Source organism: Coregonus clupeaformis, chromosome 16, assembly GCF_020615455.1.
Source record: "Coregonus clupeaformis isolate EN_2021a chromosome 16, ASM2061545v1, whole genome shotgun sequence".
Taxonomy (NCBI): domain Eukaryota; kingdom Metazoa; phylum Chordata; class Actinopteri; order Salmoniformes; family Salmonidae; genus Coregonus; species Coregonus clupeaformis.
The window spans coordinates 58,278,457-58,350,545 of record NC_059207.1 but is presented as its reverse complement, the minus strand read 5'-3'; the positions used below and the strand labels follow the sequence as shown (position 1 = coordinate 58,350,545).

Below are 72,089 nucleotides of genomic sequence, written 5' to 3'. Positions count from 1 at the left end.
AAAAACAAGGATATTTCTAAGTGACCCCAAACTTTTGAACGGTAGTGTATACATGACAATGTTTTCTAAAGTTATTGTTGTCACACACTGATCTGTTTCACCTGTCTTGTGCTTGTCTCCACCCCCCACCCGGTGTCTCCCATTTGTCCCCATTATCTCCTGTGTATTTATACCTGCGTTTTCTGTATGTCTGTGCCAGTTCGTCTTGTCTTGTCAGGTCATTCCAGCATGTTTCCCGTTTTTCCTGTTTCTCTAGTTTTGTTTTCTAGTCTTCCCAGTTCTGACCATTATGCCTGCCCTGAGCCTGCCTGCCGTTCTGTCTCTGATTGACTCTGCCATTGATTACTGACCTCTGCCTGTCCTTGACCTGCCGTTTGCCTGCACCCTGTTTTATAATAAATATCTGAGATTCGAACTGTCCACCTCCTGTGTCTGCATCTGGGTCTTATCCTGAGTCATGTTAGTACGAACTGGTCCTGACTGACCCAGCAGACTCGGACCAGCTCCGTAACGCTGTCTACTTCCAAGGAGCCACCATTGGAAGACACAAGGAGTTCCTTCAAAGCCTTATGGAAAGACTCCAGACCTTGGCGGAACACCATGACCATGCTTTCAATCCATTACTGAAACTATTCCACGGATTATCTACCAGGCAGCAAGCCACTGCGGTAACCTCCCAGACTCTCAGTAACCCCGCTACCAGCTACGTTTCTCCCCAGCCTACCCCGGCTTCCCGTGAACCCCGCTTACCTCCTCCGGAGAGCTGTGATGGAGATCCAGGAACCTGCCGGGTGTTTCTCTCCCAGTGCTCCCTCATCTTCGAGCTGCAGCCTTCTTCATTTCCCTCAGATCGCTCGAAGATAGCGTACCTGATAACGCTCTTGTCCGGGAGAGAACTCGCCTGGGCTACGGTGCTGTGGTAGCAACAATCCACCGTTTGCCTCAGTCTGGAGGAGATTATGGTGGAGGTAAGAAAGGTGTTTGATTCTCCGTTGTCCGGTAGAGAGGCTGCTCGGAACCTACTTTAACTGCGTCAAGACTCCCATAGTGTGGCAGACTTCGCAGTGGATTTTCGCACTTTTGCCGCCGAGAGTGCCTGGAACCCAGAATCCCTGTTCGACATGTTCCTTCATTGATTATCGGAGGTGGTTAAAGACGAGCTCACAGCCCGGGAGCTGCCCATGGACCTCGACTCTCTCATAGCCTTGACCATACAAATCGATGGGCAGCTACGGGAACGTAGGAGGGTGAGGAGGTCTGTTCCCGGTCACACTCGTTCATCCACGATTACCACCTCTTCTCCGAGGAATCCCGGAAGTTCCCGTAGTCTACATTGCCGGGAGAATCCGATGTCACCCGAGTTCCCTCGGGAATCACCAACGGCAGTCGACACATTGTTTCCTGTTGAACGCTTGTGCAGACTGAGCACCAAGAGCTGTCTGTATTGTGGTACTACATGACATTACATATCTATCTGTCCATTAAAAGACCAGGCTCATCAGTAGATACGAGTATGCTGGTGAGCCGTACGGGGAGTTTCCAATCTTCCTTTACTCGCACCCCTCTTCATGCCATCCTGCTGTGGGGTGACGGTGCTCATTGACTCTGGGGCCGACAAGAGTTTTATGGACACTACCCTGGTGTCGGAGCTGGGAATCACCACACAACCCCTCTCCATTCCCATGGACGTCACTGCGCTGGATGGGCGTTCTATTGGCAGAGTTAAACACAATACTGTTCCTATCAACCTGCGAGTGTCAGGTAATCACAGTGAGTCTATGCAGTTCCTGCTCATCGAAAAACCTTATGTACCCATGGTTTTGGGGTTTTCATGGCGCCAGAGGCACAATCCCCTGATCAACTGGGCTACTGGATCTATCATGGTGTTGGAGCCCGTTCTGCCATGCGCACTGTCTGGAGTCAGCGCAGCCTGCCCCGGAATGTCTGTCTGCGGGCTTGGGAAAAGCCTCGGATCTCTCTGCCGTTCCCGCGGAGTACCAGGACCTCCAGGAAGTTTTCACACACCTACTCATTCAAGATTTTTCTTAGTTTTTTGCAGTTTTTTACATTGTATGATATTAGTGAATACAGCAAAACTATGAAATAACACATATGGAATCACGTAGTAACCAAAAAAGTATTAAACAAATCAAAATATATTTTATATTTGAGATTCTTCAAATAGCCACCCTTTGCCTCGATGAAGGCTTTGTACACTCTTGGCATTCTCTCAACCAGCTTCACCTGAAATGCTTTTCCAACAGTCTTGAAGGACTTCCCACATATGCTGAGCACTTGTTGGCTAATTTTCCTTCACTCTGCCATCTGACTTATCCCAAACCATCTCAATTGGGTTGAGGTCGGGGGATTGTGGAGGCCAGGTCATCTGATGCAGCACTCCATCACTCTCCTTCTTGGTAAAATAGCCCTTACACAGCCTGGAGGTGTGTTGGGTCATTGTCCTGTCGAAAAACAAATGACAGTCCCACTAAGCCCAAACCAGATGGGATGGCATATCGCTGCAGAATACTGTGGTAGCCACACTGGTTAACTGTGCCTTGAATTCTAAATAAATCACAGACAGTATCACCAGCAAAGCACCCCCACACCATAACACCTCCTCCTCTATGCTTTACGGTGGGAACCACACATGCGGAGATCATCTGTTCATCCACACCGCGTCTCACAAAGACACGGCGGTTGGAACCAAAAATCTCCAATTTGGACTCCAGACCAAAGGACAAATTTCCACCGGTCTAATGTCCATTGATCATGTTTCTTGGCCCAAGCAAGTCTCTTCTTCTTATTGCTGTCCTTTAGTAGTGGTTTCTTTGCAGCAAATCGACCATGAAGGCCTGATTCACACAGTCTCCTCTGAACAGTTGGTGTTGAGATGTGTCTGTTACTTGAACTCTGTGAAACATTTATTTGGGCTGCAATTTCTGAGGCTGGTAACGCTAATGAACTTATCCTCTGCAGCAGAGGTAACTCTGGGTCTTCCATTCCTGTGGCGGTCCTCATGAGAGCCAGTTTCATCATAGCGCTTGATGGTTTTTGCGACTGCACTTGAAGAAACTTTCAGTTCTTGAAATGTTCCGTATTGACTGACCTTCATGTCTTAAAGTAATGATGGACTGTTGTTTCTCTTTGCTTATTTGATCTGTTCTTGCCATAATATGGACTTGGTCTTTTACCAAATAGGGCTATCTTCTGTATATCCCCCCTACCTTGTCACAATACAACTGATTGGCTCAAACGCATTAAGAAGGAAAGAAATTCCACAAATTAACTTTTAAGAAGGCACACCTGTTAATTGAAATGCATTCCAGGTGACTACCTCATGAAGCTGGTTGAGAGAATGCCAAGAGTGTGCAAAGCTGTCATCAAGGCAAAGGGTGGCTATTTGAAGAATCTCAAATCTCAAATATATTTTTATTTGTTGAACACTTTTGTGGTTACTACATGATTCCATATGTGTTATTTCATAGTTTTGATGTCTTCACTATTATTCTGCAATGTAGAAAATAATAAAAATAAAGAAAAAACCCTTGAATGAGTAGGTGTTCTAAGACATTTGACCGGTAGTGTACATCCACCTATTTTTTTGTTAAAAAGCCGGCTGTTCCGACCAAGATCAAACTCTGTTGAGGGTGTAGGATGGCCTGACTGGATTCGGAGTGTTTCCAGATCTACATCTCTTAGTTGAATGGCATGCTCATGTTCCTGTTCTTGTCTTTCCTTGTGCTTTAACTCTAATTTCTGTTGCTTCAATCTCTCCTCACTTTCTCTTTCCTTTTCCTCAAATTTCTGTTGTTCCCATTTTGCCTTTAGTTCTAACTCTTGCAGTTGTATGTCTACAGGACTCACCCTACTACCCGTAGCAACCTCCCTCTCCGGAAGGATTTCCTCTTCTACCAAAGCAGTACCGATCAACTCTTTGACTACTGCTTTTGGATCGCCTGATGCCACCTTGATGTCATAATGCTTTGCATTGACGATCAGATTCACCTTCGTACATTTATCTAGCCTCTCCCATGTGGGGTTTTCCACAAATGCTTCCAACTTAAAGTTAATGTTTAAAATTGAATAAGCCTGTGTGTTTATGTAACTTCTAAAATGATCTTACATCAGTGACAGAAACTACCACAAAAGTGTCTTCTGAACACTCAAGGATCAGCGTAGGTGATTAGAGCGACTACCATACTCATGGGAAACAAAATCCCGGACGAGCCCCGATTTTGTTACATTCCCCTGCAAGAAAACCAAATACTGTCGCTCAAACAGAAGGGGGAACTAACACTGAGTCACTGACAACAACCAAAACGAAACAAGTGGGGTTTTAGGAGGGGTTCTGAAAGACACTCATGGGGGTGTCCACTCAAAGTTGACTAGCAACAACTGGAACCTAAGACACCCACCATGAGCGGCCACTAAATTTGCTTAAGAAGAGGCAAACAAAAGAAAAACCCACACCGAACTTAAAGACAGAAAGCAAACCAAAAAGATGGAGCAAAACAAAATCAGGGAAATGTTTTTCTAGAACTCAAAGTAGGGCGAAGCAACTAACGGTGTTAACTGTCCACATCCATCAAAAGCATTGGGCCAGCCACTGTTAAATAGCCCCTGGGCCAGCACAGGTGAAACACCTTCCCATTAACGAGATGGCAACCAGCACAGGAATAACACAAACTGACAAACGAGGTGACACCAATCAGCGTGCCCTACGTGATAACGAGCTATACGCGCTTAAGTCCAACCTCCAAACATAAATGGAACAACCAAAACCTGTAACGTGGGACCTAATCATAGAATTACATAGAATCCCTATTAATTGAATAGTATCTCTCTGGGCCTAGTTGTAAAGATTTTTCATTTAACTTTTAAAATGTGTTAACTTTATTGTGGCATAAACACAACTAGTCATGATGTTTTCATCTGATTGTCAAACAGTCACTTCAAAGGGCTTCTTTACTAGGCTACCCGCGCATGTTCATCCACTCGCAACATACAGTGTCTTCAGAAAGTAAAAATAAATAAATAAGAAGTATTCAGAACACTTAACTTTTTCCAAATTTTGTTATGTTACACCCTTATTCTAAAATTGATTTTTTAAAAATAATCCTCAGCAATCTACACACAATACCCCATAATGATAAAGTGAAAAGAGGTTTCTAGAAATCTTTGCAAATGTATTAAAAATAAAAAACAGATACCTTATTTACATAAGTATTCAGACCTCTCGCTATGAGACTCGAAATTGAGCTCAGGTGCATCCTGTTTCCATTGATCATCCTTGAGACGTTTCTACACCTTGATTGGAGTCCACCTGTGGTAAATTCAATTGATTGGACATGATTTGGAAAGGCACACACCTGTCTATATAAGGTCCCACAGTTGTCAGAGCAAAAACCAAGCCATGAGGTCGAAGGAATTATCCGCAGAGATCTGAGAAAGGATTGTGTCAAGGCACAGATCTGGGGAAGGGTACCAAAACATTTCTGCAGCATTGAAGGTCCCCAAGAACACAATGGCCTCCATCATTCATAAATGGAAGAAGTTTGGAACCACCAAGACTCTTCCTAGAGCTGGCCTCCTGGCCAAACTGAGTAATCGGGGGAGGAGGGCCTTGGTCAGGGAGGTGACCAAGAACCCGATGGTCACTCTGACAGAGCCCCAGATTTCCTCTGTGGAGATGGTTGTCCTTCTGGAAGGTTCTCCCATCTCTGCAGCACTCCACCAATCAGGCCTTTATGGTAGTGGCCAGACGGAAGCCACTCCTCAGTGAAAGGCACATGACCGCCTGCTTGGAGTTTGCCAAAAGGCACCTAAAGACTCTCAGACCATGATAAACAATATTCTCTGGTCTGATGAAATTAAGATTAAACTCTTTTGCCTGAATGCCAAATGCCATGTCTGGAAGAAACCTGGTACCATCCCTACGGTGAAGCGTGGTGGCAGCATCATGCTGTGGGGATTTTCTTTCAGCGGCAGGGAGTGGGAGACTAGTCAGGATCGTGGCAAAGTACAGAGAGATCCTTGATGAAAACCTGCCCCAGAGCGCTCGAGACCTCCGACTTGGGCGATGGTTCACCTTCCAACAGGACAACGACCCTAAGCACACAGCCAATACAACGCAGCAGTGGCTTCAGGATAAGTCTCTGAATGTCCTTGAGTGGCCCGGACTTGAACCCGATCGAACATCTCTGGAGAGACCTGAAAATAGCTGTGCAGCAACGCTCCCCATCCAACCTGACAGAGCTTGAGAGGATCTGCAGAGAAGAATGGAAGAAACTCCCCAAATACAGGTGTGCCAAGCTTGTAGTGTCATACCCAAGAGAATTCAAGGCTGTAATCGCTGCCAAACGTGCTTCAACAAAGTACTGAGTAAAGGGTCTGAATACTTATTTCTAAACTAGTTTTTGCTTTTTCATTATGGGGTATTGTGTGTAGATTGGGGGGGGGGACAATTTAATCAATTTTAGAGTAAGGCTGTAATATAACAAAATGCGGAAAAAGTGAAGTGGTCTGAATACTTTCCGAATGCACTGTATTTCCAGCCTCCAAACAGTGGTGAATGCAAAGGGACATCTGTTACTCAACACCCAAAAGTGTAATGACATTTGGCAATTGTCATTAGGCCAGAATCTATGCGTTTCGGTGTCGGCCACTCATCTCTGCCTTGGCAAAATGTATGTGTTTTCGTCTAAACACATCGCATTTTGGAGCGTAGCTACCACCCGTTTTTTTGTTAGTCATTTAGCAGACTCTCTTATAATGTTTAATGTCTCTGACGTGGTAATGATAAAAAGTGGTGTAATAGCCTACAGTTTTCATGACATTTTGTTTTAATTATTGTGATAGGCTCATGTTTTACTGGTAAGGCGTACACCCACTATTTATTTTGCCGGGACGCCGTACTGGACTATATCGCCTTACTTTGACCCCTGCTTATGGTATAGCTGACCCTGCTCAATGCTGATTTAAATGAGGATTTTAGACAAATCTGACAGATGACCAAATATCAGGACACATCTTTTAGAAATCACAGTTGAGAAATTATATTTATAGTCACAGAGGGCAATTGCAAGAAACTTCATAAGATCATTTGTCAGTTAATATCCATTATTGCATTATTTTTTAACACTTTTTTTTTGGAGAGTTTGAAATTGGGATCCTTTGCTCTGGACAAGGGAAATTAATAATATTGATAGTATTTGGAAAATTCACAAATTCTCCAATATGAAATTACCCTAAATGTGGGGCAAAGCTGCGGGGGTGTGCTATGCCAGTGGTTAATGTATTTAATCCTTCTTTAAACGTTTTTTGTGCAAGTAAGCCTCCACCAACTACACTCTTAGAAAAAAGGGTTCCAAAAGGGTTCTTCAGCTGTCCTCATAGGAGAACCATTTTTGCTTTCACGTAGAACCCTCTGTGGAAAGGGTCCTACATGGATCCCAAAAGGGTTTTACCTGGAACCAAAAGGGTTCTTCAAAGGGTTCTCCTATGGGGTTTATGTTCTAGATAGCACCTTTTTTCTAAGAGTGCAGGCTACTCAGGAACCATGCGCAGGTCTTGTACCATTTGCATATGCTGACTCCCTTCTCGCTTTAGGTCTTCACAGTAACATTGAAGTGCTTTGACCCGTTTCTTTGGCAACACATTTTTTTTTTTAGATTTGGTGCAAATCCATTTGGCATGTGATAAATTAGGGCAGTGGTTGCTTTTTAAGATAATTTTGAGTTGAGTAGAGAATTTTGAATTTAGTTTATTTTGAGTTGAGAATAAAAATATTTTTGAATTTGAATAAGAGGGTCAGCTATATTCAAGGGACAGTTTTATACAATCATGCTGCTGGTGACCCACAAACAGACCTTTTTCAACTAATTAAAGTAGATGTAGCTCTTGATTAGTTTAGCGTTTTACAAGGCTACAGGGTCGGAACAAAAGCATATCCATGGACCGTGCTCAAGACCAGGAATGAGGAACAATTCAGATAAGCACATGTGGATGCTCCTTTTGTTGCATTCACGAATAGGCTATCTGGTAATACAAACATCAGTGAACATTTACCCAAAATCTATTTTCCCAATCTAACCGTGAGGTTGTTTCTGCTCTGTGCAACTCTGCAGATCTCATAGGAAAGGCCTGGGTTTGTGTAGGTTGGAGATGACTGAGGCAGAGACTTACTATAAAGCTCCTGCTGATTCATGGCTGAAGCGCCGGCTGTGGGCCTACAGACACCCTCAAATTCCATGGGATCACTGTCAGCAGAGGGGGCCTTCCGCTCCTTGTAGACAGCGCCTCCTGGTGGGAGACTTTGTGATTCTCGCCCTGACAGCCATGATACTGCTTCTCCTTCGGAATTACCGCGGCATTGTCATCAAACGCATCTGCCAAGACCAGGATGAGAGCTCTGCATAAGCTATGTGGAGGGACCAGATGATCGAGGACTGAAAGGCACTACCATAAAAATATAATTAGTAGAAAGGGCAAAGCCCATCAGACCAAAGCAATTTGACTGCACCCTCATGGGTAAACTCAGTATGGCTGACATTGCATTGCAATTCTATTTCTATGGGGACTACAACTGTTTCTGCTCTCTTGCCACCTCCTTTTGACAGACTGGCACCCAGGCTAGGTCTATTCCATATCATGATGATAACCTACAGCAAAATTGACAATACATGCATTTTAAAAATGTCCTCCATTTGAAAAAAGAGCAAGTCTGTAGGGATTTTCTGTCGGATTGAATTACTTTTACGCAATTAACATTCATTTAATGCCTTACTGTGATTAAGATTTGCATAATTCACATTCCCATTTATTCTGCACTGTAAAGCCTAAAATAGACCAAGTGCTGAAAGTGGCACAAGTATAATTACAATGTAGTAGGCTAATTAAGGACAATGGATGCTGTGTGTGTGTGTGTGTCACATATAGGCTACAAAATAAGTTTCCTTTCCACACATCAGTGCCTACTCAAAGTCATGACATTATGCACTAGGCCTACATTGGCTTGTGGAGAAAGGTAGTAATTGCCTTACAATTTAAAAATAGATATAGCATGTTTAAAATCATGTTAATTACATGTTGTAATATATGAAATATTGGAATGATTAGCTTACTTTATAGGCTATTGTATGAATGTGTAATAAAACTGACCTGTTCACAACTTGATGAACCTCAAAACGGAGGTAGCCTAGCCTACAATCAATAGGCCCTAATAACGCTATATAGTAAGATGGATAGCCCATTAATTAATACGGTCATTGGGGTAGTAGTCTACTAGTTCATTTACTTGAGCTCAAAGCCCCTCTCCCTCATCAGCGGCAGTGCTGCCACCTTGTGTCAGTTGGTCCTGAACACAATGTGGAATGCATCTCATATTTCTATCAAAACTTTGAGAGATCCTACGTAGAATGTCTTTAACACATCGATACCCTATTTTTATTTGTAATATATCCTGCCTTCAAGTTGGCCTGTATGGAAGAAATTGAAATATACTGAACAAAAACATAAACGCAACATGCAACAGTTTCAAAGCTTTTACTGAGTTACAGTTCATATGAGGAAATCAGTCAATTGAAATAAATAAATTAGGCCCTAATCTATGAATCACATGACTGGGAATACAGATATGCATCTGTTGGTCACAGATACCTTAAAAAGAAACGGGCCTCACAATGGGCATCAGGATCTCGTAATGCTATTTCTGTGCATTCAAATTGCTATCGATAAAATGTAATTGTGTTTGTTGTCCGTAGCTTATGGCTGCCCATACCATAACCCCACCGCCACCATGGCGCACTCTGTTCACAACGTTGACATCAGCAAACCGCTCGCCCACATGATGACATACATGTGGATGCCATACATGTGGTCTGCAGTTGTGAGGCTGGTTGGCCAAATTCTCTAAAACGACGTTGGAGGCGGCTTATGGTATAGAAATTAACATTCAATTGTCTGGCAACATCTCTGTTGGACATTCCTGCAGTCAGCATGCCAATTGCATGCGCCCTCAAAACTTGAGATCTGTGGCATTGTGTTGTGTGATAAAACGACACATATTAGAGTGGCCTTTTATTGTCCCCAGTACAAGGTGCACCTGTGTAATAATCATGCTGTTTAACAAGCTTCTTGATATGCCACACCTATCAGGTGGATGGATTATCTTGGCAAAGGAGAAATGCTCACTAGCAGGTGTGTGCACAAAATGTGTGCACAACATTTTAGAGAAATACGCTTTTTGTGCATATTAACATTTTCTGTGATCTTTTATTTCAGCTCATGAAACATGGGACCAACACTTTACATGTTGCGTTAATTTTTTTGTTCAGTGTTGATGGATGTGGTGCGTAAGTGTGGTTAAAGGAGAGAGAGCATTTAGCACAATGTGTTGCTCGCCAACTAGGCAATGCATTTGAAGGCTGTTCTCAGTCAACCCATCTACACCTTCTGTCCAGACTAGTAGTGCAGTGCGGGTGATGGGGTGCTGCAACTAAGTCACAGAGCATTTGATATTTTATGTATTCAAGCTAGGTGGCAAGGTGGCTAACATTAGCTAGCTGGCTGACATTAAGTTGGCTAGGGGTTAGGGTTAAGGTTAGGCTTAAGTTTAGGAGTTAGGGTTGAGGTTAGGGTTATCTAAAAGGGTAAGGTTAGGGTTAGGGGAAGGGTTAGCTAACATGCTAAGTAGTTGAAAAGTAGCTCAAAAGTAGTATGTAGTTGAAAAGTTGTTAATTAGCAAAAATTATTCTTTAATTTTTGTCTTAAGTAACCATCTGTCTTATGTAACCATACCAAACTTAACATATCATACTAGTTTAATATTGGATATTCAGCTGATATATATTCTCTCTTCAATAGCTATCGAACAAAGTATGCCATGACTATGAAAATAGTATATTCTGAATCAGGGGTAGATGGAGAACAATCCACACAAACAGTACCAGTCAAAAGTTTGGACACACCTACTCATTCAAGGGTTTTTCTTTATTTTTACTATTTTCTACATTGTAGAATAATAGTGAAGACATCAAAACTATTAAATAACACATATGGAATCATGTAGTAACCCAAAAAGTGTTAAACAAATCAAAATATATTTTATAATTGAGATTCTTCAAATACCTATTCCTGTGGCGTCCTCATGAGAGCCAGTTTCGTCATAGTGCTTGATGGTTTTTGCGACTGCACTTGAAGAAACTTTCAAAGTTCTTGAAATGTTCCGTATTGACTGACCTTCATGTCTTAAAGTAATGATGGACTGTCATTTCTCTTTGCTTATTTGAGCTGTTCTTGCCATAATATGGACTTGGTTTTATATTTTATATTTGAGATTCTTCAAATACCCACCCTTTTCCTTGATGACAGCTTTGCACACTCTTGGCATTCTCTCAACCAGCTTCACCTGGAATGCTTTTCCAACAGTCTTGAAGGGGTTCCCACATATGCTGAGCACTTGTTGGCTGCTTTTCCTTCACTCTGCGGTCCGACTCATCCCAAACCATCTTAATTGGGTTGAGGTCGGGTGATTGTGAGGCCAGGTCATCTGATGCAGCACTCCATCACTCTCCTTCTTGGTCAAATAGCCCTTACACAGCCTGGAGGTGTGTTTGGTCATTGTCCTGTTGAAAAACAAATGATAGTCCCACTAAACCCAAACCAGATGGGATGACATATCGATGCAGAATGCTGTGGTAGCCATGCTGGTTAAGTGTGCCTTGAATTCTAAATAAATCACAGACAGTGTCACCAGCAAAGCACCCCCACACCATAACACCTCCTCCTCCATGCTTTACGGTGGGAAATACACATGCAGAGATCATCCGTTCACCCCCACCGCGTCTCACAAAGACACAGCGGTTGGAATCAAAAGTCTCCAATTTGGACTCCAGACCAATGTCCATTGCTCATGTTTCTTGGCCCAAGCTAGTCTCTTCTTCTTCTGTCCTTTAGTAGTGGTTTCTTTGCAGCAATTTGACCATGAAGGCCTGATTCACCTCTCCTCTGAACAGTTGATGTTGAGATGTGTCTGTTACTTGAACTCTGTGAAGCATTTATTTGGGCTGCAATTTCTGAGGCGGGTAACTCTAATTAACGTATCCTCTGCAGCAGAGGTAACTCTGGGTCTTCCATTCATGTGGCGTCCTCATGAGAGCCAGTTTCGTCATAGTGCTTTATGTTTTTTGCGACTGCACTTGAAGAAACTTTCAAAGTTCTTGAAATGTTCCGTATTGACTGACCTTCATGTCTTAAAGTAAGGATGGACTGTCGTTTCTCTTTGCTTATTTGAGCTGTTCTTGTCATAGTATGGCATTTAAAATGCAAGAGAAAGGCCACAATATTTGGGCTCCTGAGTGGCACAGTGGTCTAAGGCACTGCGTCTTAGTGCTTGAGGTGTCACTACAGACCCCCGGTTTGATTCCAGGCTGTATCACAACCGGCCATGATTGGGAGTCACATAGGGCGGCGCACAATTGGCCCAGCGTCGTCCGCATTTGGCAGGTGTAGGCTGTCATTGTAAATAAGAATTTGCTCTTAACTAACTAATAAAGATTAAATGTAATATTGCATTTTAGGCGCTATTTAGATTTTGGCCACTAGATGACAGCAGTGTGTGTGCAAAGTTTCTGAATTATCCAGTGAAGTATTGCAATACTGGACTATTTTGTATCAAATCTGCCCAAATGTGCTGATTATTCAACTGATACATTTTCAAGTACATAACTATAGAGAACATACAAAAATGATATGGTAATACAAAATGTAAGTAAACACACTCCCAGGAATGTCATACATGATGGATCATTAGCTTATACACTAACTTTCACACATCTAGACGGCCAGGCGGGGTGGGTGTGGCGCCAGAGACAGCAGGGGTTCAAACTGTAGAACCCAGTTCCTACATTTGAATATAAAAATTGATTTTATCAAACAAAACTATGCTACATTTTATCTCTGGGACCCTTAGGATAACAAATCAGAGCAAGATTACTGAATGTGAATGTATCAAACCAGTTGCCGTGATACGTTTTTTGTTGTTGTGCACTCTCCTCAAACAATAGCATGGTATTTTTGCACAGTAATAGCGCCCCGTGTAGCTCAGTTGGTAGAGCAATGCGTTTGCAATGCCAGGGTTGTAGGTTCGATTCCCACGGGGGGCCAGTGTAAAAAAAAAAAATTATGCACTCACTAACTGTAAGTCCCTCTGGATAAGAGTGTCTGCTAAATGATGTAAATGTAAATTGGACAGTGCAGTTAGATTAACAAGAATTTAAGCTTTCTGCCCACATAAGACATGTCTATGTCCTGGAAAGTTTGCTGTTACTTTCAACAGTCATGCTAATCACATTAGCGCTCGTTAGCTCTACCGTCCCGTACGCGGTACACTGATCCCGTAGAGGGTAACACTTTCTTGGTTACTACATGATTCCATATGTGTCATTTCATAGTTTTGATGTCTTCACTATTATTCTAAAATTTTAAAATTAGTAAAAATAAAGAAAAACCCTTGAATGAGTAGGTGTGTCCAAACTTTTGACTGGTAGCGTGTATATATATATATAGTGCCCTCCACTATTATTGGCACCCCTGTTTAAGATGTGGTCGAGGACTTCCAAAAATTCTCCTTTTTTTTTTAACAACATAGAACCCAAATGCAAAAAAATAGAAAAATCCAACCTTTTATTTAAGTACATTACTTTGGTGGTAAAAAAAAAAAATCACACATTTAGAAAAAGAAAAACTTGAAATCATGTGTCCCACTATTATTGGCACCCCTAACAATTCAGCTGAACATTTTAATTGATTTTTTAAAAAATATATGTTTCTGTAGTTGCTAAAGTTGGTCAGGGTATCTAGGAACTTTTAATTAGTAATTCATGACTTCCTGTTTCCCTGGGGTATAAATATGACGTGACACAGAGGCCTAATTCTCTTACCCATTTGTCAACATGGCAAAGACAAGAGAACACACCATTCAAGTAAGGCAGATTTGTGTCGACCTTCATAAGTCAGGCAATGGCTACAAGAAAATAGCCACTCGCCTTAACTTGCCCGTATCTACAGTCAGAGGAATCATTAAGAAGTTTAAAACAACTGGAACAGTGACAAACAAGGCTGGAAGAGGTCCCAAGTTTATCTTGCCACAACGCACAGTGAGGAGGATGGTAAGAGAAGTAAAAAAAGTCCTAAGCTCACTGTCACAGAATTGCATCAAAGAGTGGCATCTTGGGGTCACAAAGTCTCCAAAACAACCATCAGACGCTCTCTATATGCCAACAAGCTGTTTGGGAGGCATGCAAGGAAAAAGCCTTTTCTCACTAACACTCACAAACGTAAACGTCTGGAGTTTGCTAAGCGGCACTGGGACTTCAACTGGGATCGTGTGCTTTGGTCAGATGAGACTAAGATTGAGCTTTTTGGCAACAAACACTCTAAGTGGGTCTGGCGTAAAACAAAAGATGAGTATGCCGAAAAGCACCTCATGCCCACCGTGAAGTATGGTGGAGGATCTGTGATGCTGTGGGCCTGTTTCTCTTCCAAAGGCCCTGGGAACCTTGTTAGGGTGCATGGCATTATGAACGCTTTGAACTACCAGGACATTTTAAATAAAAACCTGATGGCCTCTGCCAGAAAGCTGAAGATGGGTCGTCATTGGGTCTTTCAGCAGGATAATGATCCAAAACATGTGGCAAAATCTACACAAAAATGGTTCAGCAGTCACAAACTCAAGGTCCTCCCATGGCCATCTCAGTCCCCAGACCTCAACCCAATCGAAAACCTGTGGGGCGAGCTAAAGAGGAGAGTGCATAAGAGAGGACCCAGGACACTGGATGATCTAGAAAGATTGTGCAAAGAAGAATGGTCAAAGATCCCTCTCTCTGTGTTCTCCAATCTTGTGAAATGTTATAGGAGGAGATTAAGTGCTGTCTTGTTGGCAAAAGGGGGTTGTACAAAGTATTAACATCAGGGGTGCCAATAATTGTGGGACACATGATTTCAAGTTTTTTTTTTTTTAAATGTGTGATTTTTTTTTTTACACCAAAGTAATGTACTTAAATAAAAGGTTGGGTTTTTCTATTTTTTTGCATTTGGGTTCTATGTTGTTTAAAAAAAAAGGAGAATTTTTGGAAGTCCTCGACCACATCTTAAACAGGGGTGCCAATAATTGTGGAGGGCACTGTATATATATATATATATATATATATTTCAGTATTCAATAGCTCTTAAACAAAGCTTGCCATGACTTTGAAAATGATATATTCTGAACCAGGGGAGGATGGAGAAAAGCTATTTTTTGGCACTGTCCTATGCACTATACCCCATAATGTCAAAGTGGATTTTTATTTTTTTCTAAGTTTTACAAATTAATAAAAAATGTAAAGCTGAATTGTCTAGAGTCAATAAGTATTCAACCCCTTTGTTTTGGCAAGCCTAAATAAGTTCAGGAGTAAACATTTGCTTAATAAGTCACATAATAAGTTGCTTGGACTAACATGATTTTTGAATGACTACCTCATCTCTGTACCCCACACATACAATTATCAAGACAGTGAATTTTCCTGAGTTGCCGAGTTATAGTTTTGACTTAAATTTACATGAACATCTACGGCAAGACCTGAAAAAGATTGTCTAGCAATGATCAACAACCAATTTGACAGAGCTTGAATAATTTTTTAAAGAATACTGAGCAAATGTTGCACAATCCAGGTGTGGAAAGCACTTAGAGACTTACCCAGAAAGACTCACAGCTGTAATCGCTGGTGCTTTTACAAAGTATTGACTCAGGGGTGTGAATACTTATGTAAATGAGATATTTCTGTATGTCATTTTAAATACATTTGCACACATTTCTAAAAACATGTTTTCACTTTGACATTATGGGGTATTGTGTGTAGCTACGTGATAAAAAATGAACAATTTAATACATGTTTAATTCTGGCTGTAACACAACAAAATATGGAAGAAGTCAAGGGGTATGAATACTTTCTGAAGGTACTATGAACAAAGCTTACCATGACTATTACATTCTATCATCTGAATCAGTGGAGGATGGAGAAAAATCCAAGCCTGTTTTTATTTTTATACTTTTTTTATTTTGGATTTCAATCTTCAATAACTCTTAAACAAAGCGTGCCATGACTATGACAATTATATATTTTGAATCAGGTGAGGATGGAGAAAAATCCACATATTTTTTTTGTTGAAATGTTGATATCTTCATAGTCATGGCACGCTTTGTTTAAATACTCTTGGAGATGGAAATCCGAAATCTTATTTTTTTAAAGAAAAAAAAAAAAAGTGTGGATTGTTCTCCATCCCACCCCTGATTCAGAATTTACCATTTTCATAGCTTGGTTCAATAACTATTGACGAGAGAACCGAATATCCAATATAAAACTAATTTTACCTCGGTCTGTGGGCGTTGCTATCAAATCATTGGTCGTTATTACTGTATGGACCGGGTGTCCTCCTGTTCCTTCTCTCACTTTTCCTGGGAATTGCTGGAAGCTTTCAAACTTCATCATATTTTTTATGTATGTCCTAATTCTAGGCTACAATGCAGGTTTGTTGAATGACAATCTGTTTTTTTTATTGTAAAGCTCTGGGCTGTGCATTCTCAGGGATCTTCGGGAGAGATATTGTCCAACATTTGTTGAACAACCCCCATCAAATCATTGGAGTGGATTTGGAAGTATGATATCGGAAATGAAAGGATACACTTTGAAGTGGACTGTATAATGATTTTGTAGACCTATAGTAGGTTATATTTTTCTGCTAAAGCGTAATAACGAAATCACATTTTGTAGAAGAAAAAAAAAATCCTAGAAGACCAGCAGCCAGTCAAAATGCCATGGGAAATAATACTTTGCGGAATTATGCTTTTGCTGAACATGAGAACGTGTGAAAGCTTCCCCAACAAATTTGATGATGACATTGACAAACGTATTGACCCATTACATGACGTTATCGATCCATTAGATTATGAGAGGATTGATGATGAGTTTGATAGGAATGTAACTGCTTGTGGTGAGTGCTCACCTGAGTTATGTCCCGAGGCACAAGAATGCAGGGCTGGGCTAATTTTGGACAGTTGTGGTTGCTGCCAAGAGTGTGGAAATCTAGAGGGACAGACGTGTGATATTGGCGACAATAATGTATTTTACGGTCTCTGTGGGACGGATCTTCAATGCAAAATTGACGATTTGGATGTTGGAGATGGGGAAGTTGCGGAGCCGCAATGTGTCTGTCAATCGCAAGATGCGCTTTGTGGTTCCGATGACAGAACATACATGAACATTTGTCAGTTTAAAGAAGCGTACTTCTCAAATTCATCACTCAAGATGAAGCGCAAAGGTCCATGCAAAACAGGTAAATCGCTTATTATGATGCTATGCGCTTTGATTTTCGCCTAGTGCTGTCTCAGTCAGTGTAAATGTACTCATCTACAGTTACTTCTAATAAACCGTGATTAAATTGGAGGACAGTAGACAAAAGATGACTTCGGGAAACTAACATTATGGCCAAAACAGAAACAAAGCCTATTCAATCAATCTGCCAGCGAAATAATAATTAAAGTGATATTGGGCATACGAAACACACTTTATTGTCCCATGTAACACTTTGCCATGTTTTAAGAAATACCCGACACAGACCATCAAGTCAGTAAGAAAAATAAATATGGATTAGGGCAAAGTGGTTTCTTGTCAACAGTCTTAGATTTTTCTGACAGAGTAGCAAGAGAACTCACTGAGACTGATCCAGAGGAATCTTTACTCCACCCCCAGGTTTGAGGATTTCGGGGCTGGCCTATACTTTCCCCACAGGCATTGGGAAAGATTTATTGTTTTAACCAGCTCCAGGAGTCAAGCCCCTCTCAGCCTGCAGCTCAGGAGTGAGAGAGGAAATGGCTCGTAAACACCCCAACTCTACCTCTTATTTTTTCAGTGCCGATCATCAAGGTCCCACCCCAGAACCTGGTGAATGTTACGGGCAGTAGCATGGTGTTCCTCTGTGAGGTCTTTGCCTTTCCAATGGCACTGATTGAATGGAAGAAGGATGGCAAAGACATTATTCTTCCAGGAGATGACCCACACATATCTGTCCAGGTGAACCTTGTTCACCTCTGCTGTTGCCTTAGTATATTATTTAATGTTTCCAACAACATACTTACTTATTGGATGATGCAGAAAGATTGGGTGGATTAGGCATAGGTCCTTGGTATTTCATTTTATACACTGCGTCATAGAATTATGTACATTCATTCAGTCCTAAACAGTAGGCTATGCTTAAACATGTCCTTTGTCTGTGCTGTGCTGGACAGTCTCGAGGTGGTCCCCTGAAGTATGAGCTCTCCAGCTGGCTGCAGATCGAGGAAGCTGGCCTGGCTGATGCTGGCACCTACCGCTGTGTCGCTCGGAACGAGCTCGGCAGTATCTCTGCAACGGCTGTGTTAGGAGTTCTAGGTCCAGGTAGTTCTAGAGACAGTTCTAAAGCTGTCACACAAATCTCTCAAAATGACAGAATTCTATGGAGAATGTAGTATATCTTAGACGTGAGATTGACTCTTCTTGATCTGTTTACGATGCTACTGTAGGCTAATAACCCAATCTAATACTTTTTCCAGAGGAGATGTCCGTCTACTTGATGGAGAACATGACGGACATTTTGGAGTACGGCCACTCAGAGAGAGAGTATGATGAGGATTACTACTAGTGATGTCCTCCGTTCTAAGGAATCAGCCCTCACTAACGGAGGTGCTGATGGCATCCTGAAAGTCTTCACAATTGTTGTAGTGTTGCACGTGCAGATTTGGTACAAACTGTTCAGCTTAACCACATGTTTTCATCTCTACATGTAGCCAAGATGGTGAAAGTGGAGAAACTCTTTGGATGTGATATACAACAAAATCACAGGTGAATATGTGTGGAAGTGGATTATGGAAGCGTCTGATCATTCCTGAAGTCTATATTGTACAGTATATAGTACTGAAAGCATAAGGAATGAATGTCTCTGTTCAAACCCAAGCTGTTCAAACCCATTTTCCTTGTGACTATAAGTCTACATTCCAAACCATATAAATGATGTCTTGCAGGAAAGTTAGCCCAACTGTCCTGTTACTGTCTGGTAAAAGGTTTAGCCATCCCCTCAAGATGAACCTGGCATGTGTTCATCCAATATGTGCAACTGGATGTACTCTATGTGGAATGTCTAGGTGCATTGTTGTGTCTCAGAACTGGAATGTATTTTTAGTTGGTTTATAGGTTTCCATCTATCGCTGTAATGCTTGGGCAGATGTGTCAGTAAGCCAAGTCCAGCTCTGGTCGTGGTGGAAAGAAGCCCACAGATGGTTTTAATGTTTTGTGGAGCTCAGACATGAAGAGAAACACCATCTCCTTTGTGTCCTTGTGTCAACAAGGTTCTCCTATGCATTTCCTTTTATAAGAGATTATGGACTACTTTGTACTTGATCTAAATATAGCCATGCCTACTGCATCTACGCAAAGGAAGCAACATCAGACTAAGAATACTATGAATATATTATGAATATGAATAAACTAATTATATTACAAAGATTTGTTATATTATGCTACTTCTGAATATTACAATATATCTAATCATCTCAAAAGGGGAGCTGTGTTTTTCCAAATTATTTATGCTTTCATCTGGATAAAAAAATCTGTATTGACAAATTAAATGTAAAATGCGTACATTTTGATGCGATGATGGATTACTACATACTGTTAGTTGAGTGCATATTGCATTCCCAGAAGAAAGAAATATGCAATAAATGAAAAACAGTAATCACAAACAGTCTCTGAGTGTATTTGCGTGCCGAAGTCCCTTCAGCAACACTGACTGTTAAAGTAATTACAGTCATACTGGTGTAAATCAAAGCCATGCTCTGGACCCCTACTCTTGAAATAATCAGACAATATCCCTGTTTGTTTGCTTCCATTTTATTTTGCTGTGTTATTTCAAGCAGAGCCCCTCATTGGAGGAAACCCCCAGTCAAGGAGTAACTCCCCAACTCTTGGAATCAGTTCATTTTCAACTGTATTCTTTTTTTTATATATATCAAGAGGATTGTCTGAGGCTCAGATGGGTATGGGGCTTTCAATTCCCTCGAGCTCGCCTAATATCCTGTCCACTGAAAATACATTACTGGCAAAGGAGGAGCAAAACGGTTTGAGGGAAGCAGTTCAGGTCTGCTTGAAACAGAGCTACTTGGCCTGGTTGACAGTCACAGACAGCACCAGGGTGGAAAACATAATACATTCAGGGCCTGTTTTATTTCAGAGCTATGTTTTAGTGATGTAAAGAAAGTAGGGAAATTGATATTCCTTGAAAGGTTGCAGGAATTAGGAGACAAAGCAAGAAAATGCACAATATACAGGATTCCTCTAGGGCACATTGTACTTCTACCACATGAAAACTATCAGGAAATACCTTTCCAGAGATTCAAATAATGCAAATGTATTCCAGACCTCTTCACCCCTATTAATTCTATTTTTCAACTAGATGCTGAGCAGACAGATTCAGTATCAAAATCCATAGGACTTAAAGATCACATTTATTTTCAGATTTATGACAAGTTAAGCAACTTTTTTTTTTAAACATCCTGCTTCACAGATTAAAAAGTACTTACAAAGAAAACTTGGAGTCAAGCTGTGTTGGTACCTCCTGCTGGCCAAAGACTGTACAACAGCATACAGTGTAAAACTCCACATAACACAGTATATTTCTAAAGCAAAAATATATATAAGTTATTGTAGGTGTATTCAAGACCTTCACAGCAGAAATTGGGTACATGATAAACCACGATTAAAATGCAATATGAGTGGTTTTATGAAGCATTAGGGAGCAGTAGAAAACAACCCTTGAGAAATCCTCTGAATTCAGTTTTACAATGGGCTCACACATACCTTTTCAGGATGACAACTTTGGTGTGGGCACCCTCGGTTTTCACTTTAGTTCATTTTCACCCTCACATTATCATACGGAGAGTTCTCCTCCTCTTCATGTTGGAGTGTATCTGGCGGAAAAGCTCTTTTTGGTAGCATGGGGACAGCGTAGTCGTCAACGTGAGGGTTGTATGGATACTCATGGCCATTGGGGTCAGCTATGGTGCCCATGATTTTCCAGGCATGACCTCCGACCTCCTCGGGGTCATCGTAAACAGAGGTGGGGCAGTTGGGCTCCAAAGCTACAGCTGCAGCACAGCCCTCCGGTTCATCGTAGATGTGCTCTGCCTTGGTGTAGCTGACTTTGGTGCCCTTAGACCTGCTCAGGCCTGATCGGATGGCCGACTCATCAATGCTGTCGTAGAGAGGATCTGGAGCATCGTCCTCCTGGCAGCCTGACCTCTCAGAGCCCTGCGGCTCCACCCCCGGGGGGAGGTGGACACTAAGCAGTATGTCCGCCATCAGGTTCTTGGCAATGGTGTCAAAGGGGAGGGAGTAGTCTGAGTCCTCGGAGGAGTGGTTGGGTCCAGCGCTGAGGCTGAGGGAGGGCTTATCCTCCTGCTCCCTCCTCTCCAGAGGCATGGTGATCTCCGAGTAGGTCTGACTCTTGCTGTTCATCAAAGGGCAGCTGGAGATGTTCTTCACCTGGTTCTTGCAGGGAATGCCTCTGGTGTCCAGTGTCAGGCTCTTGACCCCAGTGAGGAGTTTTTCCGTGGGGGCCTCCAATTTGGCATGGGCTAGGTGTGGGGGAGAGGAGCCGCCTCTCTGCAGGGCCTCATTGATGGTGCTGTAAACACCCGGCTCCCCTGCTGGCTGGAGCCTGGGCCCAGGGTCCATCTCCTGGCCTCCTGAGGCCTGTCGGAGGGGTTGGCCTGCACTCCTCTGGAGGTTGATGGCGGACTCCAGGGCTTGGAACAGCATGTTGCCCTGTTTGGTGTCAAACTCAAAGCTACCTTCGCCAGAGTCACATCTGCGTCCCGCTTCAAAGGAAAACGTCACCTGCAAAGTAATTTTTGTGAGATTCCTTAAGACTTCACTCTGAAGGGAAGTTACTTACGTATAATTATCAGCTTTTTATATTCACTCATAGGGAGAGACCTTGTTGTGCTTTATTTAAAGACTGTACTGTATTTGGGTCGCCTTTCTTTAACACTCAAATAATTGTCCTCAACTAGGGTTGCAAAAACTTGCCCAAAATTCCCAGGTTGTCCAGAAGTCCCAGAAAGAAGATTAGTGAAATCAGGAGGGAAAAACCGGGATATCCAGGAATCCCCCAACAAGGATTTCTTGAAAACCTTGGAATTCTGGGAAAGTTACCGGAATTTTACAACCCTATCCTCAACCATTCCAAGAGAGATTTGTTGAGTGTTTAGATGGGCTTTTGGAGTTGACAGTTTGATGTCACCTTGTCCCGTCCGAACCTCCGGAGGAAGCGGTAGGGCCAGCTGAAGAGAACCTCTCCTGATTTGGGCTCTTTGAGGAGGAGGCTGTCGAAGTCTGTCCGTAGAACACAGGGGCCTCTCAGCTTGCAGCGCTCTGCTGCCTCCGTCCTCCTCACCACCACCCTGAAGTCCTTCACTGCTGGGAAACAGACAGACAGGATGTAACAGACAGACAGCATGGGAAACAGACAGACACTCGGCTCTAACTCAGCGCAAACAGTATCACACTGACTCAAATTGTAGTGTCCTTATTACACATGGATTTTTACACCATATTGCTCAAGTGAACAGTAAACCTGGCTTTAAAAAGACAGATAAAGCAACACCTCACAGAACAACGCCTCTCCCTTATTTGACCTAAATATTTTGTGTGTATTTACTAATAGATGCTACTGAATGTAATGTCTTTGAGCTGTTCTTGTCTATTAATGTTCTGTATTATGTCATGTACTGTATATAATAAATAATAAAATACCAAATACCAAATAAAAATAACAAAGATGGGGGAGGTTTGAAAATGCTGTGGGGTTGCTTTGCTGCCTCTGCTACTGGGGGCCTTGAAAGAGTGCATCCTGTAATCATCAGATATCAGGTGTTTTGTAGTCAATTGTTCAACCCACCCACTGGGCACACCACGTAATTTTAATGTATATAACTGGGTCATAATTGGTTGAGATGTTGATCAATGAGATTACAAACTATATTATCCCACTCAAAAAGACAGACAAAAGTTAGTTGAATGTCCAATGTGTTATCACTATGCTTTCAACCATATAAAAGCACAACCAAATTCCAATGGAAAAACAATGTCTAATTTTTGGTTTAGTTGTCACCCAAATACTGTATTACAAAGTAATATTGAATTGTGTTTGGTTGACAACGAAACCAAATATTAACATTTGAAGGAAATGTATGTACTGCTTGGATAGTTCCATCTGAGCCACTGGCTTAATCCCATTCTTTAACTTTTATTTTTGGTTGAGTTGGAGACGTGAATCCAACATATCATTTGTTAACTTGTATTTAAAAAGTGATATTGAATTGTGTTTGGTTGTCAATGCAACCAAATATCAACATTTTGAAGGAGGTGTATATTTTGCTTGGATAGTTCCATCTGTGCCACTGACTTAGTCTGGATTTAATTCCAGTGTGTCTACAAACTAATAATTGATATGTTCAGTGATGTAGTGGTAAAAACAAATAAGTGGGTAAACTCTGAACGGTGAAAAAAGTCACGCTTCCTATACTTTAAATGCATTTTTCTGCAAAAGGTGGGTCAATTTGGCAAAATAAAAGTGGGTAAACTGCACTTAGTTGCATTTGCCCTCCACTTCACCACTGGATATGTTGGATTCACATCGCCATCTCAAACAAAAATCTAAGTTAAAGAATAGGACTAAATCAAATCAAACTTTAAATGCACTTTAAATAAAGTTTGATTTGATTTAGTCCTATTCTTCAACTTACATTCTTGGTTGATGGAGATGTGAATCCAACATATAAACTACCGTTCAAAAGTTTGGGGTCACTTAGAAATGTCCTTGTTTTCGAAAGAAAAGCAATTTTTACGTCAATTAAAATAACATAAAATTAATCAGAAATACAGTGTAGACATTGTTAATGTTGTAAATGGCTATTGTAGCTGGAAACGGCTGATTTATAATGGAATATCTACATAGGCGTACAGAGGCCCATTATCAGCAACCATCAGTCCTGTGTTCCAATGGCACGTTGTGTTTTCTAATCCAAGTTTATCATTTTAAAAGGCTAATTGATCATTAGAGCCGACTCCAGGATGCTGACCATCTAGGCAGAGTTGCAAAGAAAAAGCCACATCTCAGACTGGCCAATAAAAAGAAAAGATTAAGATGGGCCATCTGAGATATGGCTTTTTCTTTGCAACTCTGCCTAGAAGGTCAGCATCCCGGAGTCGCCTCTTCACTGTTGATGTTGAGACTGGTGTTTTGCGGGTACTATTTAATGAAGCTGCCAGTTGAGGACCTGTAAGGCGCCTGTTTCTCAAACTAGACACTCTTGCTCAGTTGTGCACCAGGGCCTCCTACTCCCCTTTCTATTCTGGTTAGAGCCAGTTTGCGCTGTTCTGTGAAGGGAGTAGTACACAGCGTTGTACGAGATCTTCAGTTTCTTGGCAATTTCTCGCATGGAATAGCCTTAATTTCTCAGAACAAAGAATAGACTGTTTCTGGCAATTTTGAGCCTGTAATCGAACCCACAATTGCTAATGCTTCAGATACTCAACTAGTCTCAAGAAGGCCAGGTTTATTGCTTCTTTAATCAGCACAACAGTTTTCAGCTGTGCTAACATAATTGCAAAAGGGTTTTCTAATGACCAATTAGCCTTTTTAAATGACAAATTATTAATTTGTAGACAAACTGCCAGACTAATAAGTCAGTGGCACAGATGGAACTATTCAAGCAGAAAATACTTGTCCTTCAAATGTTGATTTTTGGTTGCGTTGACATTATATACAAAGTTTGTCTATGTTGGAATTTGGTTGCCATGATGACAAACAGTGCCTTCAGAAAGTATTGACATCCCTTGACCCCTTGAGATTTTGTGTCACTGGCCTACACACAATACCCCATTATGTCAAAGTGGAATTATGTTTTTAGAATCTTTTACAAATTAATTACAAATTAAAAGCTGAAATGTCTTGAGTCAGTAAGTATTCAACCTCTTTGTTATGGCAAGCCTACATAAGTTCAGGAGTATAAATGTGCTTAACAAGTCACATAATACGTTCGACTCACTCTGTGTGCGATAACAGTGTTTAACGTGATTTTTGAATGACTACCTCATCTCTGTACCCCACACGTACAATTATCTGTAAGGTCCCTCAATTCAAGCAGTGAATTTCAAACACAGATTCAACCACAAAGACAAGGGAGGTTGTCCAATGCCTTGCAAAGAAAGGCAGAAAGAAATCAGACATTGAATATTCCTTTGAGCATGGTGAAGTTATTAATTACACTTAGGATACACCCAGTCACTACAAAGATACAGGCGTCCTTCCTAACTCAGTTGCCGGACAGGAAGGAAACCGCTCAGGGATTTCACCATGAGGCCAATGGTGACTTTAAAACAGTTAGAGAGTTTAATGGTTGTGATAGGAGAAAACTGAGGATGGATCAACAACATTGTAGTTATTCCACAATACTAACCTAAATGACAGAATTAAAAGAAGGAAGCCTGTACAGATTTATTTATTTTTTATTTTTTAAACATGCATCCTGTTTGCAATAAGACAATAAAGTCAAACTGCAAAAAATGTGGCAAAGAAATTGTCCTGAATACAAAGCGTTATGTTTGGGGCAAATCCAACACAACATATCACTGAGTACCACTGCTCATATTTTCAAGCATGGTGGTGGCTGCATAATGTTACGGGTCTGCTTGGACTAGGGAGTTCTTTAGGATAAAATAAACTGAATGGAGCTAAGTACAGGAAAAATCCTAAAGGAAAACCTGGTTCAGTCTGCAATAGACACGGAGACAAATTCACCTTTCAGCAGGACAATAACCTAACACACAAGGCCAAATATACACTGGAGTTGCTTACCAAGACGACATTGAATGTTCCTGAGTGGCTTAGTTACAGTTTTGACTTAAATAGGCTTGAAAATCTGTGCCAAGACGTGAAAATGGATGTCTAGCAATGATCAACAACCAACTTGAAAGAGCTTGATGAATTTTAAAAATAATAATGTGCAAATACTGTACAATCCAGGTGTGCAAAGCTCTTAGAGACTTACCCAGAAAGACTCACAGCTGTAATCACTGCCAACGGTGATTCTAACATGTATTGACTCAATACTTACATGTATTGGTGTCAATACTTACGTAAATGAGATATTTCTGTATTTCAATGTGAAATTTCACCCTCAAAACAACAGTTTACGTTGATTCATTTTTTCAAATACAATGTATTTTCCACGTAGATTCCACGTCACAATATGTTGACAAATTACGTTGAAACAACGTTGATTCAACCAGTCTGTGTTGAGTGGGCAGTGTCCAAAAACTGGGTCTACATTGAAGGTTGCGGGTCTTCCTGCAGGACAACGACCCCAAACACACATAAAAAAGCAGCCAGAAATGGTTAAGAAGTAGTGCTGGACTGTTCTGGAGTGGCCAGTAAAGAGTCCAGATCTGAATCACATCTAAAAGCTATAGCAAGATCTGAAAACAGCAGTTGGTGGAGGGCATCCCTCAAATATTGAAGAATTAGAGCAGTTTGCTGCTGAGAAGTGGGGCAAATTGTCAGTACAACGGTGCAGCAAGCTCATAGATGGCTATAAGAAGTGTTTGTCTGCAGTTATCTTGGCCAAAGGCTGCACAACCAAGTACTAGCCCAGTGGTGTCAATAATTGTGTCCATGCCATTTGTCTTTATTTTCTCAATAAAAAATGTAAACTTAAGTTTCCAGAAATGTAATTGTTCCTTCAATGTTGAAAATCTATTTTATTTTAGAAGAAATAGGGAATTATTTAAGAAAAGTGCAAGTGTGCCAATATATTTGGCCTCAACTGTACAGTACAGAGTTAAAGAACAAAGACTCTCTGCATGTCCTAGCATATTGTACTGTAGGCTCACAGGCTCCTTTTCCAAAGTGGTGCGATAAGTGATTTTCCAAAAGAAATCCAGTTGTAAAGTGATCATTCCAGTGCTGGAAAAAAAAACTGCTACTGTGGTTCCCATGATGAACGAAACAAGCCAAGTTACAGTCGGTGCAATGAACATAAGCTATGGGGGAGAGCACTGCACTTTGTCAGTTGTTCTGTGGGAGGGAGATCAAATCCCTGTCACAGCCAGAGGCATACGACTCCTGTTTTTCCATTCACTTGGATAATGGTCTTTAAGTGAGAGAAAAGTGGAACGCATTCTCATTACCAATCCTAGACCTACACAGAGCCATGTACAGTGGCTTGCGAAAGTATTCACCCCCCTTGGCTTTTTTCCTATTTTGTTGCCTTACAACCTGGAATTAAAATTGATTTGTTGGGGGTTTGTATCATTTGATTTACACAACATGCCTACCACTTTGAAGATGCAAAATACCTTTTTTGTGTGTGAAACAAACAAAAAGTAAGACAAAAAAACAGAAAACTTGAGCGTGCATAACTATTCACCCCCCCAAAGTCAATACTTTGTAGAGCCACCTTATGCAGCAATTACAGCTGCAAGTCTCTTGGGGGTATGTCTCTATAAGCTTGGCACAGGGATTTCTGCTCATTCTTCAAGGCAAAACTGCTCCAGCTCCGTCAAGTTGGATGGGTTCCGCTGGTGTACAGCAATCTTTAAGTCATACCACAGATTCTCAATTGGATTGAGGTCTGGGCTTTGACTAGGCCATTCCAAGACATTTAAATGTTTCCCCTTAAACCACTCGAGTGTTGCTTTAGCAGTATGCTTAGGGTCATTGTCCTGCTGGAAGGTGAACCTCCGTCCCAGTCTCAAATCTCTGGAAGACTGAAACAGGTTTCCCTCAAGAATTTCCCTGTATTTAGCGCCATCCATCATTCCTTCAATTCCGACCAGTTTCCCAGTCCCTGCCGATGAAAACCATCCCCACAGCATGATTCTGCCACCACCATGCTTCACTGTGGGGATGGTGTTCTCGGGGTGATGAGAGGTGTTGGGTTTGCGCCAGACATAGCGTTTTCCTTGATGGCCAAAAAGCTCAATTTTAGTCTCTTCTGACCAGAGTACCTTCTTCCATATGTTCGGGGAGTCTCCCACATGCCTTTTGGCGAACACCAAACATGTTTGCTTATTTCTTTTCTTTAAACAATGTATTTTTTCTGGCCACTCTTCCATAAAGCCCAGCTCTGTGGAGTGTACAGCTTAAAGTGGTCCTATGGACAGATACTCCAATCTCCGCTGTGGAGATTTGCAGCTCCTTCAGGGTTATCTTTGGTCTCTTTGTTGCCTCTCTGATTATTTTATTAATGCCCTCCTTGCCTGGTCCGTGACTTTGGTGGGCGGCCCTCTCTTGGCAAGTTTGTTGTGGTGCCATATTATTTCCATTTTTTAAATAATGGATTTAATGGTGCTCCGTGGGATGTTCAAAGTTTCTGATATGTTTTTATAAACCCATCTGTACTTCTCCACAACTTTGTCCCTGACCTGTTTGGAGAGCTCCTTGGTCTTCATGGTGCCGCTTGCTTGGTGGTGCCCCTTGCTTAGTGGTGTTGCAGACTCTGGGGCCTTTCAGTACAGATGTATATATACTGAGATCATGTGACAGATCATGTGACACTTAGATTGCACACAGGTGGACTTTATTGAACTGATTATGTGACTACTGAAGGTAATTGGTTGCACCATATCTTATTTAGGGGCTTCATAGCAAATACATATGCACGCACCACTTTTCCGTTATTTATGTTTTAGAATTTTTTGAAACAAGTTATTTTTTTAATTTCACTTCACCAATTTGGCCTATTTTGTGTATGTCCATTACATGAAATCCAAATAAAAATAAATTTAAATTACAGGTTGTAATGCAACAAAATAGGAAAAACGCCAAGGGGGATGAATACTTATGCAAGGCACTGTATTTAGAATCTAAATACATGGCTCTGGTAATACATATATACGTACATTTTCCAAATCCCTTTAGAGAGAGCTAACAATATGGGAGTTTGAATATACTGTAGATCACAATGTGTAAGCATGATTTCAAACCAAATACTTCCCACTAATGGATGAAATGGATGAAAACCGACACTTGTAAAAACCTGTCACATCCATCCCTATCCCTTCCCTTTAGGGTGCCTTCAAACCAGAATGCATGAAACACATGTCAAACGCAGCGGTTTAGTAGGGCGGGGAGAAATGATTAGCAAGAAACGGTGTTCTACATTTAAAAATTGGTTGTGACGGACACATCTTGGCAACTTTTCTTATTGACAGCACATCACAACCCTAGGCCCTCCCCCATTGCACTGCTCCCATTGAGGGGCGGCAGGTAGCTTAGTGGTTAAGAGCGTAGTGCCAGTAACCGAGCTGACTAGGTGGAAAATCTGCCGATGTGCCCTTGAGCAAGGCACTTAACCCTAATTGCTCCTGTAAGTCGCTCTGGATAAGAACGTCTGCTAAATGACCTTTTTTTTTTTTTTTTTTATAAAACATTGGGTTGCTGCATTTTTTTACAGATCCGTTTGTCTCATTTCAAAGCACCCTTAACTGAGCTGGATCTTCACTGTAGCCTCTTTGAGCAGCACCTATGTAACAGAGCTGAGCAGAGCAGCATGTTTGTAAAATGTGGCTTAGGAAGCCACAGACATATTGCTGCACTGAGTAGAGGATGTTTCGTTGAGAAGATGCACTGGCATGCAACCTCTCAGCACTTCCTCAATCAACAAAAAGAGAGAAGGGCCTATTGACTTCCTGTTACATCCAAGCCCTATATGACAGAAATACCCTGTTCTTAAAATAAACTCGCTGACTTCTCTATACAGTAGCTCGGCTCCACCTCTTTGCCACTGGTGGATGAGCCTAAACCACTAAACCAGTTTCTCATCTGAATTTATTTTTATAAAAAATATTTCTCCTCAGTTCCGTTCTACATTGCCTTCAGGTCATGTGATACTTTGCAGTCTGTCTGTAGGCCTATTTGGAGGAACATCAAACCAAGCGTGGCCCTGTGAAATGCTATTGTGTAAGTGTTTTGGTTTCTGGGTTCTTCTCTTCCCAGGTGCTTGGTTCAGAAGGTTGAGGTTGAGGAGTTGCTTCCTCTGCCTGGTGCACCACATGCGTTTGCCGTTCGTTTATGAGAGGCATCGGATTGCATGACTGAAAATGGCACATGAAATAAAAAAAACACAGAGAATTCAGGATGGAATTCAGACTATCAAAGACGGACAACTCCACAGTCAATTCAACTCAAGGTGCCATGGCTACTACATACACTGTGTAATGCCGATAGCACTACTTTCAAATTAGACAACTGTGCTTCCTTTGGCTCATACAGTATCTGGCTACGATCAGCTCAGTGGAGCCTATTCAAATCACACACAGAGATACTATTACATTTTTGTCATCCTACAGTAAACATGTCCCTTTTCATAAATACCAGAAAACAATCTGAATCGGAGTGTGTACCCACAGAACAATACACTGGCTGCAGGCCTGTCAGCTGAAAGTTTAGCAGACGCTCTTATCCAGAGTGACTTACATTATTATTATTTTTTTCATACTGTCCCCCCGTGGGAATCAAACCCACAACCCTGGCGTTGCAAACGCCATGCTTTACCAACTGAGCTACATCCCTGCCGGCCATTCCCTCCCCTACCCTGGATGCCGCTGGGCCAATTGTGCGTCGCCCCATGGGTCTCCCGGTCGCAGCCGGCTACGACAGAGCCTGGATTCGAACTAGGATCTCTAGTGGCACAGCTAGCACTGCGATGCAATGCCTTAGACCACTGTGCCACTCGGGAGTCTAGTTGCATGCAAAAGTTGTTACGCTTGTGATCTCAAACGCAGGCTCTGGTTTACCTCACTTGCATCTACTAATAAAAGACATACTGGTATGATTAACCCAAATCACTGCCACAATACTGTAGCTATTACTATGTTGCTGCTAAGGACACATCTTGTTCTAGTTTTTATCAATAAGGAACTAATGATAGTTGTAGACAAGAATATCCAAGATCCAGGGTGAGAACAACATAGCTAAAAACTGGACACAGATTAAGTCTTTAATTAAAAAGCATGCTCAATGGAGAATCTCCATTGAAATAGCTTTTTAGTCCAGTATTTATCTGTCTGGGAAATCAGCCCTAAATGTTGTTGGTTGTAATGATGTGATTTTTAACAGACCAATGTATATGTCAAAAGTCATGTATTTCCCTCATTGCACTTTTAAGACATTGAGAGAACAGAAAACAGCAGAAAACAGGATGTAACTGACTTCTGACTGATAAGTAAGTGGTCACTGTGCAAACATGCGGACACTGGTGGAGCAATACTCGTCAACCACAAGACAGGAACATGTGGCACAATTTTCCACTATGTATAAGAAATAGAGATGTACACAATGTGTCTTTGTGTGGAAGAGGCCACTGAAAATATATTACAAAATGCAGTTAGGTTTTATATTATAGTTTCACATTTTTATTTTATCTACTGTATAGTCAAATTTTTTGAACATTTGCCTCCAATGGAAAATATTAAGAAGAACTTCCTCTATTCAAACTGTAATGCTCCTATGTACAGTGGGGAAAAAAAGTATTTAGTCAGCCACCAATTGTGCAAGTTCTCCCACTTAAAAAGATGAGAGAGGCCTGTAATTTTCATCATAGGTACACGTCAACTATGACAGACAAATTGAGAAAAGAAAATCCAGAAAATCACATTGTAGGATTTTTTATGAATTTATTTGCAAATTATGGTGGAAAATAAGTATTTGGTCACCTACAAACAAGCAAGATTTCTGGTTCTCACAGACCTGTAACTTCTTCTTTAAGAGGCTCCTCTGTCCTCCACTCGTTACCTGTATTAATGGCACCTGTTTGAACTTGTTATCAGTATAAAAGACACCTGTCCACAACCTCAAACAGTCACACTCCAAACTCCACTATGGCCAAGACCAAAGAGCTGTCAAAGGACACCAGAAACAAAATTGTAGACCTGCACCAGGCTGGGAAGACTGAATCTGCAATAGGTAAGCAGCTTGGTTTGAAGAAATCAACTGTGGGAGCAATTATTAGGAAATGGAAGACATACAAGACCACTGATAATCTCCCTCGATCTGGGGCTCCACGCAAGATCTCACCCCGTGGGGTCAAAATGATCACAAGAACGGTGAGCAAAAATCCCAGAACCACACGGGGGGACCTAGTGAATGACCTGCAGAGAGCTGGGACCAAAGTAACAAAGCCTACCATCAGTAACACACTACGCCACCAGGGACTCAAATCCTGCAGTGCTAGACGTGTCCCCCTGCTTAAGCCAGTACATGTCCAGGCCCGTCTGAAGTTTGCTAGAGTGCATCCAGAAGAGGATTGGGAGAATGTCATATGGTCAGATGAAACCAAAATATAACTTTTTGGTAAAAACTCAACTCGTCGTGTTTGGAGGACAAAGAATGCTGAGTTGCATCCAAAGAACACCATACCTACTGTGAAACATGGGAGTGAAAACATCATACTTTGGGGCTGTTTTTCTGCAAAGGGACCAGGACGGCTGATCCGTGTAAAGGAAAGAATGAATGGGGCCATGTATCGTGAGATTTTGAGTGAAAACCTCCTTCCATCAGCAAGGGCATTGAAGATGAAACGTGGCTGGGTCTTTCAGCATGACAATGATCCCAAACACACCGCCCGGGCAACGAAGGAGTGGCTTCGTAAGAAGCATTTCAAGGTCCTGGAGTCTCCAGATCTCAACCCCATAGAAAATCTTTGGAGGGAGTTGAAAGTCTGTGTTGCCCAGCGACAGCCCCAAAACATCACTGCTCTAGAGGAGATCTGCATGGAGGAATGGGCCAAAATACCAGCAACAGTGTGTGAAAACCTTGTGAAGACTTACAGAAAACGTTTGACCTGTGTCATTGCCAACAAAGGGTATATAACAAAGTATTGAGAAACTTTTGTTATTGACCAAAAACTTATTTTCCACCATAATTTGCAAATAAATTAATTAAAAATCCTACAATGTGATTTTCTGGATTTTTTTTCCTCATTTTGTCTGTCATAGTTGACGTGTACCTATGATGAAAATTACAGGCCTCTCTCATCTTTTTAAGTGGGAGAACTTGCACAATTGGTGGCTGACTAAATACTTTTTGTCCCCACTGTATACACCCCAATATGACTTACTTGACTAAAGCCCTAGGTTCCTTGACTTGAGCACTGTATACCCTCCAGTATACACTCCAGTAACTGATTATAGTGGTGACGAGTTGAGTCAAGTCAGGCACCTTTATCCTCTCATTACAAGCCATTAGATGAAGGTCAAAGAACAGGGTCCCATGACCTGAAAGAGCTCAGGGCTGTATTAGATATAGTGGGTCACAGCAAGTGCTATGTAGTCAGACAGTATAAGTGGCACTTTTCTCTGCAGTTATCTTAGAATGCCCTGTGTGTGTGTGTGTGTGTGTGTGTGCTTGCACTAGTGTATGTGTCATGCTATGTAAAAATGATTTAGTTTTCCTTCACGGGGTGAAGAGCAAGACTTACCACTGTCTCTTCTGCTGTACAGAGAGTTGTCCTCCATCCCCATTTCTGCAGGATCTGCCTTTGATCGCTGCATACTGCTACGCCTCATCCCTCCTTTCTCACCCCAGTTCATCTGCATGGGCCAAATATACCAGTCATCATAAACATACTGTGAACGTCAACATTTCCACATTTTGGAAGAAAACAGACTGCAGGGCATTGGAATGTATGTATTGTTGGTTGTGCGTAATAATAGCAGTGTTCACTTGTGTACTTAGCAGTGTTCACTTGTGTACTTAGCACCAGATCTGTACCAGCTGTTTCACCAGTGTTAGTTGGATAATGGATAATGCTGGCTAGCTACTGCTGTGGCACTGTTTTTTTCCACCTGAATTGTATTTTGCTAACACAAAGCATATAAGGGAGAGACTGTTTACTAAGTTCAAAATACAAGCTGAGTGAGCCATTAGTCTTCAGCAGTCAGCTAAAAACAGTTCAAATTGTTGGGTTTCTTTGCTAAACCCTGCCACTGTTTTTCATCACATGATGGTAGAGTCAAACCTCAGAAGCCAGTGTGTGACTATCTTTTTATAGCATGACAGTTTTGAGTTCCTGAATTATCTGCTTGCTTTTCAAACATATCTTGAAGTGTAATGTCATATATTGCTGTATGTATGTTGCTGTATCAGTTATGATTTAGGTCCCCAGCCCTATGTTGAACTGTACATGAACTGTACATGCAGCATCACAGAAAGTGAGACCCCTCTACTTTTAAGCAGAATCAAACCTGACAGAACAAGGGATCTGACTGAACGTACAGGGAATGCAATTTCACAAAGTTTCTGTGTCCAGTCGTCCAGCTCGACCATCTCCGCAGCAAACACAAAAAGTTTGTCTGCTGTCTCCACATGGAACTGGCCACAGTCTTTCGGGGAGCCCTCAATGTCCACCTCTGACACCCGGATACAGTCGCTTAGCTTGATCACCTTCTTGCTCTCCTGCTGCTTGCGGAGGCTTTTGTCTGATTTCTCCAGGGTGCTCGCACCATCTTTGTATTCAAAGAACTCTAAGCGTGAGATGGAGCAGGTACTCTCCCTGTACAGGATCGACCAGACCTTTTTCCATTTCTGTAGGGGAGTATACAAAGCATTGGGTCAGACAGCAACCAATATTTACATTTTTAAGAGATGTCTCTACGTGGTTACTGTAAACCCTATTACTAGTTTCACTTCCTATAGCCTGGAATAGGTTTGACCGTATCCAACTTGTTCAGCATGTGAAAAGAGGAAGACAAAGTGAATCTATCATTCTGAATCCAATTTCAATACTGCTCTTCATATGGCATTGTTCAATACTGTTGAAGGGAATAACTTGGATGCGTTGCTCTGTGAATGAAGTCCCTTTAAAACATGAAATATTTTGCAATACTACAAAGAAATGCGATTGATTCAGTCTGCCACAGTGGAGATGGGTTTTACAGATTGGCTGCTACTGCTGCTATTGCACGACTAAATCAAAACCCTCTAAGGGGAATTTCGACACTGGTCTGAGACCTGCAATACTGCTCCTGGAGCTAATACAAACACATCAGGGAAGTCTAGCCTGACAGGAAATTGACCTTAAGTATAGGTTACTCCCCCTGGTTTAACTAAACAGAGACTCCTTAATCTACATAAGTCGTTGGTACTGAACAATGCGAATCTTTGGCTGTACCACATAAAAGTTATTGGTTGATGTTTGTCTTTATAACTGGATAAATACCGCTGGTGATTCCAACAGATGACTATCTCAAGGCAAACTTCTCATGAAGAGATTGAAAACGGTGAAAAATGAAATATGTATGTAATAGAGAGAAGTAGTAATTGCATCTTTTTGTAGGCACGAACTCTGCCATGGTTCTTTGGACAAAGCCTATGGGGAAATTAGTGTCATTTTTGTAGGGGTTTTGGATAAAGCCGAAAATAAGGTCTGTGGTAAAGACAGGCTTAGGAGATCTTATACGTTTTGTTCTGAGATAATCTTCATCAGCTAACGTCACTTTTTGTGAATTTTGAAGCATTTATGTAATTCTTAAAAAGCACATAAAGGCTTCATAATTAATAAAGGTCATGTTAACTGACTGATATTGTCCCATAAAACAAAACATATAACCTCAGACCTTATTTTCTGTGTTTATCACAAAACCCTATTCTTTCCCCATTCATTTTCACCATAGGGATGGCTGAACGAACCAGAGGTAACTCATTTCCGAGTTTTAGGACTACAAGCTGGCAAACTCTATACAACACAGCAGAGTATTTAACGCTCTCTCTTCAGTCATGTGTGGCAACATCATTATACTGTCTTTCTTGATGAGCGTTAGCTATACTGTACAAAAAAATCTAGATGTTTCAACGTATTATTATTATTATTAAGTAACTGGTTCCACAGCCATTTTTTTTATTTACTCAACTTTTTGGTCCAAGTGTTACCTGAACTAGAAAAAAATTGTTGGCCTAAAATTCAGTCAATTTAAAATGATGTGTTTGCTCAACTTGTCTCACATGTTCATTCAACTATAAATTATTATTTGGGCATCTAAAACTAAAAAAGGATGTGCAACTGGTTACACACACACAAACAGTGCTTTTATCTTTCATATTGTACACACGTTGACATACATGATTACATTGTGCATGTTCATTTATACAGTCATTATTATTCAACATGTCCTAACCTGGGATTTGAACTCACAACCTCTTGGTTCATGGCATTTTGATCTTCCTGCTACGCCACCATGTCTGTGTCAATTATCAGTTAATCTGACTATTCTCTCGTCATTGTTTTGATTTACTTATTTCAGCAATTATGGGGGTTTCTGTATAGTTGTCTAATGTTGGTGGAGCATATTACTCTGTTTTAATGTTACTCCTTAATAAATCAAATAGTTTTTCTTGAGTGTACTTTTAACAGAGCTGAGATTTAGTGCAAAGTGTAGCAATAGAGGCGAAAACAGTCATTGAAATCAGTAATTGACACAGACATGGTAGCGTAGCAGGAAGATTGGAATGCAGTGAGGTTGCGAGTTAAAATCCCAGATGAGGACATGTTGAATATGAATTACTGTATAAATGCACATAATAATTGAAAACATTGTATGTTAAAAACACTGTGTGTTTGTATAACTAATTCCACAGCCTTTTTTAGGTAAGACGCACAAATAATAATTTCTAGTTGAATGAACATATGAGACAATTTGAGCGAACACATCATTTTAAATTGGCTGAATTTCTGAAGTTTGGTCCAACTATTTTTTTTTCTTTCAGGTAACACTTGGACCGAAAAGTGGAGTAAACCAAAAAAAGGCTGTGGAACCAGTTATTTCATAATCATTCGTTGAAACAACTAGACGTTTTGTTTTACGGTGTAGATGATTTCACAACCTCAATCCATTAGCAGCTCTTTCTTACATGATAAGAATACCACTAATTCGATTGGTGGATGACTCATGCTCATGATATCGAGAAGGCATAAGCCATTGAGTTTACGTGTGTGAGTAAGCAACACATATTAATACAGTGTGTACAGGCCACACAGAGACTCTTAGAAGAGTGCCAGATCTTACCTTGCCAAACCTCTGTTGCTGTAAGTAGAGCATTCCTTTCTTCCTGATGTCCTCCTCCATGGTGCACCAGCTCTCAGTTGCCCCTACTCCTCTCCACTTTTATCTCTGTTCAGCACGACACCCTGCTTGTGGTATCTATCTACAAATGAAGCAAACACCTCAAGTTCCCTGTCATGTTGACTTCCTGTATGCGCCGCTGCATCACAGAACACATCCGTCTAGAACTAGGACACGGGGTGTGTGTGGTAAATTTTTGTCATTTAGCAGACGCTCTTATCCAGAGCGACATAAAGGAGCAATTAGAGTTAAGTGCCTTGCTCATGGGCACATCGACCGATTTTTCCCCTAGTCGGCTCAGGGATTCGAAACAGCAACCTTTGGTTACTGGCCCAACGCTCTTAACCGCTAGGCTATCTGCCACCCTGTGCGTGTGCGTGTGTGTGTGTTTGTGTGTGTGGCCTTTTGGTGAGTGAACCTCTTGTTTCTCAATCACAAGAGCCGCAATTGTTTTGCATGTTGTTTGAATGTTACATATTACATGATCTCTGTAGCTCAGCTGGTAGACAACAGGTGCTTGTAACGCCAAGGTAGTGGGTTCGATCCCCGGGACCACCCATACACAAAAAATGTATGCACGCATGACTGTAAGTCGCTTTGGATAAAAGCGTCTGCTAAATGGCATATTATTATTATTATTATTTATCTGGAGTGTGATATGTGTACAAGTGGCGCCTATCATAAGTCAAATATAATTGGTGTAGCAGGATGGCTGAACAAATCTCATAATCTTATAGCCTTATTGGAATAGGCTACATTTAGTAAATTCTGTACAATTATTTTATTTTCATTTCACAACCCGTCTGACTCTGTGTTCAAATTATTGCATCCTTCCTGTGTCAATTTTCCATCATCTAAGCAACATTTGAATAACTACAAAATAGACTTCTTGGCTATATTTGGGTCATGTTAGCAAAAAACTGTAAGGGGTCCCAAACTTTTTCACTCGGGGGGCCCCCTTTCCAGCATTGGGGAACATCCCGCACCCCGCCCTGCGCGTGCGCCACGCCTATTTTTATGGGCAAAAGCACTGTTCATGACACAAACTGTTCACATCCCTCTTGTTGGTGGAGAGAATTTTGCAGTTTTAAAGCAAATTTTCTTGCAATTCTATACATTTCGCCATGTCTAATGTGTATTCATGTGACATTTGAGTGACAAAAGAATTACAACAATATCTATGGGCTAAAAAAACGACATCATTTTTTTTTTTGCTGACATGGGCTAGTTGATCTGGACGTTTCTGACAAGTTATAAATAGCTCTCTAAGGTATGCAATTACTAACATGACAATTTTCTACATTGTAAAATAATAGTGAAGACATCAAAACTATGAAATAACACATATGGAATCATGTAGTCACCAGAAAAGTGTGAAACAAATATTTTATATTTGAGATTCTTCAAAGTAGCCACCCGTTGCCTTGATGACAACTTTGCACACTCTTGGCATTCTCTCAACCAGCTTCATGAGGTAGTCACCTGGAATGCATTTCAATTAAGAGGTGTGCCTTGTTAAAAGTTAATTTGTGGAATTTCTTTCCTTCTTAATGCGTTTGAGCCAATCAGTTGTTGTGACAAGGTAGGGGAGGTATACAGAAGATAGCCCTATTTGGTAAAAGACCAAGTCCATATTATGGCAAGAACAGCTCAAATAAGCAAAGACAAATGACAGTCCATGATTACTTTAAGACATGAAAGTCAGTCAATGTTTCTTCAAGTGCAGTCGCAAAAACCATCAAGCAGTATGATGAAACTGGCTCTCATGAGGACCGCCACAGGAAAGGAAGACCCAGAGTTACCTCTGCTGCAGAGGATAAGTTCATTAGAGTTAACTGCACCTCAGATTGTAGCCCAAACAAATGCTTCACAGAGCTCAAGTAACAGACACATCTCAACATCCACTGTTCAGAGGAGACTGCGTGAATCAGGCCTTCATGGTCGAATTGCTGCAAAGAAACCACTACTAAACGACACCAATAAGAAGAAGAGACTTGCTTGGGCCAAGAACTACGAGCAATGGACATTAGACCGGTGGAAATCTGTCCTTTGGTCTGATGAGTCCAAATTTGACATTTTTGGTTCCAACCGCCATGTTTTTGTGAGACACAGAGTAGCTGAACGGATGTTCTCGGCATGTGTGGTTCCCACCGTGAAGCATGGATGATGAGGTGTGATGTTGTGGGGGTGCTTTGCTGGTGACACTGTCAGTGATATATTTAGAATTCAAGGCACACTTAATCAGCATGGCTACCACAGCATTCTGCAGTGATACGCCATCCCATCTAGTTTGCGCTTGGTGGGACTATCATTTGTTTTTCAACAGGACAATGACCCAACACACCTCCAGGCTGTGTAAGGGCTATTTGACCAAGAAGGAGAGTGCTGCATCAGATGACCTGGCCTCCACAATCACCCGACCTCAACCCAATTGAGATGGTTTGGGATGAGTCGGACCTCAGAGTGAAAGAAAAGCAGCCAACAAGTGCTCAGCATATGTGGGAACTCCTTCAAGACTGTTGGAAAAGCATTCCAGGTGAAGCTGGTTGAGAGAATGCCAAGAGTGTGCAAAGCTGTCATCAAGGCAAAGGGTGGCTATTTGAAGAATCTCAAATATAAAATAGAGCTTCTACCCCCAAGCCATAAGACTCCTGAACAGCTAATCATGGCGTATATTTGAGTATATCTTTTCATGTGACAACACTGAAGAAATGACACTTTGCTACAATGTAAAGTAGTGAGTGTACAGCTTGTATAACAGTGTACATTTGCTGTCCCCTCAAAATAACTCAACACACAGCCATTAATGTCTAAACCGCTGGCAACAAAAGTGAGTACACCCCTAAGTGAAAATGTCCAAATTGGGCCCAAAGTGTCAATATTTTGTGTGGCCACCATCATTTTCCAGTACTGCCTTAACCCTCTTGGGCATGGAGTTCACCAGAGCTTCACAGGTTGCCACTGGAGTCCTCTTCCACTCCTCCATGACGACATCACGGAGCTGGTGGATGTTAGAGACCTTGCACTCCTCCACCTTCCGTTTGAGGATGCACCACAGATGCTCAATAGGGTTTAGGTCTGGTACATGTTTGGCCAGTCCATCACCTTTACCCTCAGCTTCTTTAGCAAGGCAGTGGTCGTCTTGGAAGTGTGTTTGGGGTCGTTATCATGTTGGAATACTGCCCTGCGGCCCAGTCTCCGAAGGGAGGGGATAATGCTCTGCTTCAGTATGTCACAGTACATGTTGGCATTCATGGTTACCTCAATGACTTGTAGTCCCCAGTGCCGGCAGCACTCATGCAGCCCCAGACCATGACACTCCCACCACCATGCTTGACTGTAGGCAAGACACACTTGTCTTTGTATTCCTCACCTGGTTGCTCCACACACGCTTGACACCATCTGAACCAAATAAGTTTATCTTGGTCTCATCAGACCACAGGACATGGTTCCAGTAATCCAGGTCCTTAGTCTGCTTGTCTTCAGCAAACTGTTTGCGGGCTTTCTTGTGCATCATCTTTAGAAGAGGCTTCCTTCTGGGACGACAGCCATGCAGACCAATTTGATGCAGTGTGCGGCGTATGGTCTGAGCACTGACAGGTTGACCCCCCACCCCTTCAACCTCTGCAGCAATGCTGGCAGCACTCATACGTCTATTTCCCAAAGATAACCTCTGGATATGACGCTGAGCATGTGCACTCAACTTCTTTGGTCGACCATGGCGAGGCCTGTTCTGAGTGGAACCTGTCCTGTTAAACCGCTGTATGGTCTTGGCCACCGTGCTGCAGCTCAGTTTCAGGGTCTTGGCAATCTTCTTATAGCCCAGGCCATCTTTATGTAGAGCAACAATTCTTTTTTTCAGATCCTCAGAGAGTTCTTTGCCATTAGGTGCCATGTTGAACTTCCAGTGACCAGTATGAGGGAGTGTGAGAGCGATGACACCTAATTTAACACACCTGCTCCCCATTCACACCTGAGACCTTGTAACACTAACGAGTCACATGACACCGGGGAGGGAAAATGGCTAATTGGGCCCAATTTGGACATTTTCACTTAGGAGTGTACTCACTTTTGTTGCCAGCGGTTTAAACATTAATGGCTGTGTGTTTAGTTATTTTGAGGGGACAGCAAATTTACACTGTTATACAAGCTACTTCACTACTTTACATTGTAGCAAAGTGTCATTTCTTCAGTGTTGTCACATGAAAAGATATATTCAAATATTTACAGAAATGTGAGGGGTGTACTCACTTTTGTGAGATACTGTATATATATATATTTAAGCAATAAGGCCTGAGGGGGTGTGGTATATGTGGTCCTCTGTAGCTCAGCTGGTAGAGCACGGTGCTTGTAACGCCAAGGTAGTGGGTTCGATCCCCGGGACCACCCATACACAAAAATGTATGCACGCATGACTGTAAGTCGCTTTGGATAAAAGCGTCTGCTAAATGGCATATTATTATTATTATATGAACAATATACCACAACTAAGGGCTGTTCTTATGCATGACGCAACGCGGAATGACTGGAAACAGTCCTTAGCCGTGGTATAATAGCCATATAACACAACCCCCAGAGGTGCCTTATTGCTATTATAAACTGGTTACCAATGTAATTAGAGCAGTAAAAATAAATGTTTTGTCATACCCCTGGTATATGGTCTGATATACCACGGCTGTCAGCCAATCAACATTCAGCGCTCGAACACCACAGTTTGCGAACCACTGGCCTATGTCACCTGTATTGGTCAGGTAAAAACATACAACATGTTCTTTGTGATAGGCTTCTGGTTGTTCTGGAAAGAGGCCCTGTTGTCAATGACAATTAAAATAAGGGTCTAATAAGGCAATAAATAAAACCAATAAACACATTTTTATTATTTTGTTTTGTTGTTATAATAAAAAATTCGATAATAAGGTCAGTGAAAGAGATGTATTATAGGTAAATAGATGTATCATAGGTAATGGTCTAGGCCTGCCTAAGGTAATTTTCGTATAGAAGCGCACGAGCTTGAGAAGGATGGGAAAGGGGAATGTGATGTAATGTATTGTATTTATGTAAATCACCAATTTTTTACCCAAACAACTAGCGAAATATAACCAACAACAACAACAACAACAACAAATATATAGCCTATCAAAAAATAAAGGAAAAGGGGGGAAGGTGTGTATTGTGTACAGCTAGCTAGTTACTAAGCAACGATGGTGGAGTGAGCAGCAGTGGCATTGAGTAGCTGGATAACTTTTCTGCTCGCTGGCAAACAACGAGTGACAGACTGCTTATTGTTACAATATAGCGAAATAAGGTTAGCTATAATCAACAGTTTTTTAATAATTATTATTATTATTTTGTTAGAGTATGGCTAGCACGCGGATTTCGGAGCAATTGCCCCCGCATATTGACCCGACTCAAGCACCTGTTGCATTCGGCAACCGAGCCCTTCCTCGGCTCTCTCTGGAACTGCAAGATCCACAGCTGTGCATACGACAGAGAGCTCTTGCAGCCCTCTGCGACCTGGTTCATGACCCAGAGAGGGCATATGAGGCTATTCACAAAGGTAAGATGCATATTGATTTGTATAAAATCCTTGCTTTCTTAAAGAAAACATTAGTGGAATATCATTTTTAAATGAATTGCTGAACCTGTTTCATGAGGCACAAATCTTGCATTGTAATGATTTTGGGAGAGAATACATTCACCTGTGCAGGTTAACCTGGTGTCATTGTTAGGATATTGTAGTGCTGGCCACCCAGTCATGTATGCTCAAGTGTTGAGTCATTTGCATAAGGCAGATACACGCTTGTTATCAGCTAGAGCGCAGGACTGTTCACTATTGTTATGTTCCCACGGTTGCCCATTGTTTACTTAGTTGGCTGATATCTCACTGCATGGACGCTGGATCTCCCCGTTCTGTGCCCGAGATAGCTAGCCCTACTAGCCTTCACTCCGAATAAGACAGTTCTAGTGCTTTTTATTATTTACCTTTGAAGCTGACTGCCTGAACGAATATCCTTGTCGTGGACTCAGTTCGTACCCACGCACAACATCACGACAATATTGTCCTTGAGGAAGCTAGAAGTGTGCCTGTTAATTGCACAATAGTCAACAAAAGGGGACAACAAGGCTTAGCCTTCTGAGTAGATCATTTGGGCTACATTCTTCACAAAGCTTTCTCTTAACCAGTGGGAAGTAAATGTTTCGGGAACTAGATATCCTCTGTGAATTTGTTTCAGGCTGTTTGGAGAGGCTGAAGGTCCTGCTGCAAGACGGAGACAGCTCAGTGAGATTCAAAACTACAGAAGTCCTTTACCTACTAGCTACCCATAATGTGGGGAGGTGAGCAATCCCATTCCCAGGGATAATTTGGTCCACCCAATGGTCAAAAAAATGCACACACGTGCTATGGTTACTGCAGACAGTAGGTGGCAGCCTAGTACAATATGGTTTATCAACAATGTCAATGACCATAGTCAAAGAGGAAGAGGCGAAGCAAGGTCGTTTACTCGCCCAAAGTCTGTCTACGTTAAGCAGATCATTAATTATTAAGTAAGTGAAGAGTTTTTGTATTGCGGCAATGAGTGTCAAATTTAGTCAAGATACAAAATTAATTGCTTTATTGATACGTGAGGCTTATTTGATCTAATATACGTTTTGTAATGCTTAGGTTGTTACGAGTGTACTGATAATAAGTGTGATGCACCTGACATCCCGGCCACTTTGAGAAGAAACACTTTATTTCGGAGTTGTCCCTGTTGAAATTTGAAATGTCTATGCATATTCACAAGGCTAGCATCTCACTCTCCATTGAATACAGGCGGATGACTTCAACACCTCTCATCGAATATTCAAAAAAGTATTCAAATAACGAGATGTATCGTTATTTGAATACTCTGTGGACAACGAATCCCATTGTTAGGGCGGCGACACAAGCATCTTGTCATTATATCCAGTATCTCTGCCACAGTCATCTTCTGTATGGCAAGTTATCCTGAGCAAACAATCCTTAGTAAAACATTTTTGGGGTACTTATTTCACACCCATAAATAGTAGACAAGACTAGACTTGTGGCAAATTAGTGTAAGAAATCTTGGGTGGGGTGGCGTTTGTTGTGAGTGACACATGTGTATGTCCCTAGAGAAGCCTTCCTCACGTGGGATGTGGTGGCTCCACTGTCTGATCTTCTAGACGAGCCAGTTGATGCCTGTCGTAAAAACATGCATCGTGCACTGAAGATGGTGGCTGAGTTTCCTGCAGGTACGTAGGCCTAGGCTTTGGTCTTTGGTTTTCAGCTGCCCCAATTACAGTGACACTCCAGGCAAGCTGAAGGACATCATTACACATTACATTTGGATGTATTTTGATTTAGACACTATTCAAACACTATAGCTGTGTTCGAATACCCATACTAAATCAAATCAAATCACATTTTATTGGTCACATACACGTGTTAAACAGATGTTATTGCGGGTGTAGCGAAATGCTTGTGTTTCTATTTCCGACAGTGCAGTATATCTAACAAGTAATATCTAACAATTTCACAACATATACCCAATACACACAAATCTAAGTAAAGCAACGGAATTAAGAAGGCTCTGTCGTAGCCGGCCGCAACCGGGAGACCCATGGGGCGGCGCACAATTGGCCCAGCGTCGTCCAGGGTAGGGGAGGGAATGGCCGGCAGGGATGTAGCTCAGTTGGTAGAGCATGGCGTTTGCAACGCCAGGGTTGTGGGTTCGATTCCCACGGGGGGGGCCGGTATGAAAAAAATATTTAAAAAAAAATAAATAATAATGTATGCACTCACTAACTGTAAGTCGCTCTGGATAAGAGCGTCTGCTAAATGACTAAAATGTAAATGTAAATGTAAGAATATATAAATAAATATATGGACGAGCAATGTCAGAACGGCATAGACTAAGATACAGTAGAATAGTATAGAATACAGTATATACATATGAGATGAGTAATGTAAGATATGTAAACATTATTAAAGTGGCTAGCCTTCCTGTGACATCAGGTGCTGTAGGTGTCCTGGAGGGCTGGTAGTTTGCCCCCGGTGATGCGTTGGGCAGACCGCACCACCCTCTGGAGAGCCCTCCAGTTGCCGTACCAGGCGGTGATACAGCCCGACAGGATGCTCTCAATTGTGCATCTGTAAAAGTTTGTGAGGGTTTTACTAACATACTGTATACTACATACTTAATGAGTATATACTACATACTATATACTATTAGTTCATTTTAGTATACTGTAAATTAATGGTATCCTTTCAGTTGAACGTATGAGCGCTTCGCCTGTCTACCGGAAGTTGATGCTGTTGCTATGCAACCTCTTGCTAGCTTGTTAGCATTTTACGACTTCGGTGTGTTATTAAGGGTACGTTCGTAAATTCAATCTGGGGTGCCAGACTCTGGGCGTTCGTAAATTCAGAGCGTTTCGCTCTCGGAGCGTTCAGAGCGCACACTGCCAGGCAGTGTCACTAGACGCTCTGGCCGAGGAGTAGGGTTGATCCGAGCATTCTGACCTCACAACAGCAGTCAAGCACCCAAGCTAACTGGCTAACTTGCTAGCTACTTCCAGCCACAAATGAGAGAACACCTCAGTCTGACCATTTTACTCGCCCTAGCAGAGCTGGTTAGGCTGTTTTCATGTTATCCAGAGTGTTGGTGACTGTACCTGTGCTGCTGGCAACAATTAAATTCTGCTGTTTTGCTGACGTTTACTGACACCGGCCATATTCAACTGGTGTTGAGTGTTAGTGGCCACCTGGACTATTTGCAAATGGCCACCTATTAATCAAATGGCCACCTGGACTATTTGCATTGACCCCCCCCCCCTTTGTTTTTATACTGCTGCTTCTCGCTGTTTATTATCTATGCATAGTCACTTTACCCCTACCTACACGTACAAATTACCTCAACTTCCTGTACCCCCGTACATTGACTCGTTACCGGTACCCCCTGTATATAGCGTCATTATTGTTATTTTATTATGTTACTTTTTTACATCTTTTAAAAAAAAAAAATGTTTATTTAGTAAATATTTTTTAAACTCTATTTTCTTAAAACTGCATTGTTGGTTAAGGGCTTGAAAGTAAGCATTTCACGGTACGGTCTACACCTGTTGTATTCGGCGCATGTGACAAATAACATTCGATAGAAGCTCTTACACAAGATCTTCTAAATGCAACAATTATTAATGAAACAAGTGATTTTTTATTTATATTTTTTTATTTAACCTTTATTTAACCAGGTAAGCCAGTTGAGAACAGGTTCTCATTTACAACTGCGACCTGGCCAAGATAAAGCAAAGTAGTGCAATAAAAACAACACAGAGTTACATATGGGGTAAAAAAAAAAACATAAAGTCAGAAATACAACAGAAATATATATATACAGTGTGTGCAAATGTAGCAAGTTATGGAGGTAAGGCAATAAATAGGCTATAGTGCAGAATAATTACAATAGTATTAACACTGGAATGCTAGAGCAAAATAAATAACAATATAGGGATGAGGTAGTTGGGTGGGCTAATTTCAGATGGGCTGTGTACAGGTGCAGTGATCGGTAAGGTGCTCTGACAACTGATGCTTAAAGTTATTGAGGGAGATAAGAGTCTCCAGCTTCAGAGATTTTTGCAATTCGTTCCAGTCATTGGCAGCAGAGAACTGGAAGGAATGGCGGCCAAAGGAGGTGTTGGCTTTGGGAATGACCAGTGAGATATACCTGCTGGAGCGCAGACTACGGGTGGGTGCTGCTATGGTGACCAATGAGCTAAGATAAGGCGGGGATTTGCCTAGCAGTGATTTATAGATGGCCTGGAGCCAGTGGGTTTGACGACGAACATGTAGTGAGGACCAGCCAACAAGAGCGTACAGGTCACAGTGGTGGGTAGTGTATGGGGCTTTGGAGACAAAACGGATGGCACTGTGATAGACTACATCCAATTTGCTGAGTAGAGTGTTGGAGGCTATTTTGTAAATGACATCACCGAAGTCAAGGATCAGTAGGATAGTCAGTTTTACGAGGGCATGTTTGGCAGCATGAGTGAAGGAGGCTTTGTTGCGAAATAGGAAGCCGATTCTAGATTTAACTTTGGATTGGAGATTCTTTATGTGAGTCTGGAAGTTGAGTTTACAGTCTAACCAGACACCTAGGTATTTGTAGTTGTCCACATACTCTAGGTCAGACCCACGTCGAGAGTGGTGATTCTAGTCGGGTGGGCGGGTGCTAGCAGCGTTCGATTGAAAAGCATGCATTTAGTTTTACTAGTGTTTAAGAGCAGTTGAAGGCTACTGAAGGATTGTTGTATGGCATTGAAGCTCGTTTGGAGGTTTGTTAACACAGTGTCCAATGAAGGGCCAGATGTATACAAAATGGTGTCGTCTGCGTGAGGTGGATCTGAGAGTCACCAGCAGCAAGAGCGACATCATTGATATACACGGAGAAAAGTGTCGGCCCAAGAATTGAACCCTGTGGCACCCCCATAGAGACTGCCATAGGTCCAGACAACAGGCCCTCCGATTTGACACACTGAACTCTATCTGAGAAGTAGTTGGTGAACCAGGCGAGGCAGTCATTTGATAAACCAAGGCTATTTAGTCTGCCAATAAGAATGCGGTGGTTGACAGAGTCGAAAGCCTTGGCCAGGTCGATGAAGACGGCTGCACAGTACTGTCTATTATCAATCGTGGTTATAATATCGTTTAGGACCTTGAGCGTGGCTGAAGTGCACCCGTGACCAGCTCGGAAACCGGATTGCATAGCGGAGAAGGTACGGTGGTATTCGAAATGGTCGATGATCTGTTTGTTAACTTGGCTTTCGAATACTTTCGAAAGGCAGGGCAGGATGGATATAGGTCTGTAGCAGTTTGGATCTAGAGTGTCACCCCCTTTGAAGAGGGGGATGACCGCGGCAGCTTTCCAATCTCTGGGGATCTCAGACGTTATGAAAGAGAGGTTGAACAAACTAGTAATAGGGGTTGCGACAATTTCGGCGGCTAGTTTTAGAAAGAAAGGGTCCAGATTGTCTAGCCCAGCTGATTTGTAGGGGTCCAGATTTTGCAGCGCTTTCAAAACATCAGCTGTCTGAATTTGTGTGAAGGAGAAGCGGGAGGGGCATGGGCAAGTTGCAGCAGAGGGTGCAGAGTTGGTGGCCGGGTTAGTGGTAGCCAGATGGAAAGCATGGCCAGCTGTAGCAAAATGCTTGTTGAAATTCTCGATTATTGTAGATTTATCGGTGGTGATAGTGTTTCCTAGCCTCAGTGCAGTGGGCAGCTGGGAGGAAGTGCTCTTATTCTCCATGGACTTTACAGTGTCCCAAAACTTTTTGGAGTTAGTGCTACAGGATGCAAATTTCTGTTTGAAAAAAGTTAGCCTTTGCTTTCCTGACTGCTTGTGTATATTGGTTCCTAACTTCCCTGAAAAGTTGCATATCGTGGGGGCTATTTGATGCTAATGCTGTACGCCACAGGATGTTTTTGTGCTGGTCAAGGGCAGTCAAGTCTGAGGAGAACCAGGGGCTATATCGGTTCTTAGTTCTGTATTTTTTTAATGGGGCATGTTTATTTAAGATTGAGAGGAAATTATTTTTAAGGAACAACCAGGCATCCTCTACTGACGGAATGAGATCTATATCCATCCAGGATACCTGGGCCAGGTCAATTAGGAAGGCCTCCTCGCTAAAGTGTTTTAGGGAGCGTTTGACAGTGATGAGGGGTGGTCGTTTGACCGCGGACCCGTTACGGACGCAGGCAATAAGGCAGTGATCGCTGAGATCCTGGTTGAAGACAGCTGAGGTGTATTTAGAGGGTATGTTAGTCAGGATGATATCTATGAGGGTACCCATGTTTAAGGATTTAGGGTTGTACCTGGTAGGTTCGTTGATAATTTGCGTGAGGTTGAGGGCATCTAGCTTGGATTGTAGGATGGCTGGGGTATTAAGCATATCCCAATTTAGGTCACCAAGCAGTACAAACTCAGAGGATAAATGGGGGCAATCAATTCACATATGGTGTCCAGGGCACAGCTGGGGGCTGAGGGGGGTCTGTAGCAAGCGGCAACAGTGAGAGACTTATTTCTGGAAAGGTGGATTTTTAGAAGTAGAAGCTCAAACTGTTTGGGCACAGACCTGGATAGTATGATAGAGCTCTGCAGGCTATCTCTACAGTAGATTGCAACTCCACCCCCCTTTGGCAGTTCTATCTAGACGGAAAATGTTATAGTTGGGGATGGAAATTTCAGAATTTTTGGTGGCCTTCCTGAGCCAGGATTCAGACACTGCTAGAACATCAGGGTTGGCAGAGTGTGCTAACGCAGTGAATAACTCAAACTTAGGAAGTAGACTTCTGATATTTATGTGCAAGAAACCAAGACTTTTGCGATTACAGAAGTCATCAAATGATAGCTCCTGGGGAGTAGGAGTGATACTGGGGGCTACAGGGCCTGGGTTAGCCTCTACATCACCAGAGGAACAGAGGAGGACTAGAATAAGGATACGGCTAAAGGCTTTAAGAACTGGTCTTCTAGTGCGTTGGGTACATAGAATAAAGGGGGCAGATTTCCGGGTGTTATAGAAAAGATTCAGGGCATTGTGTACAGACAAGGATATGGAAGGATATGAGTAAAGTGGAGGTAAACCTAAGCGTTGGATTCATTGAAAGAGACTGGTATCAATTCAAATCCTTAGATGATGGCCATGTTTTAGGGCCTTATGACGTTATGACCTCCTGTCTCCTGGGCAGGTGCAGTGTGTATGGTGACTTTGGGCTTGGTTCCCCGGCTGGTGATGAAGCTGCCTGTTGAGCAGGAGGAGATCCGGGCCCTGATCCTGGCCACTCTCAGCTACTGTGTGAGGGTGGATGCCCTGCCGGCCCTGGCCAGTGACGGAGTGCCCATGCTGCGAAACCAGCTGTCTCACCCCTCCCCTGACATCCGCCGGGCCGCAGCCTCCGCCATGGTGGGCATCAGGTGAGCAGAGACACAAACATGGGCTGAGTCCCAAATGGCACCTTATTCCATACATACTGCACTACTTTTGAACAGAGCCCTATGACAGGGACAATAAAACAAATAGATTTAAGTATTTGGAATCACGTAGGACAAAAAATGCACTCTAGTAATATGTGCAGGCAAAATGAAAATCAAATTAAATGTAAGTGGAAACAGCTTGCTTTGAACTAAGTTGTGATTCCATTTGAAGAACCCTGTTTGCCCTGTTAGTGTTCCATCAGAAGGGAAGCACAAGGTGTGTGAGGAGGGAGTTCTCCCAGTCCTGGTGAAGCTGCTATCAGACTGCGACCCAGGAGTGACTGCCAGTGCTGCTGGGACTATTATGAACACAGCTATTATCACTAAAGGTAAGGAGGGGAATGGTTGAATGTGAGAGAAAGGATATTTTAGATATCCATTGTGACTATTGTCGTTAGTAATAGTTTAGAGTTAGGGTGCAAGTTCGCATGTGACAACGTAGGCTTATCTCTATGTTGCTGGGAATGTACATTAAAGAGACATTCTGGAGGGTTGAAAACTACCTCGTTATTTTTTTAAACCTCCCGTTTTGTCAATGTATAGCTCATACATGCATAATAAACGATCTACAGTGCTCTCCCAGCGGAAAACCCCACAGAATCCTTAATAAACGATCTACAGTGCTCTCCCAGCGGAAAACCCCACAGAATCCTTAATAAACGATCTACAGTGCTCTCCCAGCGGAAAAGCCCACAGAATCCTTAATAAACTATCTACAGTGCTCTCCCAGCGGAAAACCCCACAGAATCCTTAATAAACGATCGACAGTGCTCTCCCAGCGGAAAACCCCACAGAATCCTTAATAAACGATCTACAGTGCTCTCCCAGCGGAAAACCCCACAGAATCCTTAATAAACGATCTACAGTGCTCTCCCAGCGGAAAAACCCACAGAATCCTTAATAAACGGTCTACAGTGCTCTCCCAGCGGAAAACCCCACAGAATCCTTAATAAACGATCTACAGTGCTCTCCCAGCGGAAAACCCCACAGAATCCTTACATTCTAACCTGCCGTAACTTAGTGCATGAGATCTACGTGCTTGTTCCCTGTCAAGTATTGAACGTGCACTCTAAAGCAAGATGGGATGAATGGCTGCATGAGCTTATGAATGGCTGCATGCGCTTACCATTAGTTATTTTGATAACAGTGAAAATACATTGCATACGTCGATCAAATCCATGCATAAGTTAGAAAACATCCAAAATTAGATCTATAAGACCTCAGTAGTAGTTTCATTTATCTCTTTCAATGCATTTCTCTGCAAACCAGAAAATGTTGTGTGCTAAAGATGGCATTGTAGCCACACAAATACATTAGAAGATAATTGTCAACCCGATCAGAAACACTATGCTCACAACCTGTATCTCCTAAATGGTGTTTCTGGTGTATTTTGTGAGGGTGGATGTCTCCCGAGTGGCGCAGTGGTCTAAGGCACTGCATCGCAGTGCTAGCTGTGCCACTAGAGATCCTGGTTCGAATCCAGGCTCTGTCGTAGCCGGCCGCGACCGGGAGACCCATGGGGCGGCGCACAATTGGCCTAGGGTAGGGGAGGGAATGGCCGGCAGGGGATGTAGCTCAGTTTGTAGAGCATGGCGTTTGCAACGCCAGGGTTGTGGGTTCGATTCCCACGGGGGGTAAAATAAAAATAAAGTAATGTATGCACTAACTGTAAGTCGCTCTGGATAAGAGCGTCTGCTAAATGATGTAAATGTATTTTGTTTGAATTTTGGAATATATTGTGCAATAGGCGATGCGGTTTTTACAATGCGCGCGTCCATCCATTTATCCCATTCATGAATCGTGACACAACACATAACTTTGATGCACTCGAGGAATGTATACTGCAAACCCACTTGTAAGATATTGGCCTACCTTTATTTTGTGTCAACCATCCCTCCAAATGAAATAATTCCATGTGTTCACCTTTTGTCTTTATAAACTTTCACACACGTATTCCATGATATGGGGTAATCCAATGTGGGCAACACTGCAGCTGTTGATCGCCAGCGATCATCATTCATCACGTAGGCATATGATATAATCGATACACGATTTTCAAGGAGTTGGACATTTGATGCAAACATATACTGTAAGTATACATTTTCCATTGTATAAAATGTGCAGACATTATCACATTCGCTTGCTGTTTGACATACTAGTCTGCTGAGACCATGCGCTATAACGGGATAACAACCAAACATGATGGACAATGTTAATTGGCAGGTGGAATGATGTGCAATGAGGTTGCAAGGTTAAAATGGAAGGCGGCATCAGGTCAGCACAGTATTGTCCAATGAGGTTGCGGGGTGAGCCAAACGTGCACGCTCAACATGCATACCACAGAGTTTTTTTCATTCTCTTTGTGCACATGCTACAGAGGCTTGAGAACAATGACGTTATGATGTTGTACACAATTGTGCACCATTTTCAGGGACACGTTTTAACTTGTGAGCGCTACTTTCAAAACTACTGGCTGAAATTCTACAAAACTAATGGAGCATCTCTTTAACGTACTGTAATATGGACAAGAATAACCTTAATGCAAGGGTGTCAAACAGGGCCGACCCACTGGGCACAGACGTCAGTTCAATGTCTAGTTTTGATTTACATTTGGTTGAGTTGTCAACTAACTTCAAATCAACGTGAAATCAACAAAAAAATTCGCCATGTCATTGGATTTAGGTTAACAGTTGGGTGAAAAAAATAGGAAATGCCTTTACGTTGATGAGTTTTTGCAAATCCAATTCATTTTCTACGTTGATTCTACATCATCACATAGATTTTTGGGTTTTAAATGACGTAGAAACAACGTTGATTCAACCAGTTCTTGCCCAGTGGGGAGTGTCTGTGGGCTCCCTTTCAGTCGGTCACTCAGTATAACATACTATAGGGAGTCAACGACCAATCACATTCACCTGAAGAAAACTGAAAACACGCCCAACGGGCCAATGAATGCAGAGCCCACCCTCGGAAGCCCCACCTATCTGGTTATAACACTGGGGCTCGCATTAATTTCTGCAATTCTTCGCTCTTCAGCTCGCCTGAAGCAGAACTTGTCATGCAATTTACAAGCACACAAAGACTACTGGATTCTGCTCCGACTTAGGTGTCTGTTAGTGCGGAGAGAGTACTCATCCCCTAGATGTTGCTAGTTTTGGGTCATTGCTTGGGTAGGATTTATGTTTGCTAAAAGCCTTCAGACTTCTGCTCTGCTTGTGTAGCCAGTGCTTCCTTGCTTGAGTAAGATGGCCAGTGGTAAGAGTAAGTTACAGGCTAACCAGATGGATTTGAACCTCCGACCATGCCCTAGGAAAGTGGTCACCAATGGGTCGATCGCGATTGACTGGTCGAGCTCCAAGGCATTCCTAGTCGGTCACCCAAAATGTCTGTAAAAAACCCAACAATATTTGTTGCATTTGTTTCACGCTATTGGCGGTAGGTGCACTTGATTCAGCAGCCCTAGCAAAGTGTTCCCATTTTAAACCATTTCATGTGTCTGAAGGTAGAACTCCACCTACCCGGCAGGCCCAGAGAACAAATCAAGTGCACTTATAGGCCATCTGCTGGCCAATCAGATAGCTCAGATCACCGTCTGCACAGTTTCCTCGTGCCATAGACTGTAAAAAGAAGCCTCGATCGCACAGCAAAATTGATCATGTGAGATTTCAAAACGTTTAAAACCATGACTAGAGAGAGACTCAACGAATACATCGAAGAACTGCTGTTTTTATAAGTTCATGTTTAAGTTGTTATTCAGCACTGTCAACACTTTGTTCAACACTTTTGTAAGCCATAAAATGCGCATTCTCCGTATCACAGGAGGTTGGTGGCACCTTAATTGGGGAGAACGGGCTCGTGATAATGACTGGAGCTGAATAAGTGGAATGGTATCAAATACATCAAACACATGGTTTCCAGGTGTTTGATGCCATTCCATTTGCTCCGTTCCGGCCATTATTATGAGCCGTTCTTTTGTTGTTATTATTAGTGGCTTGTGGCTTTTTTAATATCAAGGAATATACCACTTCCTCTGTTCATAGGAGTAACAACATCAATTGGTGCATGAGGCAGAAATAATGCAGTGCGACTTAAGTTTCACCATCAGCTGGAAGACTGTGTCACCTTTTCTCAGTGGAGGGAGGGCGAGAGGAGGGACTGACCATCAGTTGCAGGCCATCAGTCCAGTAAAAAAAAAAGCACATTATTATGCAAAGTTAGCTGTGGCTCACAAGTAATACAACAAATTAGACAGCTTGCATTTTGACTCAGAATGGGATCTTGACTCAGAAAAGGTTGGCGACCACTGCCCTAGTGCATGTGGTTTCACAATGAAAATATACTCAAAAGTGCTATCCTGTTTGCCTGGGGTGGAAACACGCTCGGGCTGCTTTGGCTTGGAACAGTTCCTGTGACCGGTGTCAGCGGCTGAGTTCAGACTCCCTTGTATGCTGACTTCTTAGGAAAATTGGGGTTACTGGAGGAACATAGGAGGCTGCTGAGGGGAGGACAGCTCATAATAATGGCTGGAATGGAGTAAATGGAATGGCATCAAACACATGTAAACCATGGAAACCAGTGTTTGATGAGTTCAATACCATTCCATTAATTCCGTTCCAGCCATTACTATGAGACGGTCCTCCCCAATTAAGGTGCCACCAACCTCCTGGGGTTCAATTCCCCTATGGGCATTCCAGTTCTCTGCTTCCCTGAAGTTTTTCAGAAACCGCATTCTGGAAAGGATGCGGTGTCTCTTGACTGGTTTTGGGGGGTTTTCGGAGAAAGAGATGGATTCTTTGACTATTTTTTGGGCCTTCCTCAGTGTGCATAGCCAAGTTGCAGAAGGTTCTGGTTCCCTATATGGGGCTCTGACAGTTCAGGCCTCATGAGGTTCTGACAGTTCCGGCTTCTCGGGTAAGTATTAGGGAAAAAGGTGGCTTCTGTAATCCCTTTTTGGAGCCGGTGGAACCTGTGTGTGCTTGGGCTGCCGTGGGCCTCCTAGTTTGGTACCCTCTGAGCTGGCTAAACTAACATATGGAATTGTTTTAAGATGGTCATACCATCCATCATTTAGCTATTTGATTTTGAATTTTAGGACCCCTTTAGGTATCATGTAGTTTTTTGTTTTTTTGGTACAATTATTTGATCAAATATTATATTTGGGCCTCCCGAGTGGCGCAGCGGTCTAAGGCACTGCATCGCAGTGCTTGAGGCGTCACTACAGACCCGGGTTCAATCCCAGGCTGTGTCACAACTGGCCGTGACCGGGAGTTCCATAGGGCGGCGCACAATTGTCCCAGCGTCGTCTGGGTTAGGGGAGGGTTTGACCGGGGGGGCTTTACTTGGCTCATCATGCTCTAGCAACTCCTTGTGGCGGGCCGGGCGCCTGCAGGCTGACTTCGGTCTTCAGTTGAGCGGTGTTTCCTCCGACACATTGGTGCTGCTGGCTTCCGGGTTAAGGAGCGCGGTTTGGCGGGTCATGTTCCGGAGGACGCATGACTTGACCTTAGCCTCTCCTGAGCCCGTTGGGGAGTTGCAGCGATGAGACAAGATCAAAATTGGATCGCAATTGGATATCACGAAATTGGGGAGAAAAAGGGGGTAAAATACAAAAATATATATAATAATAAAATACATTATATTTGGCCTTTACTACTATAGCCCATAGAAATACATTGAATAACACATTCATAAATGGCAAAAAATGAATAACGTTCCTATATCTAGGAGATATAAGAAGCTCAGGAAATATATTTTTGGGGACACATATTTAACCCCTTATTTTTGTTGGCACAAATCTACCTCCATACTTCCATTCATTTGTATGGGTTACCTAGAGCAAAACTGAGAACACCATTGCTATGGATTTCCCTGCCTGTGAGTTTTATAACTTCATGCAGCTCACTCCACCCATCCCCCAACGGTGGCAGAGAGACTAGGGGATCATAAACTGTCTCCCCAAACTCCCAGTGACCTCTGCTACTAGGCCACCGATAGGTTGCTAGGGTTGTTGCTAGGGGGCAGGACACCTGACAGTCCTTCTGCCTGCTCAGGTCAGAGCCTCCTCAGTCTCTCTCCAAGTGGACAAGAGTGATGGAGTCCGTGGACAGAAGTGAGTGATGTTGTTATGGGAACTTGTGCATTTACTGTTGGTTGTTAGTATTGCTAGAAGTTTATGCTATGTGTTATACAGTCCTTTTCTTATATCACTATCTCCTTATACAGTCAATATTATTATTGCTCTTGTGCTATTACTCCTTCATTCTCATGCTACGTTTATTAGTATATTCATCCATATCTCTTCTCTGTATAGAACCACATCCATCTCATATGTCCTCTGGAAATAAAGTTATTTAGTGTGGAAAGGTGTCAGTGAATCACAGACCAGCCCAACTGGAGAGCCGCTCTCTTTCAACCATCGTGAGAGTAAAATCTTTAAATTTTTGGCCAAACCGCTGTAGCTCGGCCACCTTCCACCGCAGATGCGGAAGGCCGGCATAGGCGGATGTGGTGGATTGAGACACAGCCCATATCTTTAGCTTAAATTGACGGATTTTGATGGGGATTTATTTATTAAGTTACTTAGATTGTAAAACTGCCACGTCCGTTTGCGATATTACAACAACAAGGAAGTTACTGCAAACAACGAACACAGTTTTTCCTCCTCAGACATCATTGCACACGTGATGGACGCTCCCCATCTATTCTTCGTCAACAAAACAATAACAACAGCGGTGAGGCAGATAGTGGTGCTATTTCCCCTACCGCGGAAGCCTCAATGTCTCAATGGATAGTGTCAATGATAGTGTCAACCTCATCATTAACTCACTCATGCTCACTTCTCCCCTCTGTCGTCCACAGGGAAGTACCAAGCCTTAAAGGCAGGTGCCATCCTCCCCTTGTTGGAGCTGGTGGGCAGTGAGGACAGAGCTGTGTGTGCTAACGCGCTGCGTGCCCTCACCGCCCTGGCTGAAGCCCCCTGCGCTCGGGAACAGCTACTGGAACACGTGCCGCTATTAAAGACAAGGCTCAATCACCCAGCCGCCATTATCTGCCGGGCAGCAGCCACCGCCATCCGCGTCATCTCCTGGACCCCCTGAGAGAAAGAGAGAGCAAGGGAAGGAGATACAAATACCTGCACTCTCACTCTCTGATTCTCCCTCACTCCTCTCCTTATTCGCTGTCCCTCACATACATGCTCACACACACACACACAGTGCTTCTTCTACTACAGACACTCACACACTTCCTTAATGTAAATGTCTGCTTGTGTACATTTACCAGACTAGTAGACCCACCTCTTATTCATCATCTGTCTGTTTGATCTATCCTGTTCATGTGATTAAAACTGATCACAGTGGCAAGTTTTCAGCTCCTCTGTATAGAGGTTCACCAACTGGCGGCCTGCGGTTGATTTTATTTGGCCCCCCCAAGTTTTCTGGCTCGCAGTTCACCCTGGACTCTACAAGGTGTCGAAAGCATTCCACAGGGATTCTGGCCCATGTTGACTCCAATGACTCCAATGCTTCCCACAGCTGGATATCCTTTGGGTGATGGACCATTCTTGATACACACAGGAAACTGTTGAGCGTGAAAAACCCAGCAGCGTTTCAGTTCTTGGCACAAACCGCTGAGCCTGGCACCTACTACCATACCCCATTCAAAGGCACTTAAATATTTTTGTCTTGCCCATTCACCCTCTGAATGACACACATACACAATCCATATCTCAATTGTCTCGAGGCTCAAAAATCCTTCTTTAACCGGTCTCCTCTTCATCTACACTGATTGAAGTGGATTTAACAAGTGACACCTATAAGGGATCATAGCTTTCACCTGGTCAGTCTGTCATGGAAAGAGCAGGTGTTCTTAATGTTTTGTACACTCTGTGTATGTTATCATATACAAATGTAAGCAAGGTTTGAAATTATCATGTTTTAGTCAAATATTATATCTGTTTGGGCATCTTGCGGTCAATTTGCAGTCTACAAATTATTTGTAATTATGTTCCGGCCCCCTGACCATCCGCTCAAGAAAAAAAATCATGGCACCCTTTTGCTACACAACATCCTCTGTTCCATCCATACTGCACAACATCATAGCCAGCCATGGTTATGATAATCATACAACTGCATTTATCAGCCTACTAATTACTAGCCTAAATTCACCATCTGCAAATGTATTGAAAGGGGCTTTGAATAAGAATTTTGATACATGTTTATGTATCCTACAGATTGCTAAGTCTCTTGAAATTACAATCGACATTTCTATTTTATTTATTTTATATAGAATTTTGGCATGAAAGATATTACATACATACATACATACATATCACAGTCAACATTTGTTTTATATAATTCTCCAAGAGAAACGTTTGGAAACCAAAGTTTAAAAACACATAGAAACCCACGGCTCTATTTGAACAAACAGAATGGTAAATCTAAGCGCTGGCAGTAGTACTTTAGATCCGGGAGTGTGTCCGATTTTTGGGGGGCTATTTTCACACCCGGAATTATGCGTAAGGGATGTGTTTTGATGAATAAACAAGTTGTATATGTGACAAGTACTTGGCCACTCACTGGCCAATCAACCGTTTAATACTGCATGCGTTTGTCTCAAGTCTTGTAGGTTATTGACGGTCTTTGCGTTGTTATCAACTCCAATTTGACTGGGGGCACAGAATATTCTCGTCCTGGTCCATTGTGGATTGATACTACAGTTTATTAAATAGCATAGGCTACAGTAACGAGTAATAGCAACAGTAAAAAAAAAAATCCAGTGTTGCTCAATATGTTTGGATTGTTGGCAGTCAACATTGTTGTAATTGGCTTCAATAAGCCTACACGTCTTTACACGTCGCACTTCTCCTAAAATGAAAAATACTAGGCTCCCATAAATTCTTTTGCATCAGTGAGCTATGTTCTCAATAAGCAAAATATAGCCTAGGCCAGGGGTATCAAACTCATTCCATGGAGGACCGGTCGAGTGTATGCTGGTTTTCATTATTTCCTTTCAATTTGTGTCCAATTAAAACCTAGACATCCAGGTGAGGGGAGTTCCTAACTAATCAGTGACCTTAATTGATCAATGAAGTACAAGGGAGGAGACCTGAAAATAGCTGTGCAGCGACGCTCCCCATCCAACCTGACAGAGCTTGAGAAGATCTGCAGAGAACAATGGGAGAAAGTCGCCAAATACAGAAGTGCCAACCTTGTAGCGTCATACCCAAGAAGACTCAAGGCTGTAATCGCTGCCAAAGGTGTTTCAACAAAGTACTGAGTAAAGGGTCTGAATACTTATGTAAATGTGATATTTTAGTTTCTTTTTTTTTTTTCTTTTTTTTATGTTTTTGCTTTGTCATTATGGGGTGTTGTGTGTAGATTGATGAGGGAAAACAAAACAATTTAATCCATTTTAGAATAAGGCTGTAACGTAACAAAATGTGGAAAAAGTCAAGGGGTCTGAATACTTTCCGAATGCACTGTAAGTGAATTTGTCCCAATACTTTTGGTCCCCTAAAATGGGGGGACTATGTACAACAAGTGCTGCAATTTCTAAACGGTTACCCGAAATAGATGAAAATACCCTCAAATTAAAGCTGACAGTCTGCACTTTAGCCTCATAGTGTATCATTTCAAATCCAAAGTGCTGGCATATAGAGTCCTAATACTTTTGGAGCTCACTGTATGTTGATGTTGCTGGAGATTATGAATATTAAGTAGAACATTTTTGAAATTTCCTTTTTTAAGTTCGACTGCATCATGAACTTTACGCAGTACCAGCCCAGCTAACAATTCTAGGGAGATAACTTTTTTGTATTGTTACCCGTAATGTTGAGTGTCCAGTTTTCCGTTAGTTAAGGGAACATTTGATCTATGCTAGCAAAAACCTTCGGAGAACCATTTTAGCATGTCTTGGAATTAGAGTTAGGAGAACATTCTCTTAATGTCAAACAGAACATACCCAGAACGTGGTTACCATGTTCTCAGAATATACAATATTAATGTTCTAGACATGTTTCATGGGACGTTGCAAGAACATTTGTGTCCAGTTTTCTGAGGGTTAGGAGAATATTCCAAACATACAAAAAATAAAGAAATAAACGTGTTCTGTGTAAAGTTTTTATAGTGGGTAGATCATCTTTAATATTGCAGATATATTGTAACTTCCATCAATGTAATTGTCTGCATCACTTCCAATCCCCCATATGTTTTTTTCCCCGCATACAGTGGGGAGAACAAGTATTTGATACAATGCCGATTTTGCAAGTTTTCCTACTTACAAAGCATGTAGAGGTCTGTAATTTTTTATCATAGGTACACTTCAACTGTGAGAGACGGAATCTAAAACAAACATCCAGAAAATCACATTGTATGATTTTTAAGTAATTAATTAGCATTTTATTGCATGACATAAGTATTTGATCACCTACCAACCAGTAAGAATTCCGGCTCTCACAGACCTGTTAGTTTTTCTTTAAGAAGCCCTCCTGTTCTCCACTCATTACCTGTATTAACTGCACCTGTTTGAACTCGTTACCTGTATAAAAGACACCTGTCCACACACTCAATCAAACAGATTCCAACCTCTCCACAATGGCCAAGATCAGAGAGCTGTGTAAGGACATCAGGGATAAAATTGTAGACCTGCACAAGGCTGGGATGGGCTACAGGACAATAGGCAAGCAGCTTGGTGAGAAGGCAACAACTGTTGGCGCAATTATTAGAAAATGGAAGAAGTTCAAGATGACGGTCAATCACCCTCGGTCTGGGGCTCCATGCAAGATCTCACCTCGTGGGGCATCAATGATCATGAGGAAGGTGAGGGATCAGCCCAGAACTACACGGCAGGACCTGGTCAATGACCTAAAGAGAGCTGGGACCACAGTCTCAAAGAAAACCATTAGTAACACACTACGCCGTCATGGAGTAAAATCCTGCAGCGCACGCAAGGTCCCCCTGCTCAAGCCAGCGCATATCCAGGCCCGTCTGAAGTTTGCCAATGACCATCTGGATGATCCAGAGGAGGAATGGGAGAAGGTCATGTGGTCTGATGAGACAAAAATATAGCTTTTTGGTCTAAACTCCACTCGCCGTGTTTGGAGGAAGAAGAAGGATGAGTAGAACCCCAAGAACACCATCCCAACCGTGAAGCATGGAGGTGGAAACATCATTCTTTGTGGATGCTTTTCTGAAAAGGGGACAGGACGACTGCACCGTATTGAGGGGAGGATGGATGGGGCCATGTATCATGAGATCCTGGCCAACAACCTCCTTCCCTCAGTAAGAGCATTGAATATGGGTCGTGGCTGGGTCTTCCAGCATGACAACGACCCGAAACACACAGCCAGGGCAACTAAGGAGTGGCTCCGTAAGAAGCATCTCAAGGTCCTGGAGTGGCCTAGCCAGTCTCCAGACCTGAACCCAATAGAAAATCTTTGGAGGGAGCTGAAAGTCCATATTGCCCAGCGACAGCCCCGAAACCTGAAGGATCTGGAGAAGGTCTGTATGGAGGAGTGGGCCAAAATCCCTGCTGCATTGTGTGCAAACCTGGTCAAGAACTACAGGAAACATATGATCTCTGTAATTGCAAACAAAGGTTTCTATACCAAATATTAAGTTCTGCTTTTCTGATGTATCAAATACTTATGTCATGCAATAAAATGCAAATTACTTACTTAAAAATCATACAATGTGATTTTCTGGATTTTTGTTTTAGATTCCGTCTCTCACAGTTGAAGTGTACCTATGATAAAAATTACATGCTTTGTAAGTAGGAAAACCTGCAAAATCTGCAGTGTATCAAATACTTGTTCTCCCCACTGTTATATATATATATATATATATATATATATATATATATACACACGCACATATACACAGTTGAAGTCGGAAGTTTACATACACCTTAGCCAAATACATTTAAACTCAGGTTTTCACATTTCCTGACATTTAATCCTAGTAAAAATTCCCTATCTTAGGTCAGTTAGGATCACCATTTTATTTTAAGAATGTGAAATGTCAGAATAATAGTAGAGAGAATGATTTATTTCAGCTTTTATTTTTTTCATCACATTCCCAGTGGGTCAGAAGTTTACATACACTCAATTAGTATTTGGTAGCATTGCCTTTAAATTGTTTAACTTGGGTAAAACGTTTCGGGTAGCCTTCCACAAGCTTCCCACAATACGTTGGGTGAATTTTGGCCCATTCCTTCTGACAGAGCTGGTGTAACTGAGTCAGGTTTGTAGGCCTCCTTGCTCGCACACACTTTTTCAGTTCTGCCCACACATTTTCTATATGAGTGAGGTCAGGGGTTTGTGATGGCCACTCCAATACCTTGACTTTGTTGTCCTTAAGCCATTTTGCCACAACTTTGGAAGTATGCTGGGGGACATTGTCCATTCGGAAGACCCATTTGCGACCAAGCTTTGACTTCCTGACTGATGTCTTGAGATGTTGCTTTAATATATCCACATAATTTTCCTTCTTCATGATGCCATCTATTTTGTGAAGTGCACCAGTCCCTCCTGCAGCAAAGCACCCCCACAGCATGATGCTGCCACCCCCGTGCTTCACGGTTGAGATGGTGTTCTTCGGCTTGCAAGCGTTCCCCTTTTTCCTCCAAACATAACGATGGTCATTATGGCCAACAGTTCTATTTTTGTTTCATCAAACCAGAGGACATTTCTCCAAAAAGTACGATCTTTGTCCCCATGTGCAGTTGCAAACTGTAGTCTGGATTTTTTATGGCGGTTTTGGAGCAGTGGCTTCTTCCTTGCTGAGCGGCCTTTCAGGTTATGTCGATATAGGACTAGTTTTACTGTGGAAATAGATACTTTTGTACCTGTTTCTTCCAGCATCTTCACAAGGTCCTTTGCTGTTGTTCTGGGATTGATTTACACTTTTTGATTTACACCAAAGTACGTTCATCTCTAGGAGACAGAACGCGTCTCCTTCCTCAGCGGTATGACGGCTGCGTGGTCCCATGGTGTTTATACTTGCGTACTATTGTTTGTACAGATGAACGTGGTACCTTCAGGCGTTTGGAAATTGCTCCCAAGGATGGATCAGACTTGTGGAGGTCTACAATTTTTTTCTCTGATGTCTTGGCTGATTTCTTTTGATTTTCCCATGATGTCAAGCAAAGAGGCACTGAGTTTGAAGGTAGGCCGCCTTGAAATACAACCACAGGTACACCTCCAATTGACTCAAATTATGTCAATTAGCCTATCAGAAGCTTCTAAAGCCATGACATACTTTTCTGGAATTTTCCAAGCTGTTTAAAGGCACAGTCATCTTAGTGTATGTAAACTTCTGACCCACTGGAATTTTGATACAGTGAATTATAAGTGAAATAATCTGTCTGTAAACAACTGTTGGAAAATTTGCCAAAACTATAGTTTGTTAACGAGAAATTTGTGGAGAGGTTGAAAAACGAGTTTTAATGACTCCAACCTAAGTGTATGTAAACTTCCAACTGTATATAAACACACACTACCGTTCAAACGTTTGGGGTCACTTAGAAATGTCCTTGTTTTTGAAAGAAAAGCAATTTTTTTGTCCATTAAAATAACAGCTTCATTAAACAGTACCCGCAAAACACCAGTCTTAACATCAACAGTGAAAAGGCGACTCCGGGATGCTGACCTTCTAGGCAGAGTTGCAAAGAAAATGCCATATCTCAGACTGCCCATCTTAATATTTTCTTTTTATTGGCCTGTCTGAGATATGGCTTTTTCTTTGCAACTCTGCCTAGAAGGACAGCATCCCAGAGTCGCCTCTTCACTATTGACGTTGAGACTGGTGTTTTGTGGGTACTATTTAATGAAGCTGCCAGTTGAGGACCTGTGAGGCGTCTGTTTCTCAAACTAGACACTCTAATGTGTTTGTCCTCTTGCTCAGTTGTGCACCGGGGCCTCCCACTCCTCTTTCTATTCTGTTTAGAGCCAGTTTGCGCTGTTCTGTGAAGGGAGTAGTACACAGCGTTGTACGAGATCTTCAGTTTCTTGGCAATTTCTCACATGGAATAGCCTTCATTTCTCAGAACAAGAATAGACTGACGAATTTCAGAAGAAAGTTATTTGTTTCTGGCCATTTTGAGTCTGTAATCGAACCCACAATTGCTGATGCTCCAGATACTCAACTAGTCTCAAGAAGGCCAGTTTTATTGCTTCTTTAATCAGCACAACATATTTCAACATAATTGCAAAAGGGTTTTCTACTGATCAATTAGCCTTTTAAAATGATAAACTTGGATTAGCAAAGAAAACGTGCCATTGGAACAGGACTGATGGTTGCTGATAATGAGCCTCTGTACGCCTATGTAGATATTCCATTAAAAATCAGACGTTTCCAGCTACAATAGCCATTTACAACATTAACAAAGTCTACACTGTATTTCTGATCAATTTGATGTTATTTTAATGGACAAAAAAATTGCTTTTCTTTCAAAAACAAGGACATTTCTAAGTGACCCCAAACTTTTGAACGGTAAATATATATATATATATATATATATATATATATATATATATATATATATATATATATATATATATATATATACACACACACACATTTAGGGAAAAAAGTATTTGATCCCCTGCTGATTTTGTACGTTTGCCCACTGACAAAGACATGATCAGTCTATAATTTTAATGGTAGGTTTATTTGAACAGTGAGAGACAGAATAACAACCAAAAATCCAGAAAAACGCATGTCAAAAATGTTATAAATTGATTTGCATTTTAATGAGGGAAATAAGTATTTGACCCCTCTGCAAAACATTAGTACTTGGTGGCAAAACCCTTGTTGGCAATCACAGAGGTCAGATGTTTCTTGTAGTTGGCCACCAGGTTTGCACACATCTCAGGAGGGATTTTGTTCCACTCCTCTTTGCAGATCTTCTCCAAGTCATTAAGGTTTCAAGGCTGACGTTTGGCAACTCGAACCTTCAGCTCCCTCCACAGATTTTCTATGGGATTAAGTTCTGGAGACTGGCTAGGCCACTCCAGGACCTTAATGTGCTTCTTCTTGAGCCACTCCTTTGTTGCCTTGGCCGTGTGTTTTGGGTCATTGTCATGCTGGAATACCCATCCACCACCCATTTTCAATGCCCTGGCTGAGGGAAGGTACATGGCCCCATCCATCGTTCCTTTGATGCGGTGAAGTTGTCCTGTCCCCTTAGCAGAAAAACACCCCCAAAGCATAATGTTTACACCTCCATGTTTGACGGTGGGGATGGTGTTCTTGGGGTCATAGGCACCATTCCTCCTCCTGCTTAAAGGAAAAAATAAGCAAACATGTTTGGTATTCGCCAAAAGCCATGTGGTAGACTCCCCAAACATATGGAAGAAGGTACTCTGGTCAGATGAGACTAAAATTCAGCTTTCTGGTCATCAAGGAAAACGCTATGTCTGGCACAAACCCAACACCTCTCATCACCCCGAGAACACCATCCCCACAGTGAAGCATGGTGGTGGCAGCATCATGCTGTGGGGATGTTTCTCCATCGGCAGGGACTGGGAAACTGGTCAGAATTGAAGGAATGATGGATGGCACTAAATACAGGGAAATTGTTGAGGGAAACCTGTTTGTCTTCCAGAAATTTGAGACTGGGACGGATGTTCACCTTCCAGCAGGACAATGACCCTAAGCATACTGCTAAAGCTCTACAAAGTATTGACTTTGGGGGGGTGAATAGTTATGCACGCTCAAGTTTTCAGTTTTTTTGTCTTATTTCTTGTTTGTTTCACAACAACAAAAATATTTTGCATCTTCAAAGTGGAAGGCATGTTGTGTATATCAAATGATACAAACCCCCCAAAAATCAAATTTAATTCCAGGTTGTAAGGCAAAAAAATAGGAAAAATGCCAAGGGGGGGTGAATACATTCGCAAGCCACTGTACATACATGCATACATATATACACATATATACATACATTCACATATACACATATATATATATATACATACATTCACATATACACATACACATACATATATATACACACACACACATATATACATATACACACATATAAATACATATATACATACACACACATATCCTTTTTTTAAATGTATTTCCCTTTAGTACTTTCCAACCCCACCACCCCTCCCCTAATTGGAGTAAACTAGTGAACAACAACTCTTAGGCCTATACATGGTATATACAATTTATGAACACCGTCAATTTACAATAATTCTATTTTGTTTGTTTTTACTCCTGAACTTTCTCTACCCTAAACCTCTCCAATCATTTTCATGATGTCCAACCATTTTGCTTCTATATGCCATATCTTTCTAACTCTGCTCTTTCACAAAAGCTCTCAACCTATAACCTATTATGGACACAGTATGCTTCACATGAGTTATCTTGTTGTTAGTTGTTATTAGTCCCATCCTTCAGCTCCATTCAACACCTCCCATCTATCTCTTAACACCATCCATATTGGATTTCTATTTGCCATATTTTTCAACTATACTGTGAGGTTTCACAAAAGTTGCCATGTTCTCAGAACATAAGATATTAATGTTCTAGACACGTTTCATGAGAACGTTGCAAGAACATTCACTGGGCCCTAACTATACTGGCCCAATATGCACATAGCCTAGAGTTAACCCTTATTGGGACAGTGGTTACGGTGTTCGTCATTGGTGCTAATGGCCTGGGTTTGAGACCCGCTAGGTCACCCATTACTCTCCCATTCTTAGCAATATATGTTAATGTCAGTATTTGGCAAAGTTACAACGGACCTATCTGATCTAATTAAAGCGGAACTACATCCGCTGATTTGGCCTCGTTTGTTGGCTTGCTCCTCAAGAAATGCTGGCGGCCATGACAGAAGCCAAACGTGAGTTCTTCTTCTATGATACAATGGCGGTCCACAAACAAACGTTAAAAGGTGCATCAGGTTTGATCTCTAAATCAATTACATATTTCTTAAACTCCAGACAGTTAGCAAAAGGCATCTGGCATTCCACTGAAGAATGACAAAAACCATAACTCTAATTATCATCATACTGAGACATTCCATCATTAGTATTATTAGGAGTCAACATATCAACAATCATGGTGACAGTAGCATTTGTTACTCCTAAAAACTATGTTGCCGCTTCCACAATGATCTTCAACTTGGCAGTTCTTCTTTCCACAAACGCAGGCTATGAAGTCAATCTGAGTAACTATCAAGGTGACCTTTGACACAACACATTTGTGAGAGCAAGATTTCTGAACAGGTCTCGTAACAGTGTCAAGACTAGCATAAGCAACATTTCCTATAGTAGGTCCACTTATTCCAAGAGTAACCCTATTATCTCCATCATTCTACCTAATAGTTCCACCAATCTGCCTTGCAGATTTTATATCTTTGGGCCTCTCTAGCCTCTGCACCTGGCATCCACCAAATGCTGCACTGTGTTTCCCCCCACAATAAGAACAGTTAACCTTGACATTGCTCCCACATTCACCATAATAATGTTCCCCTCCACACTTTGCACGTATTTTCTTTACTTTGAACAGAGCCGCTACATGTCCCATTCTTTGGCATTTAAAACACCTTAATTGAGGTGGGACAAACTCTCTAACAGTGAAAGTCAGGAAGCCCATCTGTACTTCTAGGCAAAACCAACATTAATAGAACTGACAGGCTTTCACTTCTCTGCCCTTCTTTCTTACTGAACAGCCTTTTGGCTTTAACCACTATGTCCCCCTCTACATTTAATTTTATATTTTTCGGTTGTATTTTTGACTTTATTTTTTGTTTACCCCATATGTAACTCTGTGTTGTTGTTTTTATCGCACTGCTTTGCTTTATCTTGGCCAGGTCGCAGTTGTAAATGAGAACTTGTTCTCAACTGGCTTACCTGGTTAAATAAAGGTGAAATAAAAAATATATATATATAATCTATGGACATAGATAGTGGAACCCCAGAAATGACCTCCCTCAGCTTAGCCGAAGCTCCAGGGACATGACTTGTGATTTTCTTCCCATTGAGACTTTTCATTTTCAGTATCTTCCCTTGCTGAACATGGGATATATTAACAGTCTACCATTACTAATGAACCGGGCTAATGTGACTTCACCTATCTCTTTCTTAACGGCATTTGTTAATCTAATAAGGTATAGATGAGACCCCGTGGTCGCGTCAAACACGATTACAATGTTCCACTCCGACACATCATTACTTTTCTTTTTCACTACCTTCACCCTCTCAACACTAGAAGTGCCACTGCTGTCAGCGACGCTTATAGCAGGGCCATTCTGTTTCCTTTTCACCAAAGACCATCCAGTTCCTTGACTTTCATCATCCCCACCCATACTATCATAACTATCATTCATGTCGACCACAGTCCAGCACAGTTGTTGCTAAACCGCCTACCACAATATAGAATGATGGATTCTGTTTTACTTCTTCACCTACCCTTGAGACCACAAGCACGTTTTGTCACTCTTCCCAAACGTGAGTTGGCTTGGGGGTGTGGTTTAATATGGGTCTTTCTTGGGTGTGTCCTTGCCACCACCAAGACACACCCATCTGTCAGAACCTTGCCCCAGCTCTTCCCCCCACTCAAACACAACAAACAAACCTCCTGCAGGTTGAGTTAAAAAACTACAGGCAAATTGCATGGTGAGATGCCGGAGGAAGCTTTGATTGGTCAGTAGCCTACAGAATAATATGAGAAGAATGCATTAGCTGAATTTATGTAGAACAAGTCCATGTTGAATAAACAACCCTATACATAATGCCATAGAAGAAGTGTTCTGCTAATATAACAATGTGCACCTTTTCATATTTCATTGTCATTCCCAGCTGATACAGTTACTGTGCCTATCTGCATTTTGTCTGGTGGTAATGGGGCTACCTTGGCAAACATGTCTGAGTGGTCATACCTTCCTGTGTTGTGTGCCGTATACAACTGGATTTCCCTGATCCTGGTGCAGAATACACAGGGTTTCTCCCTCCCCATATTGACTGAAACCATTCAATTCAATAATAATAAAAAAGACAATACAAGTAAAAGTTGTGTCTAGTAAAAATGTTATACCGAGTGCCAGGTCTCTCTCCATTCAGAGACATCAGTATCAAGCCCGTCTGTCAGTCTGGACTTCATCACATCATCTTGCAAGTCTCCATGTGCTGGCTCCATACATGTTTCTGTGAACACATACACACATAGTCACTGTTCTATTACCAATGGCAGTTAGGATAGGTAAGATCTGACACACAAACAGGTGCTATGTTGAAGGTTGAACAGGTCAGATAAAACCTACCCAATTATGGTCTCCCCATCAAACGACTGAGGCTGTCGTCTGGCAAAAGCATCTCTAGTCCACCTGCAGAAATAGGCAGAGTTGAGGCAGAGTTCATTAGTGACACATGGAATGAAAAGGGTGTTGCTATTACTGGACATTAGTGCTGTACTGTATTATTAGTAATCATCTCATTGTGGATGTGTTGAGTGCCAGGTCTCTCTGCATCTCATGCATCTGTGAACACGAACACAGTCACTGTTCTATTTCCAATTGCAGTTAGGGATAGGTGATATCTGACACACAAACATATACTATGTTGAAGTTTGAACAGGTCAGACTAAACCTATTTAATTCTGTTCTCCCCATCTGCGACCATTGGTAAGCAGGCAAGAGGTGAGGCTGGAGGTGAGGTCTTTGCCAGATGGTCATAGCAGCCTAGATCAGCTCTTGGCCCCTCAACAAAGATACTGGTCGGTCACACACACACACACACACACAGCACTAATTACAATATCAATGGTGGTTATGATTAGCCAGGTGGAACCAACTTGATCGCTGCATTCTCTTTTTATTTTACTTCAGATATCAGAAAATGTTAGGTGAAATAGAATGGTGAACACAGCGATCAGGCTGGTTCCACCAGGCTAGGTTATGCCCTGGACATTATATGCATCTAAGAAGTTTACATAAATTATCTTTCACAATTGGGTTATCAAATGTATCAAAGTAATGAAGTGGGTTACCTTCTGTATTTGTACAAATTATGAGCATGTGAAAGCTTTTGCCGCTGACAGGTCAAAGTTGCTGGCGGACACTTGCCAACATCTGGCTGACTGTTCCATTCATAGGAATGCTCACAGCGATTGCATTTTGTTCTAATGAAAGGACAAAGCTTTTTGCTAATGCACTTCACAATCAAAATGACTCTACTAGTATTTGCTTGGCTGTTGAATTAGCCTACTAGTTTATCAAGTCGGGTATTTTTTTATACAACTTCACATAACACACATTACCTGTCGTTGTTGATGAAGCCGTCTGTGTCGTCAGGGCAGTAACTCGGGTTACTATCAGAGGCCTCATGATGGCGTGTCCTTTTTATAGGAGTCGAGGGAGACTAACAACAACAGTGGAGGTGTCACAAGGGTACACACTTTTATTCTGAGGTCGGTAACACTTTACAATAAGGTTCCATTTGTATAGGATTTATAAAGAGTTAGTAAATACGTTAACAGTTATTTAATCATTTGTAAATGCATTATAAACCATTAATAAATGGGTTATAACAAATTGGTCAAAATAGTGTGATAACCAGTCAGGGCTTGCCAAAGAGTGAGCCACTATTTACCTACAGCTATTAACCATTTATAAATGCACTTACAAATGCGTATAATATTGAACCCTTATCTATCCTCATGCAACCTTATTTTCAATGGTTGCAGTTAAACAATAGTTATTTTCTCACTTTTGGGTGTGATGCATTGTTCTGTCACAGGAACAAAAATGGTTGGTTGTCAGACCAATGGTCAACATTTACATTTTATATTTTACTAATTTAGTAGACGCTCTTATCCAGAGCGACTTACAGTTAGTGCATTAATCTGAAGATAGCTAGGTGGGACAACTACATATCGCGTAGCTGTCAGTAGAGTCAGAGTTTGAGGGGGGTGGTATCAAGTGCAAGTGCTGGTTAAGTGTCGAGGTGAGCAGGAGGATTATTTAAGATACTGTTTGAAGAGGTAGGGTTTCAGATGTTTTCGGAAGATGGGCAGAGACTTTGCTGTCCTAGCTTCAGGGGAAGCTGGTTCCACCATTGGGGTGCCAGGACAGAGAAGAGCTTGGACTGGGCTGAGCGGGAGCTGCCCTCCCATAGGGGTGGGAGGGCCAAGAGACCTGAGGTGGCAGAACAAAGTTCTCGGGTTGGGGTGTAGGGTTTGAGCATAGCCTGAAGGTAAGGAGGGGCAGTTCCTCTTGCTGTTCCGTAAGTAAGCACCATGGTCTTGTAGTGGATGCGAGCTTCAACTGGAAGCCAGTGGAGTGTGCGGAGGAGCGGGGTGACATGAGAGAACTTGGGAAGGTTGAAAACCCAGTGGCCTGCTGCATTCTGGATAAGTTGCAGGGGTTTGATGGCACATGCGGGGAGCCCAGCCAACAGCGAGTTGCAGTAGTCCAGACGGGAGAGGACAAGTGCCTGGATTAGGACCTGCGCCGCTTCCTGTGTGAGGTAGGGTCGTACTCTACGGATGTTGTAGAGCATGAACCTGCAGGAACGACAGGTTGTTGTCCAGGGTCACGCCAAGGTTCTTTGCACTCTGGGAGGGTGACACTGTTGAGTTGTCAACCGTCATTGAGAGGTCTTTGAGCGGGCAGGCCTTCCCCGAGAGGAAGAGCAGTTCCGTCTTGTCGAGGTTGAGCTTGAGGTGGTGGGCCGACATCCAACTTGAGATATCTGCCAGGCACGCAGAGATGCGTGTTGCCAACTGGGTGTCAGAAGGTGGGAAGGGAGAAAAAGTAGTGTCATCCGCATAGCAATGATAGGAGAGATCATGTG

The 72,089-nt window shown here is 42.1% G+C and overlaps 3 protein-coding genes across 6 annotated transcripts; 2 read left to right on the top strand and 1 right to left on the bottom strand.

Annotated features, from left to right (window-relative positions):
* Positions 1-16,475: 16,475 nt before the first annotated feature.
* On the top strand, positions 16,476-19,816 carry kazald3 (Kazal-type serine peptidase inhibitor domain 3). The gene is made up of 4 exons (XM_041900564.2): positions 16,476-17,376; positions 17,953-18,113; positions 18,329-18,476; positions 18,632-19,816. Exons 1-4 carry the CDS (start codon positions 16,854-16,856, stop codon positions 18,718-18,720), a joined length of 921 nt encoding a protein of 306 aa, XP_041756498.1. The 5' UTR covers positions 16,476-16,853; the 3' UTR covers positions 18,721-19,816.
* Positions 19,817-20,559: 743 nt separating this feature from the next.
* dok2 (docking protein 2) lies at positions 20,560-37,401 on the bottom strand. 3 transcript variants are annotated; one of them, XM_041900563.2, is made up of 5 exons: positions 37,197-37,401; positions 34,579-34,719; positions 33,614-33,725; positions 22,375-22,550; positions 20,560-21,968 (listed from the first exon to the last, which is right to left on the bottom strand). In XM_041900563.2, the coding sequence occupies exons 1-5, from the start codon at positions 37,254-37,256 to the stop codon at positions 20,976-20,978; spliced, it is 1,482 nt and encodes a 493-aa protein (XP_041756497.1). In that variant the 5' UTR covers positions 37,257-37,401; the 3' UTR covers positions 20,560-20,975. The 3 variants fall into 3 exon arrangements, with proteins under 3 accessions (XP_041756497.1, XP_041756495.1, XP_041756496.1); XM_041900561.2 differs by having other exon boundaries at positions 34,411-34,719; positions 37,197-37,400; XM_041900562.2 differs by having other exon boundaries at positions 22,375-22,547; positions 34,411-34,719; positions 37,197-37,400.
* Positions 37,402-42,468: 5,067 nt separating this feature from the next.
* rsph14 (radial spoke head 14 homolog) lies at positions 42,469-57,674 on the top strand. Of its 2 annotated transcripts, none has more exons than XM_041899917.2 (6): positions 42,469-42,810; positions 43,487-43,589; positions 44,389-44,507; positions 50,002-50,221; positions 50,474-50,610; positions 57,140-57,674. In XM_041899917.2, the coding sequence occupies exons 1-6, from the start codon at positions 42,612-42,614 to the stop codon at positions 57,376-57,378; spliced, it is 1,017 nt and encodes a 338-aa protein (XP_041755851.1). In that variant the 5' UTR covers positions 42,469-42,611; the 3' UTR covers positions 57,379-57,674. The 2 variants fall into 2 exon arrangements, with proteins under 2 accessions (XP_041755851.1, XP_041755850.1); XM_041899916.2 differs by having other exon boundaries at positions 49,996-50,221.
* Positions 57,675-72,089: the final 14,415 nt, after the last annotated feature.

Coding starts and splice junctions, on each gene's coding strand:
- dok2 (XM_041900561.2), bottom strand. CDS start 37,256: ATGGAGGAGGACATCAGGAAGAAAGGAATGCTCTACTTACAGCAACAG. Junction 33,726..34,410: donor TTTGTGAAATTGCATTCCCT/GTACGTTCAGTC, acceptor TGGCCCATGCAG/ATGAACTGGGGTGAGAAAGG. Junction 22,551..33,613: donor GTACAGCAGAAGAGACAGTG/GTAAGTCTTGCT, acceptor TCTGTTTCCCAG/CAGTGAAGGACTTCAGGGTG.
- rsph14 (XM_041899916.2), top strand. CDS start 42,612: ATGGCTAGCACGCGGATTTCGGAGCAATTGCCCCCGCATATTGACCCG. Junction 42,811..43,486: donor ATATGAGGCTATTCACAAAG/GTAAGATGCATA, acceptor AATTTGTTTCAG/GCTGTTTGGAGAGGCTGAAG. Junction 50,222..50,473: donor TCCGCCATGGTGGGCATCAG/GTGAGCAGAGAC, acceptor TTGCCCTGTTAG/TGTTCCATCAGAAGGGAAGC.
- kazald3 (XM_041900564.2), top strand. CDS start 16,854: ATGCCATGGGAAATAATACTTTGCGGAATTATGCTTTTGCTGAACATG. Junction 17,377..17,952: donor CAAAGGTCCATGCAAAACAG/GTAAATCGCTTA, acceptor TTATTTTTTCAG/TGCCGATCATCAAGGTCCCA. Junction 18,114..18,328: donor ACCCACACATATCTGTCCAG/GTGAACCTTGTT, acceptor TGTGCTGGACAG/TCTCGAGGTGGTCCCCTGAA.